The sequence below is a fragment of the Phytophthora infestans genome, genomic scaffold (genome assembly GCF_000142945.1).
Source record: "Phytophthora infestans T30-4 supercont1.5 genomic scaffold, whole genome shotgun sequence".
Classification (NCBI taxonomy): Eukaryota; Oomycota; class Peronosporomycetes; order Peronosporales; family Peronosporaceae; genus Phytophthora; species Phytophthora infestans.
Window position 1 is genome coordinate 1,476,796 of NW_003303754.1, and position 72,089 is coordinate 1,548,884.

The following is a 72,089-nucleotide window of genomic DNA, read 5'->3' on the forward strand; positions in this document are numbered from 1 at the left end:
CCAGCCATTGTGAACGAGATGGCGTGCAGAATCAAAAACTACGTATGGCACGGGCAATTCACGGTAGAGAAACCAGCTGCGCGAGCGTGGTTGCACGCCGACTTGGCAGCTCTGCCGAGACACCTTGGAGGCTTTGCCCTTCCGGACGTCAGAACAGAACTCCTGGCGCTAGCAGCTACCACAGTTAGCCAGTGGGCAAGCAACGGCACTAGACAGGCCCACATCCGGGGCAACGTACCCTTCCACAACCACAAGGATGGACGGGCTTCGACGATGTACATAACTCCAGGGTACACTGATCCGACCCCTGGCCAGACTAAATTACTCTCTACGCTGTGGGCTATCTCATCAGCGTTGCTGGGGCAGCCAAACTGATGCAAACCATGAGGCCGATTACAAACAAAGTGGTGGCAGCAACTCACGCCAATAGCTTTACATGCTCGTGGTAGAACAGCTCAATGCAGATGGACTGCTCGAATTTCCTAAAGGATACGACGGAGACACGGGCAAGTGCAGCATGGAGGAAGTCGCTGCAGCCAAATTTGGAATGGCTGCCTTACGTAGATCCAAATACGGAAATGGTATATGCACAAGATGGATCCTAATCAACGCTTGCAATGGCCGCCTCACTACCTGGAAGTAACATTACCCGTTTACACGACGGGAGAAGAGATCAAAGGGGGTCATGGGATTAGATTTCTCCAAATCACTCATGCCAGCTGAACGTCTCGCACAGATACTGGTAACCAACTTCCCAGCAATGGCTTTAGCCCCAGCACACGACCATGAAGTGAGATTCTCGGCCTCCCCCGCAGATCACCCGCTCACGGTAATGCGGCGGGGCGACGAGCGGGGTGAGGCATTGTTGCAACTGGATACACAGGGTCCTTCTCGGGGTCAGGAAGTGGACAGTCAATCAGCGCTAACCAGACTCATTACCAAGGAGATGAATACGTCTGCCATAATCCACCATGTACGGCCACACCCAAAGTTGAGTCGCTACACATGCCTGTGGGCTGGCGGGCGGCGATGGACACGCACGCGACAGGAATTCAAACTGCGCATCAGACATTTCGCCCACAAACGGGGAACTACTAAGGCTGTTTTACGCTGGACAAAATGGACCGCAGTGAGCGGCCCTGCGGCAGCAGCACTGGATGACCTGGAATGGAAGACAATTCGTCGAGTCGTGGGGCTTGGGCCGTGGGGAGAGCAACTACTGCTAATACTCAAATGGTACACCCTCTCGCTCTATGATGTGGTACATCAAAAGGTTGGGTGGCCTCATAGTGCCTGTGTTCATCTGTCCGACACGGACCTGCATCACGTTTTCTGGGAATGTCCAGCAGCGAGGACACTACGAAAACTTCTGACGCGGACCTGGCTCACTCTAGGAATCAAGACCTCGGCAATCGAACACGCGATCTTCAGCATGGAACTGCCACATACGCCAGCAGGAGCATGGAGAGCAGCAGACAACATGTAAGACCAGCGAATCACGCAGTCCAACCACTTTATGGAAGCGGTCACGATGCTGGCCGAGAGATGTTGGAAACTAGGACCAGAAATACTGCTACAACGGACATGGAGATGGCGTGTCAGCCACTTCGACTCTCTGACAAAGATGTCAGAGCAATTTCAAATCGCAGCTTTCAAATCGGCGCTGCGACAGGAATATAACACGGTGTTTGCACACACAGCGGCACAGCTTCACCCCAAGTTTGGCCCCCTTGCGATCCACCTAATGCGACGCGTGTTGATGTCGGAGCCGATGGTAGACTATCACCTGTTCACTGACAGCGGAGCGACGAAGTATCTGCTATTCTTCGACGGGGATCCCGGGGCAACCCGGGGCTCGGAGGAAGCGGAGCAGTCGTTATCCGTACAGCAGATGCAACCATCCAAGCCCAGGTATGCTGGATCGGCACAATGTCGTACGCCAACCCGCGGTTTACCAACAACATGGGAGAACACCTCGGTCTACTTTGTGGTCTCAAGGCCTGTGATAAGCACCACTTTGAACCGCTTCATGTCATCGGAGATAGCGCGATGATCATAACACAACTGTAACAACGAAAAATCCCTAAAGCCAAACACCTACAAGGGTACTACTGGCAGAGCAGGAGACGCACAGATAGGCTTGAAGTGGTTGCATGGCACCGCCATCTGCTAGAGGTTAACAGGATGGCCGACACACTGGCCAATATGGCAATGGATTCTACAAGAAGCACACAAGTGTTGCTGTCAGAGGACACTTCGGCAACTGTACGCTGGGAGAAAGTACTCAAGCATATATCTGGAGACGTAATGCATTGGTAGGAGACGTCACACACTCAGCCGCGTAACGGAGGCATCGCGACCCCCATCTAGGGGAGACGGAGGGAGAGGGTCAGTCATTGGACTGACCGCATGCATTTACAACGTACATCGACATTAGAGCGGTGGCGTTTCCACGGGTATAGGAAGTCGTTAGTCCAGGCTAAGTGACATCAATACTACTCATTCCAAAACAAAATAGAACATGTAACATTGGGTACAGCTCCCTGTATTCGTTACGAGCTAAATTTCGTATACGTAGAGTCTTCCTTTTGTCCTTTTAGCATTAACATACACACTACTAGAACGTCTTGGTTTGAGTATTGCAACCCTTACCTCTGATAAAGTTCTGTTGGCCGTTGTGGACGCGGAAACGCAAATACTTATTGATACTTTACTTTGATAAGTGAGCACTCGCTCCGTTTACAGTGTTACCGTTACGAAATCGCTCTTGTTGCATTACAATGAAGAAGTGCTGGATCCGCCAATAGTGGTCAAATCAACCACAAATGTTCTCGGCAGCCAGCATGTTATGTTTTATGTGACATTTAGTGTTGTGTTTTGTAGCTCATAAACAACAAGCACTACGATGTCTTTGGACTCATATAATGGAAAATTATTTCTAGTACGAAAGCAGAGTTTTAGATGCTTGCGTTAACGCGGTGATATTTCCATCACGATCACACTTGAAAATGTTTTTTTTAGTTGTTCAAAGGTCTTGTGTTAAATTGAACAATTATTTAAAGCTGAAAGGAGGTAGCTGCAACTTCACCGGTTTATCTACAATGGTGAGGGCTTAACCAACTTTTTCAGCTTCTTTGCCTTCTTGGCCAACTCGATGAGCTTGCTATATCAATGTCGGGGTTCTTGACGACTTTGCTGGTACCCTGGGTTGCAGCTTTCCAGATCCCTCCATACCCGTCGTTGGGGCGGCCGCTCCGGACAACTTCTTGGACTGCAACCCGAAGAGATCAGCTGACCTCAAAGTTTAGTTGATGCCTTCGACAAGAACTGAGACCGAGACTCATCGGGTTTCAGGAATTCTGCGACGACGCTGCTGTGAGCTAATACCGCGAAGGCAAGAGTGACGTAGAGTATACTGCGCATGACTGTGGAGAGGAATTCCGCAGGAAAGGAGGATCTTGAGGTATTGAAAGGAAAATGCGAAATGACTGCCGTCTAGATATCAGACCGAAGGGAGACGTGACTGCATTAATCTGGTGATCAGCGGTCGACGGTATGACAACGTCTTCCAGAACTACTTCACTGAGAGTGTTTTGTATTGTAGACTCGCAACTAACAAAAATAGCTCTCAAAATATTCCGTCTTGTTTCAGCTAAACAGGAAACTACTTGGTAATGCAGCATAAATTCTGCCATCACTAATTAATCGCTTAAATAGCCCCGTCGAAATGATCGCATTATAATAGGTTTTGCACACTGGTCCTGATGCGGTCAATATCGTAAAATGAAAACTGAAATACGGAGATCAAATAAACTAACCTAATGCCAATAATTAATAGTGAAGTCTGGTCTGGCTAACCTCACAGAGAGCGATATTATAAAGTTTATTAAGTCACTCCCGCCAGAAGAAAATGACTTGATGTGGACGTCCATATGCGATGCCTCGTTGAGTAAGCCTCTGTTCGGAAGTAGTAGAAAAAATTATGATCGATAATGAGGTTCGTTGTCCAACGAGGAGTCTGGGATATAAAAATTGTATCAGCGAGGAGTATGTTAATCAATCATAAAAAATTAGCATGCTACTGTACACTGAACATTTTGGTTTGCTTGATTAAAATGGCGTCTATGAAGTGTAAGTACTAGTTTTAGGGTGAATGTTTAAGAATACTTCGACTGAAGCGGTGTGTCACACTGATACCACATCGGAAAAGGTGTAATATGGCTGTTCTGGAATCAGTTATCTGATTTCAGGACAACCCCTGCACTAATCAATGTTTCTGGGCACTGATCACAGACCCCCCCCCCCCCGATGCCGATCATAGATGATCAAAGGTGCCCGGTACTGATCAATGATTCTCGGCGCTGACCATGGTTCGGTCATGCTCCTTGATTCAACGGCTTACACTACCAACGCGATGATACTAACACAGTGGGGTATGGCTGATTCAGTACCGGCTTACTATTAAAAACACGACATTCACTTCACGAATTTCTCTGAAGACCACAAGACCTTAGAAAAATACAAGTATACTGTCATGCGCACAATAATTTACGTATGTAACGGGGTAAGAGATAGCTTAACTATAGTGTGGAGGAAGCTCGCAATAGTAAAACCAAGTCTTAGGTTTGTATCAAATCCAACTCTGATTTATTTAGGACCAGGGCGGCTACCCCTGGCCTCGTGTGAACCACTCAAACACATAAATATACCTGATTGGTCAATAAGTGAGTATGGCTCCTTACTATAAAGCAATCAGATGACGGCATCTTGGCACACGGGTAGCGTTGCCACTTTACCATCTTATGTACTTCCTCTGGTCGGAAATGATCACGCGAAGTAAGTATGATAGGTCAATAGTGCTGTTACCCGCTAAGAACTTATTTTACGATTTATATAAGGTTATAGATCACATTAACTGTCATTTATAGATCACATTACCTGTCATTTATGATGATGTTAAATTGAATAGCAGTGCACTGCCACAGTTTGAAGACTTAAGTAACGCGACAGCAGACTCATACAGCTCTTTGCTACATGACAAACTAACAGGAAGTTGTTTCGCCCTCCGGAGCTTGGCTTTCCCCAAGTGCGGTAGTTTGTACAGGTTGCCTCCTCCTTCTCGTAAAAGCTCCAGCATACATGCCTGTAAGGTCAAAAAAATATCATCTACCGTGTCAGTCTCCAGCTGCCGAAACGCGTCCACCACCGACGCTATGAGAGCGTTGATACCCTTTCTTGGTATTCGATACTGAATACTTTGCATGGAGGCGAACAGACCCAGGTCTAAACAGTTGAGGTCAGGCGAGTTGGGGGGCTGACATAGTAGCTTGATGTTCCATCCTCCTTCAGTTCCGGCCTTCATTACATCCGGGTCTGTTGGCGCTACGTGCGGCTTTGCATTGTCTTGTTGTACGAATATGATTTCATTCCGATCCTTCCTTGGCCAATTTGCTTTGATCGCTGGAAATACTTTTGTCAGAAGATAATCCTTGTACACTTCCCGACAGACCGTATCGATATTACGAGTGCAAATAGTTCCTTTGTCTCTATTTTTGCTTCGCCGTTTCGCCTCGTACTGTTCCGTGAAAGACCATATACCAACTTTGCCATCCAACGCTGCTTTCGGTGAGGATCGTACCTAAAATTAAAAATCAAATGTTAGAGGTTTTTATATTTCAAAAATATAATATTATAGAGAATTACCTTGGCCGTGCGAGGGCAGCTAAAAACATCGTCTTGGGAACGAATCGTTTACTCTTCCAGGCGCGTGCAGGTAGTTCTTCGCCGTCGAAAACGAGGTATGATCGTCTGTTGCGGTCTGCATAAAACCACTTCTCGTCTACATGGACTAGATTGTGCATTGGCTCAAACTGCAGAGTAGATTCGTCGATAAACGACAACGCGTGCTCTACCCGCCGTATCTTGTTTTCATTCGTTAGCGACGGCTTGATAAACGTGGTTCGTCGCGTTACCATCCCTTCATTCACTGCCTGTCTTACCAGATGCCTGGAGAGACCAGAGACCGCCGCCACACGTCTTTCAACCGCTCTATCCTCGATAGGAACACTCTTCAGTTTGTCTCGTACTTCGTCTCGATTCTTCCGCTTTCTGCCGCTGTTCTTCTTAATCCGGCTACGCCAATCACCCCCCACGACACCAGCCGTCACTGCAGAGCTGTACCGCTTCCAAATTTAACCTCACGGTGTCCGGATGTCGGCCCATAAGAACATTAACCTTAGCTAACGCTCCACGGGGTAATTCTCCGTTGTTGCTGATTTTTAGAAGCTCGTCAATGACGGCTTTGCGCTCATTATCGGTAAGGTTGGGCTTCGGCATATTTGTAGAGGAAGAAACAGCGTAGTGCAGGCGTGGCGGGTCGCACTCCAGGCGAGGCTTGAAACCTTGAGAGCGAAAAGTGAGATTGCGGAGGCTACAGAAGTTCGTTCGGCGCAAAACTGGTGGCTGTAGGAAGAGGAGATGCAGGGCTTTCGTTTAGTCCAATCAGACGCTGAATTGGGTAAATAGAACTAACGCAATTGGTCAAATTGTCGACTTCGCGTGATCATTTCCGACCAGAGGAAGTAATAACTTAGGAAATATATACCTACTTATGTATTTGAATTTGGACCCATTACAACGTAACTCTAGCCATTGCTGTTTTTACTCGAAGCTACGTCGTCGAATCGCTCTCGATTCTCGCCGAGTCTCGACATCAGTTCTTGCTGAAGGCATTTCCTGACTCTGATGCAAAAAGATCCCTTCGGGACTTTGTCAAGAACCGACCTCTGGACGGAAACAATGCGATCTCGAAATTCGTTATCCGGATAGCTAACAAAATTAGCAAGATGTCGGATGGTAATAAAGACATAAAGAAATTAGTCAAGCTAACCAAAAAGGTGATGACGGCGAAAGAATCGATAAAAGTGGTAAAGCCCACATCTTCATAGATGAACCAGTGGAGAAACCTCGGAGAGTGCATACAGATACCCAGAGGACGAAAAAAAAATCGATTTAAAAAATAACTGGGTACGTCAATACTAGTGTTTATTATTAAAAGCTGCCAAGTCCAATGCAAAACGATACTGGATCATTAATTGGTAGTTAACAAGATAAGTGCTAGAACCTGGTAATTGCTCGTCAAATTTGCTGGCATCCGTGTTGGTGCCCTCTACCCACATGCCTGTCCCCGTATAACCGATGGTTATTGACTCGCGTTAGGGCAGCACTGCTTTTTTCATCATACAGTAGTAAGAGGATGGAAATCGTCTTGGAATCTCCGCGTGATTACGTGGAGCCACGAGAAGAAGGACTACATGCTGGATATCGGAAAAAAAGACGACAGAAAATGGGGACAAGCGGAAGTCTGACGGGTTGCCGAGGCTGACCCACGGATGTGCGGATCTGAACCGCGCCCTTTCGAGTGAAACTCAAGGAAGCCAGTAAACCAACGCGCAGGGTTTCGCTAAATACAGTGTAGCTGGTGAGGAACTGAAGAAATACGGACGGTGCATTACGCAGAACGTCCAGTCAACATTGTGGAAGGATTTGGCGGAGGCGTCAGTTGAGTCCTGGGACTTTGGCGATTCGTGGGCACTACATACTGTAGTACCAACAGAGGATACAAGTTGACGCATTTTAGGTAGAAGGGCAAGGGGGAAACTTGGTGGGCGAAGATTGGATGGTGCAGCACCAGATTAAGATGGATTTCAACACGCGGGAGCTGAAATACGCGCGTGGCACTGGAGAGAAGGTAATTTAGCCGTTCACTTGGCATGGGGTATCGGCCCTGCAACCAAAGGATGGTAATGGTACATCTTGCTAAGACCCGGAAGTTGGTGAACAGCATCAGTAACGTGGTAAGTATGCGCGTGGACGCTGAAGACGGCACGGAAGGGATCTTCATGCCTGGGATGAGCGGTATAGTACGACGAAGACCGCCGAGAGAAGCGACAGGCGAGAGCAGTTCTTTTTACATGGATACCAGTGTCGGACGATACGCAGTTGCTAAAGTTAAATGGTGAACTGGAGCGTGAACGTGTACTTGAGTGGATGGAGCCACACCGTAATGACGATGCTTAGACCCTTAAGGCTGAAGACAAACTGGCCATTGGCGAGATGGAGCCGAAGGGCATATGCTTAGTGATTGCGTTGTTGCGACAGTGCTCTGTGATCGTGGAGATGAAACAGGAATGCCCACCATTAGCGAAGATAGGAGTGGAACACCACATCAATACGGGTGATGCTGCTCCGATCGTGATGCGAAGGCGCCGGCATGCGGTGGCAGAAAATGAGCTGATCGACAAATAGGTTAGCGAGATGCTGGAACAAGGAGTGACCGAGTACGGTGAGGGTGCATGGGGACTCCCAGACGTTATCGTCAAGAAGAAGGACGGAAGCGTCTGGTTTTGAATCGATTACAGGTCCTTGAACGCGGTGACCATCAAGGGTGTCTACCCTCTTTCGAGTGTGGACGAGTACCCTAGATGCCTTACACGGAGCTCAGAGGCTCGCTAGCTTGGACTTGCATGCAGGCTATTGGCAATTGGGGGTTGTTGAGAAGGATAAACCGAAGCCGGCATTTACAACCAGAAAATGACGCTTTCAATTCACAGGAATGCCTTTTAGCCTATGTAGCGCGTCCAGCTTCTTCTAACGTCTGATGGAATGTGTACTTCGAGGACGGATGTGGGTTTCCTGCTTAGTACTTCTAGACTGCGTGATCATCTTCATCAGAGGTTTAGTGGCACAGTACGTGGTAGAATTGGCAGTGGTCTTAGAGAAATTAGCGGGAGTACGATTTAGCTTGAAGTGTCGAAGTGTTCGTTTGCTGCGGCTCAAATGAAGTACTTGGGGCATGATCCCACGCCGAGGGGGATACAACCTACAGCCCGGCTCGTCAAAGCCTTTGTGGGCTTCCCGAAACCAAAGAATGAAGTGAGAAGGATTGTAGCCTTAGCGGGCTACTACCGACGATTTCGTAACGTCCTTTGGAACCAATATGGCACCATTCACCTGTCAACTACGAAAACATGTTGTGTGGCGATGAACAAGAAGAAGCATTCGACTGGGCAAAGACATGGATAAGTCAGAAACGGGTGCTTGTATATACCGACTATCGGCTACCTTTTAAACTAACAACGGACGCCCCGGAGACGGGGTTGGGAACAGTGTTATCCCAGGATCATGGACACGGAGATCAGCCAGTGGCGTATGCATCAAAGGTGAATAATCCTACGGTGGCGAGCTACAGCATTTCAGAGCTTGAATGTCTATCAGTGGTCTGGGCAGTGAGACTTTTCTGACCTCACTTGTACAGAAGCTTTTTCACCATGTGACAAATCACGTAGCATTGAAGTGGTTAATGACAACCAAAGAACCTGCTGGAAGATTACACAGATGGGCACTTACGCTGCCGGAATATGACATCTATATTATAAAACCGACCGGGTCGCGAGAATCATGTAGCGGACGCGTTATCGAGTGGTCCGGTTAACCGGGGTGACGAACCTGATAACTCGAGGAAGGATGCTTCGGACGCCCCTATGGTCGGACGGGAGAGCGAGGCTGAAAGCAATAAAACGGAGCTGGAGGCGGGCTTTACCAGCGCCATCAAGCACCTCATTCAGACGGCAATAGTGCAGCAAATAGAATCGACAGTGGGAACTATTCAATTCACGGACGAGGACATCAAAAGAGAGCAGAGCAAGTCAGCGATTGTGAATACCCTGAAGAAGAAATGGTCTTACCGCGGATAGCGTGTGTTGGTTAATGACTATGGGCCTGCCCGGATGGAGCTGAAACCTGGAGACAGTCCGATCATCCTACCCACGATCTACCGGGCACTAGCGTTCAAGGAAGCCCACGACAGAATTTGGGTTAGGCACTTGAGACGGCCGCAGACGATGGAGAAGCTACAGCAGATGTATTGGTGGCCACAGATGCGCGAAGCTTTTTGGAGCTGGGTTTCTGCGTGTCAAGACGGCGGGTCGGAAAACGATAGACCTAAGGCCGTGGTAGCACTACTATGGATCGTGAGAACCGGAGCAGTAGGAGATCGTGGGCCATTGACGTTGCAGGTTTGTTACCGCAGCCAGTGGAAGGCAATCGATTTGTCATTGCGGCCGTGGAATACACAACACGATACGCGCAGTGAAAGACTATTCGTCGAAGGTGATCGCTCGCTTCTTGATGGAGAAGGTTGTCTTGGTGTTTGGGCCTATGCGCGAGATTATGATGGACGGAGATAACGAATGTGGCAGCAAGGTGATAGTGGAACTGCTAGAACGGATGCAAACTAGGCAGTCAACACCGGTACCGTACCGACCGAATTCGCTGGGACTGGTTGAGTGATTTCACCGGACGTGGAGGATATGCTTAGCCGGTACGTGGACGAGCATGACTGGGATGATTTCTTGCTAGCGCATTGTACGCCTATAATTTGGCGAGGCACCCGACCCATGGGTATCAGCCGAATGAACTAGTGATGGGGAGGAAGCTGCGTACCCCAGCTGATTTGCTGTGCAGAAGTCGACTACAGTTTCCTCATAGCACTCCGGATGAGTACCACGACCTCCTGAAGTAAGACCTCCAGAAGGCACAAGAGTTGGCAGCAGTCGCATTGGAGAAAGAGCAGGCGATGCAAACCATGTATTACAACCAGCGGAACGTACGGCGAGGAAACACATTCCGGAATGGATAACTTGTCTGGCTCTACCACCCGCCGAAGGGCCCAGATATCAAGCAGTTTGGGCTTCGTTTGCGAGGGCCCGGGACAATCATAGAGGCAGCCAGTTACGACAACTACCTGGTATAGATACTGGAATCAGGACAAGCGTTAGTGATCCATTGCTCCTTCCTATTGGGTTATTATCACCCGTCTCACCTGCTGGGGAGGATGGCCCATGATATGGCGCTGAATCTGAGGGAATAAGCTATGGCTGCAGCGGATGTAGACTCAGACCAAGAGGAAGGTTGTGAGGCGAAAATAGGAAGGATGGAGATGCAGAATGGCAGACGACGACCACCGAATGGTGCGCGAACACCTGCGGTGGCATTCGCGGATTTACCAGCTGAAACGCAAGATATACACCACGCGAAGCACAAGCGTGAGAGCGACGACGAGCCCGAAGCCGCTACTGAGCGAATAGGACCAGATGAAAGCCCGGCACGTGCAGCAGCAGGCGACAGACGGCAGCAAGAGCCTGATAAAGGACTAACAGAGCATGAGCGAGCGGAAGGCGACATCGCCAGCCGGACCCGTGCTAAGATTCGGCAAACTTCCTACCGCGGAACCGAGAGAGAAGACGCCGTTGGACGAGAACAAGAAGCCTCCGGAAACAATGGAGCAAGAAAGACAAGACCCGTACCTGTGGGTGCAGAAGGTGAGAGTGGCCCTGGCGATGGCAAAGAAAATGAAGGCAACGATCGCCGATGTATCGAGGAATCAAGAGGCCAGCGATGGACGTGCCCGACGACGAGACAAGCAAGAACTCGACGAGCTCGAGCGCGAGTGCCGACGAGTCGCCCATGAGGAAGACGAAGAGCCGCGGATTTATGTCTTTGCCGGTAGAGGTCTCCGAATGGCTGATAGCCTCGTAACTAAGCATTCATGCCTCGCATGACTCGGACCAATTGACACCATGATGGAGCGTAGAAGGAGAAGCTACCGATGCCATACTGGTCGTTACATACGGGAATTCAAAGTGGAACGCCTGGGAGATTGGTTTAACGGAGGGATACCGGAGAAATTGTGGATCCACTTCCGAGTCTTTGAGCAACGCTGGCGCGAAAGAAGACTCCAAAGATCGTAGAAAAATTTCCGGAAGAGGCTACGATGCGACAACAGCCGCTGAGCTGAAAGAAGAACGCCGACTAGCTGGCTGGAATGACGGTAAGCAACAGAGCGAATCGAGGACGATTCGGATGGAAAGGGGGTGAGAGTAAGAGGATGGAAACACTCTTGGAATCTCCGCGTGATTACGTGGAGCCACGAGAAGAAGGACTACATGCTGGATATCGGGAAGAAAAAGACGACGGAATATGGGGACAAGCGGAAGTCTGACGGGTTACCGAGGCTGACCCACGGATGTGCGGATCTGAACCGCGCCCTTTCGAGTGAAACTCAAGGAAGCCAGTAAAGCAACGCAGATGCCGAGCGTGTGGATGGAAAGCACGCAGGAGGGTCGCAAGGAGGTCGACGTGAGAGAAAAGATCGACGTGCGAAAGAGGGATCATTCTAAGATTAGCCACGAAGTGTGCAAGTGCTTAGTGGTCTAGTGAGCATTGATATAAGCTGCGAAGTGCGCGAGTACCTAGCGGACGAGTGGTTCCGCCGTGCCGGCGACGTACGCTAATAAAGACATTGGAAACTGGGTGAAGTGCTTATTGTGTGTGCTTAAAAAGTGGAGGCGTCGGGTGTGATTGAGCACGGGTATCTGAAGCCCCGTAAGACCACACACTCCGGGAATCCGCAACCCGCTCGTGGTAACTGCATCACGGAAAGAGGCCAGGTCTCAGAGAGATCACACACTCGCGTTATCAGCAGCCCGCCCGTGAGCGATTGCAGCTACTGCGGAAAGTGCACAGGTCTAGGAAGCTTCTGACGCCCCACCCTCTATTCGGTCGGCAAGATTACCTTAAGAGTTGTGGGTATTTCATTTTGTGTATATTTAGGGCTCTAGGGGGTTACGGGATTGTGGACAGGGTAGTGGTCACTAAGTGTGCACTGGTTGTCTTACGAAGAGAGGACGCGATTACGGTATGCTTTGCATTTTATTTAAACATCTAACTGCGTGAAACATGGTGCAAAAAATATCAAACTAATGTCAGCAAGTACAGTCGAATGGTGCAAAAAATCTCACACTTAATTTCACAAGTATTGCAAAATTCATTCTACAGAAAAATATATTTAATTGATTTGAGAACTAAAAACGTATCTAATTGGTGTTTTAATTTTCCGGAACATTATAGCCTGCGTTTTAATTCTGGAAATGATGTCGCCCATGCGCTGTATGTATGTATTGTACCAGGCGGCATCCATATATTGTCCAAGTTGCAAAATTACCAACCCGTAAATTTTCATTACGGGTCGTGTAATATCCAATATTATACATGCAATGTCCATGTTTCTAATCCGTTTTGAAACGCAAAAAAGGATTGCTATGCCAGTATTACAAGAACTATCGTAGAAACTCACTTTGCTTTTGAAAACCGAAAAACCCCAGACGCGGATCATCCGACACCGATACTGCAGTACGCTCCTTCGTCGCCCTCCCCCCGTTTCGATATGTCGTTTAGCAAGTCTGAAGGACCCCGCCGGAGCCCCCCGCGTCCACTTCACTGCCAATGCCACCCTCGCCGGTCACAGAGACGGCTACAGCTCAATCAGAATAGCTGTGCACTCTAACACCCTGCTTGCATATATATATATCGGTGCTGTTAAATGCGTGCTCGTACGTATCTTGCACAGTGTAACAGGGTACGTAGCCCCACGTGTACCCGTGGCTACATGAAGTGTGACATATTAACACTTAGGGATAACTGGTACATGACACAAGGGCATCAGAGGCCATCCATTCGCTGATGATATAGCTTAGTTTAGGTGACTTATAGATTGGAAATTTAACCCCAACTTAGCCAACCTATAAATACATTCATTTTACAACTTACTTTAAGCTGGTTCGCTCTCTCAGACAAAACGGACCTGTGAACTACTCTTTGATTAAGCGTTTGTATCTTCTCAGAAGCCATTTCGTCTAATGCAAGGTACTGTGTGGCCCCGTCACATTTGGTAGCTCTTGTAGTCAATCCATACTTACGCAGGTAGACTGCCTGAACCTCTCTGAAACTCGTCGCCATGGATAGGAGCGACTTCTCCCATCGGAACGACTCACAGTTCGAGTCAGTTCGGAAGATGGCTGGCATCTCCGGGATGGAGTCCCTGCAGAGCTTGATGACGTCAACACCAGCCGAGCAGCTCGAGCGTGTCAATGTGTTTGACGCCTACGAGCGAGGACCCATCGCACATGTGCGAGGAAACCTGCAGGCTCCGGCAGTAGAAATAATCCCACCACACCCAAAGCCAATACGGCTGGAAGTAAATCCGTATGATGGGAAAGGAGGTGAGAGATTTCACTTCTGGGCTCGAGAGGTAGGGCCCGCGATGGACACGGCTCTGATCTCGACCGAGTAACGCCGTGTTGCTTTTGAGCTCTCTCACCTTAACGGTCGTGCTAAGTGTTGTGCGTACTCGCGGAAGGAAACATTGCCTGGATGTTTCACGTCCTGGGCGCAGCTGTGCAAACACCTCCGAGCCGCGCGCCTCCCAGAAACTACGTGTACCGGTGGCGTTCGCTCTTCCTCTCATACAAGCAAGGGAAGCACGAGCTGCACGAGTACGTCCAAGAGATGCGGGAGCTCACGGTGCCCAGAGTGGGCAACCCACTTAACGAACACGTCAAGATGACTGTGTTCTAAGCCGGCTTTCGAGTGGGCCCGGCGCGCACTCAGCCGTTCCGGGTGCAGTCAAGCACCCTCGAATTGGCGATTCAAGTAGCGCTTCAACAAGAATACAGTTATCGCTAGATATGCACGCCGGCCACAGCGTGACAAAGGAAATTCTGTGGAGAATCCTGGTCGGGCCAACCCCATCGAACCAGTTCCCATGGAGCTTAGGTCCGCCAAGCAGCGGGACATTCACTTCTTCGGGCGCGGGAAGCTGGGCCACTTCAAGCGTGACTGTCTCTCGGAGAGATACCGCAAGCGACCTATCCCCAAGCGTGTCCTCAAGGGTCGATGGACGAAGCCAGGATCCCGGGGACAGGAAAAAACGCCGGAGACAAGCAGGTGGCGGGGTGTCCTACTGATGAAGAACTAAGTCTTCGTGAGCGGTGCGCGGGTGGCGCATACCACGGGAACTTAGCCGTTAGAGCGTTCGCACTCTCTCATCGGCGAAGAGCAGGGGCGGGCTTCTTGTAGTACACGGATATGAACGGGATATGATCACTCCGTCAGAACCTTGTTCGATTCTGGGGCGTCGAAGAATTTCGCACGCCGCCAGACCATTACTCGTAATAGCAACAAGTTGTCCGATGCTGTGAGAGTAAGCAATGTCAGTGCGACTGGCCGACGGGAAGGTCGTCACTGTCTTCAGCATCCAAATGAATCTGTCCGTCCAGTTTAAAGACTTCGCCATCCCAGAACCGTTTACTGCTCTCAACATGGATCCCTACGATCAGATCCTGGACCTGCCCTGACTCGAGGAGCACGAGCCTAGGATCGACTGGCGAGGCAAGGAAATCGGTGCCAGCCGCCCTGCGAAGTCCGACAGAGCATTAGAGAGTCATGTTCCTACCTCTATCAGGGCCCGGGGCGCCCGCAATGAACGCCAGTGTACCGAATCATCCAGCCGCTGCTTGGGATTCTGCGACGTATATGACGGCTCCGAGGATGCTTCGATGGTGGCAGCGATAGGAGGCGGTGGCCAAGTGCCCACCTTAGGTCCACAAACCGGTAACATGGTTCCGCAGACAGCAGCAACTATCACGAGCGCTGGTAATAGCATGTCCAAGGTGGGTAACAGCGCTCCACACACGGTCGTTCGAAAGAGGAAGACGTTGGATACGCTTCCTGTGTGGGTAGCACAGTACCACACGAGTTTCGCGTGCGTCTGGTATCGACTTCGCGACATCCCCAGACGTGGGTGATAACGTTCCACGTCACGGTCACCGTCGACGACGAAAGTTGGATCTGAACCTCGTTCAGATCGAAGTTGCTATAAGTGACTCGGATTTCAAGGTCCGGGATCCTCCGACACGGCCGGTGGAAGAGTGTTATCACATCTTTGATGGCGAGACCGGTTTACCCGTCAAGGAATATGGTGAGCTTGGAACCATTGCCAGCGGTTGCTGACACACTGAACCTCGAGGAAATGACGGTCGAGGCTTTCCTGGCCATTTCAAGGCTGGGGAGATTGCCGAGACGGTGTTTGTTAGACCAGAGGTCACTCGGAAGGAGTTCAGCTCCTTCTCTGTCTTGGACGAGGACGTCCTAGAAGCGTTGAGCAAGCAGCGTCAGACTCGCTTGGATTCGGAGATCCTTAAGAATTCCAATGATCCGGTGTATCCGTTAGTGACGGGGTATGCGGACGTGGAGAGCAAGCTCTCACCGACCTAACTCCCACCGGATCGAGGCGTACAGCAAAAGATCGATCTCGTGTCTCGCACAAAATACTACGTCACGCAACAATGGCCTCTTTCACGCAAACAGAGCGATATCATCGATCCTACATCGCTGCGAAAGCGAACGCAGGCATGGTGCGGAAGTAAAAATTCCCGCACTCGACGCCAATTTTCTGCGTTCGGAAGCCGAAACGGAAAGTGGCGTCTAGCTCACGCTCATAACAGGCTGAAGCGCGCGACGGCGCTGGCACATACGCCAATCCTACGAAAGGATGTGCTGTTGAACAGCATGGCCGGAAGCGTACTGTATTGTGCGCTGGATTTGGTAGACGGTGTACAACTAAATCCTGATGCGCGAGAGCGACATTCCGCTCACCGCGGTGAGCACTCTAATCGACATGTTATAGGAGTGGCTCGTCATACCGCAGGGCTTTTCTAAAGCCCCGGCAGACATTCAACTCATTGGTGACGCAACTGTTCAGGCCATTGCGCGCCTTCGTACAAACTTGGACGACAGCTACGTTCATTGCGGTGCCGAGGGAGGCAAGAAGGCTGTGGAGGTGCATTTGGGGAACCTCCGTCGAGTGTTGAAGGTGAAGCGAGCGAGCAAGCTCTACGTCAACATCGACAAAAGCGTCTTCGCGTCTCCAGAGATCAAGGTTCTTGGCTGCAATGTCATCAAAGTCGGCGTTCGAGCTGACACAGACAAGGACAAAGCCATTCCAGCATGGCCGACACCTGGTCGCAAAAGGATCGTCGAAAGTGGTAGTCTTGGCCAAAACGTTTTATCAGTACAGCAAAGGATATGGGGACCTTGCTAAGCCCTTGTCAAGCATCCTTCCGAAGAATGCCGACGGGACCAGAATGATATATTTACCATCAAGACCAGTCTTCAAGCGCCTCTTGGCCTGGCCCTGCCGGATGAGTCAGCGTCGTCTGCGATGCCAGGTCGGCATAGCTAGACACAAACGAATCATCTCGTTTCAGGCCAGGCAGCTCAAAGTTGCTGAACGGAACTGCCCTGTCCACGCCAAGGAGCTCCTGGCAATAAAGTATGCAGTTGTGAGGTTTCGGGTTCATCTTCTTGCTCAAGGCCCTTTGTGATCTACACAGACCACGCATCCTTGAATGGCGACGAATTCGCCTCATTTCTCTCAACGGATGATGAGGTGGCTGTTCTTTCTCGCGGAGTACAGCTTCCGCGTTGAGCACAAGCCGAGTAAGCTCGATGTGCTTCTGGACGCCCTCTCTCAGCGTCCCGACTACGAATTGGCCCCCGTCACACGTGGGTAAGCGAATCTATACGATCATATATGCGTGGCGTATCGGGGAGTAAGGCTGTTGTCAAGTCTCTAGCAGCAGGAACGAACACAACGTCCGACTGGATTTAGTCGCGACAGCGTTCCCGGCTTCACCTATATGAGTTGAAGAATGATTTCTTTAATACTGGATGGGGCCTCTACGGGTTGTCGTACCCGACGACGACGATCTTGCGTTAGACATCCTCGCGAAGGCGCACAAGCGCTCTCTACCGGCTACTTGGGTCGCGAGAAGGCCTTCCTATCGGTTTCGCAGGCCTTCAGGTGGACCCACATGTACAACTGGGTCGCGCGGTACGTGAAGACATGCGAAACATGCCAATAAGCTTAACACGCAGGTCATGCCTCGGCTCCGCTACATATTCTACCTGTACTGGCGGACTGTTGGAAGTCGATGAGACCTGTCTTCATCTTGGATCTTCCCGCCGATGGACACGGCAACACCGGGATTTTGGTGTTGGTGTGTCGGCTAAGCAAGATGGTACATCTTGATCCTGTGCTCGCTATCGTCATAGGCGAACAGACCGCGAGGCTGTATGTTGATGGCGTGTTCCGCTATTACGGTCTCCGGGAGGCGATTGGATCGTGCCGAGACCCGCGGCTACCGGCTGCGCTCTGTAATACGCGCTTTCCTTTGCTCGAAACCCGTCTGCAGATGACCACGGCGGGCCATCCGCAGACAGATGGACAGACAAAGCGTGTCAATCGAGTGCGCGGAAGCACCACGTACGTGGTCGACGCAGCTTCCAGTTGTTGAATTTGCGCTCAACAACGCGATTCACGCCTTTATGTGCTCTACGTCAGACGTCTTAGGCAGTACCATGACCGGCACAGGGTTGCTGCCTCGCAGATCCACCTTCGCCCAGCTCCGTGAAGGGAGGTCCAGCCACAGGTGTCGACAAGGGCCCCAGAGCAGGCATCCAAGCCTCGGGCTGAACAGCAAGGCTGCGGTAGAGACCGTACGTCGAAGTCCCCCCCCCACGAACGGATCTCAGAGCCATACGCTTAGTACGTCGGGCACGCACCATAGGCGTACGGGTGGGAGTGCGCCAAAGGCGGCTCCGGAGGTGGAAGCAAAGCCTCATTTATCGAGAGTGTATCGATGCAGCCTCGCGTCTAAGTACCACGCAAAGCGCCAGAGTGTACGCATGCACTATTTAGGTGGATATGATTTTGTGCTGGCCGCGACGGCAACGGACAGTAGTGGCTACAAATAGGCCCTCATTTTCGTAACAGGCTGGCCGCGGTTAGCGAGGGAAAGGCCTGAAAAACTTTCCAAACACATTTGAGATTTACGAAAGGCCTTAATAAGTACCGTGTACGAAAGGCCTTAATAAGTACCGTGATTTTATTAAAGCAAGAAATAAGCGTCCTTTTGATAGCAAATGACTTAGATTTGATTACTAAAGTTTACAAAGTTGGCGCACAAAAAAGTTAAGATCCGAGGCCGTCGGAACGAAATCGCAGTCGAAGTGATCGAAAAACCTTCAAGGTGCGCCAAGTATTGACAGACAAGGCGATGAGCTCGTAAACGCGGAAATTGACGTATGATAAGCTGCGCGAGGCTTCAAACACGTCAAAGTTGGTCCAACGTGCTCTCAAATGAACCTGTGCGAGCACACGTATCATCCGCTGGTCGGCATGACTAAGTCGATGATGATCCAGGCGGGGTTTCCGCGAAGTATGTGGCCAGAGGTCATGCAAACCGCCGTTCACGTAAAACAAAATCGGGTGTGCAACATGGGGGTACAAGATATTCCGTACGGACAAATGTTTGGAGTGAAACCAGATCTCCATCACATCAGGGCTGTTGAAGCATTGGCTTAAGTGCACATACCACAAACCCCAGGCCGTCGTAAGCATCACGACAATGCCAGAGCTGGGTTTGTTCTTGGGTATGCGGAGGACGTGGTTGGATGCACGGTGTATTTTTCAGAAGGACGAACACTGAACTTTGTTCCTGATCTGGGTGTTACGGAGGTACTACCTTACCATGATATAGATGCAGAGCAGGAAGCTCAACTAGAGTCGTTACACTTTGAACAAGACCCCGAAACTACAATCACCGAGTCGTTTGTGGCGAGTCTATGGAACTCAAAGAGGGAGTGGACTTACTCGATGATGTGAATGCAGAAGAGAGATGGGAGGCTGAGGATGAAGGTTCAGGCGGTGAAGATGACCGTGATTATAGTGTTTGTAAACGACGGCCGACCCAGTCGACGTGCTACGTGGAAGCGTTTGATTATGTTGTAAGTGAAATTAACTCACTGACGCATAACTCTCTAGCAAGTGAAGTTGGTAGCGAGATGTGAGCTAGCGAGCAGGCTGAGGCTGCCGTGGATAGCGCAGTTGCAGCAGCATTGAAGGAACTACGTGACGACTCCAAATACGACAACAGTGTGGATCGTGATGAAAGTGGGTATGCGTTGATTCGGAAGTAGATGAAACCGAGAGGGGTGACCGCTGAGCAGGATCACAGCCCGATCAAAGTGAAAGTATCGGGGAGAGTGATGTTGTTTCTGTGATCAGTGGATTTGCTACCGAGGCGGACAGTAAACTTCAAGTACCCGAAGATGTAAAGCCACAGGTCGAAGTGGTAGATGCTTGTGCTATACTATTCCGAAGGCAACTGGAAAACAAACTCATCGTGATGAAACATCATCGAAGGAAGCGAGAGTGCAGCGCATATAAGATGGAGCCGAAGTGTAAGCGTGCTGGTCTGCGTGAAGCAAACGAACGTCGTCGACTGTGCTACCTGGATGAGTACATTGTGAAAGCGATGCAAAATACGGCCCGAGTATTGGATGCAAACGGTGAGCCAATAAGGGCGAACTAGGTGAAAGTCCCGATAAACAAATGCGATTCAAGTATGCAGATTTCGGATGCCTAGCGGAGATAGAAGTTATGATATCGCTGAAGGCGAAGGGTGTTCTAAAGGAGGTCCCGTTTACTGAGGTACCAGAAGATGCTGAACCGATCCGAACTGGATGGGATTATGCGTTGAAATCAAATTTCAAGGTTATGTGATTCGATTTAAGGCGCGTACCGTGGCGTTTGGAAATTACCAACGATCAGGCATTGACTTTGTGGATATCTTCTCACCAGTGGCCCGCATGTCATCGCGCATGATATTGGCAGCTCTTGCTGTAATCTTGAAACTAATACTCTACGGAGGGGGTGTGAACATGGGGTATCTAAGCGCGTGGTGGGGAATTCATCAGTACCGGAAGGAGATCGATGGATATCCATGCAAGATCACTGGACACATCTACGCTGTCGTGAAAGCCCTGTATGGCTTGAAACAGTCGGGAAGGGATTGGAACACAGCGTTGAACAAGTGGATGCGGGAGCATAGATACCTGCGCTCGCTGACGGAACCATGTCTGTATTATCGGTTTGACGGTGACGTTACCATGCTGGTACTGGTATACGTGGATGTCATTGTGGTTGCAACAAACTGTGAATCTTCGAAGTGCAAGTTGTTTGATGATATTGACAAAGCCTATGGAATTTAGGATCAAGGGGGCCTGACACATTTAGGATTGGAGGTGATGCAATTGGTAGAGGGCATAAAAAATAGGCATAAAGATTAGCCAAACCAAGTACGCGCGAGAGATATTGAAAGCTCTAGGCTTTGAGAACGCGCATGCTGTGGGGAATCCGATGGAGACCAGCATACGACTGGTACCGCTGGAAGAGGAAGAAGAATCTGATGCCAGCTTTCCATGTCGCAAGGCTGTTGGCATGCTAATGTACCTGGTCACCGGAACAAGCCCGGATTTGGCATTCGCGGTGGACCAGTTGAGCTGATTCGTAGAGAAACCATTAAGTAAGCACGTTGGGGCACTCATACATGTGGTTCGCTATCTAGCGGGGACGACCGACTATGGGATTATCTACACTAGCTCTCCGGAAGAGGCTATGTGTGTGGAATTGGAAGGATACTGTGACAGTGACTGGGCAATCGATCCCGAGACTCGCAAGAGCACTACACGTTTTATGTTCACACTAGCAGGAGATGCAATCTCCTGGATGTCGCGACGGGAAACGATTGTGGCGCTTTCCACGGCTGAGGCTAAATACGTGGCTGCGTGTGAGGCTGCAAGGGAGGCTGTGGCTGAAAGCATCATCTTACAGGATATTGTGATGATAAAGGACGTGGATCTCCAGCTCGGGATCGACAACCAAGCTGCGCTGGTAATGACGACAAACCCGAGCTACAACCGGCGCACACGTCACTTTATAGAACTGTAGTTTCTGTAGTTGGAGCTAGGAATATCTAAGCACAACGCCGAATATATTTCCGTGTCGATATTTTGAGATGTTCCAATACTTAACTTCGGTGGAGTTATAAGAAATCGCTCTAGCTCGAAGGAGTCTATTTTGGAGCGACGCTTTGTAACCCTGGATTAGCTCCATAACCTCGGATAGCTCCAAAAAATACAGTTCTCTATTGAATTGCGATGTAACTTAATGCGTGCACAAGTGGAGAAGGGCGTGATCGAGCTATACAAGGTGAAGGGCACGGAAAACCCAGCTGACACATTCACGGAATTCCTGAACAAGACTCGCCTGAGCTGCTTGCTGCAAGCGGTGGGCATCGGCGCCTTAGGGTTCGAAGCTTTGCTTTGAAGGGGGTGTTATGAAGAGCAGGTCTGCGTCATGGCAGGTGAAGCGACGCCGGCGATCGACACAGATTGAAGTATATGAGGCGGCGCGGGGCAAGGAGACTTTGCTAAATACGCTAACAGGAATATGGAACTGGTAGAAGCTCTCGCTCAAGCCGCTTAAGGGAAATCTATCCATTATTACATTTCAGTCGTTATGAGCTTGGCAGCAAGTGCACTTTACAAGAAAGAACGAGATATGCATAACAATGAGGAGGATCCCCGAAAAGATATTATCTACGCATACTGATATGGTTGTCTAATCAAGGATTACCCGCAAGCATGGACGTTAGCAGCCCTGTTAGACGACCAGAAAAAGTGCAAAGTTACTCTTTTGACATGGAAACTACTCGGTATCCCAGTGCGCAATATGAAGCATCGGTACCAGAAAGCCGGTGAAATAGGGCAATAGTTTTTCTGTGTCTGTGTGACGGACCACTGGAAGTTACCCGGGCCAAATGATGGTGTTCACGAGCCCTAATGACCGATGGAAGGAGATCTCGAGAAAGTTTAGATGCGACTCCTAAATGCCACTATGGACACGCAAGAAGCTTACGGCGGTTTCTACTGCTCTCAAGCTATCTATTACCAAGACGGTTAATTACTGAGTGCTGCAACATGTTTGGTGGTGTGGCACGAGAGTGTCTGAATTTTGACACTGGTACTTTGTCCATGTGGAGAAGAGTATTTTGGACATTATTAGCAGCTTACCCAGTCTGGAGGACGTTCAAATATTTTTAGTGGAAACAGAAGCCAGCGATGTTAGTCTCGCTCACTTTCACGCAATAAAGGGTTAAAGAAGACCAATTGTCTGGCTTCCGTTTTCTTTTTGAGTCGACTTTAATGAAGGTATCTATTCGTTTGCATATAAGGAAAACTATCCATGAGGTCGACATCAGGACGCCGTCTTCGTCCGTGACTAATGACGGACCATATCACATGCAGTCAGTCGATTTAAAATTTACGGAAAGTGAATGCGGTACTGGACACACCAACGACTTTATTATCGAGCGTCTAAAAAACACAACAGCGCAATGTCGGAGACACACGAGGTGAACACGTGGGATGAGATGTGTCAAAGATATCCTCATCAAACTTCAATATCTCGACAAAATGGATCAAGTGGCGCTCGTATTCGTTGTCCCACGTATAATGTTTTACCATTTAACGCAGCAGTCGATTATCCTGCTGGGCACTCCGATCGCTAGTCAGGACGTACTCCGTATCATTGGGTGTGGTCGCGACACTCACTAGACACTGGCCAAGAACTGTGTTACATCCGCTGGGGAGCCGGGGAAAGCTATCAACTCGTACAGAACTTGGAGAACGTAGTCTTGTGACACAGCTGCGCTTCGGGTAGAGTTGTGCGAAGCTGGAATTTGCCGCCAAAAACGGGGAATGTGGCTGTGGCAACGAAGAAGATTTTGCATTTGTATGCTCTCTACAACTATGAAACAGTCCCAAGAGCAAGTAAAGCTTAGCAACCGCGCCAACGTTTCAGCTGTCGATTTAATGAAATTGCACCGACTTTTTCCCCTTGACTCCTGTTAGGCAGAAATGCGTTGGCTACAGTTGAATAACGGTGTCGTTTTTTATGCTGCCTTTACTATTAAATAGAAGCATCAGCAAAAAACCAGAAGAAGTCGAGCTGCGGAAGATTGCAACCTTAAGAGCACAACAGAGTATGAGAGCTACAAGAAAAAAATCGAGCTGTCGATCAGGTTGGTGCTGTCTATTTTATCGACGCAGTAGCTGGCACATGTAAGTAGCGCATATGATATTTCCGTAAAATATAAGTATTTTTCAGTAAATGACGTAATAAATGTTACGTTCGACTACAAGAATTTGATGCCTGAGCATGTTTACCAGGCCAAAAACAATTGTCCCATCGTGTAACAAACATGATTATCAGGCGGATTTGAGCGTCCAGCAATCATTAACAATTGACCATTGTCGGCATGATCATTTTCCATTTAGTGTTCTCCTGACAACCTTGAAGACGATGAGCGATCTAGGGGCTGTAAACCCACCCACTCCAGCGATCGGATACGACGACGGTAAAATGCTGATGGCTAGAGGGCCATTGGAACTTCACGAACACGTGGCGTCGCGCTTAGAGACATCGCTGGGCAAACGGCTTCCTCAGATGGAAGTGCGTTTCAAGGACGTGTCCATCTCTGCGGACATCGTGGTCAAGGACGCGAGTGACCTGGAGGTGCAGCTACCTACACTTCCGAACGAGATGATGAAGACGCTTCGTGGCCTGGTCGCTAAGAAGCATACAGTGACCAAGCGTATTCTGAGAAGCGTGAGTGGCGTCCTAAAGCCAGGAACTATCACACTTGTACTGGGGCAGCCTGGGTCAGGCAAGTCGTCATTGATGAAGCTACTAAGTGGACGCTTCCCGAAGGACAAGAACGTCTCGATCGAGGGTGAGGTGACGTACAATGGCACGTCGGCTGAAGAGTTGCACAGACGACTACCGCAGTTGGTGTCGTATGTGCCACAGCGTGACAAACATTACCCCGAATTGACAGTGAAGGAGACACTGGAGTTCGCCCATGCTGCGTGTGGTGGGGTGTTGTCTGAACATGACGCGAGTCACTTGGTGAACGGAACTCCGGACGAGAATGCGGAGGCGCTGAAAGCCGCTCAAGCACTTGTCAAACATTACCCAGACGTTGTGATCCAGCAACTGGGACTGGAGAACTGTCAGCACACAATTGTGGGCGACGCTATGCTACGTGGTGTGTCTGGTGGAGAGCGTAAGCGCGTGACCACAGGCGAGATGTCGTTTGGTAACAAGTACGTGATGATGATGGACGAGATCAGTACGGGGCTGGACAGCGCCGCGACGTTCGATATCATCACGACGCAACGTAGTCTGGCCAAGAAGTTCCGTAAGACAGTGGTCATCTCACTACTGCAACCGTCACCCGAGGTGTTCGCTCTGTTCGACGATGTGATGATTCTAAACGCCGGTCACCTTATGTACCACGGACCATGCACAGAAGCCTTAAGATACTTCGAGAACCTTGGCTTCAAGTGTCCTCCGTCTCGCGACGTGGCGGATTTCCTACTAGATCTCGGTCCCAACAAACAAAACCAATACGAAGTGAAACTCGACAATGGAGTCATCCCTCGTTCTCCCAGTGAGTTCTCCAACGCGTTTAAACACTCGACCATCTACAGTCAAACCCTGAACGACCTACAAGCTCCAGTAGCCCCCAGTCTCGTCGAAGATATGAAGACTCATATGGATGTTCAACCAGAATTCTCTCAGAGTTTCTGGGCTAGTACGATGCTACTGATGAAGCGAGAGGTTTTAATCACGAGACGGGAGATGTCAGCTATGGTAGGACGAATGATCATGAGTACTGTCATCGCTCTACTCTGTTCCAGTGTCTACTACCAGTTCGACACGACAGATGCGCAGTTGACTATGGGTATCATTTTTGAATCTATTTTAAATCTGTCAGTGGGTCAGGCTGCTCAAATCCCGACGGTGATGGCTGCACGAGAGGTTTTCTACAAGCAACGAGGTGCCAACTTGTTCCGGACAGCGTCGTACGTGCTGTCCAACTCAGTGGTACAACTACCAGCCATCATTCTGGAAACGGTGGTGTTCAGTGCCATTGTGTACTGGATGTGTGGCTTCTTGAATTCGTTCTGGAGCTTCATCGTCTTCGTGGTGGTACTGTGTCTGATCAACGTCGCACTGGCGGCCTTCTTCTTTTTTCTGGCTACTGCGTCTCCAAATTTGAACGTGGCTAATCCTCTTTCCAGCGTTTCGATCGTGTTTTTCGTCATGTTTGCCGGCTACACGATCACAAAGGACCAAATTCCAGAGTACCTCATCTGGATGTACTGGATCAACCCGACGTCGTGGGGGATTCGCGCACTGGGTATTAACCAGTACATCAACTCACACTTTGACAAATGTGGGTACAATGGGATCGACTACTGTACTAAGTACGGTATGACGATGGGAGAGTACTCTCTTAGTACATACGAGGTACCGTCCGAGAAGTTCTGGCTGTGGTACGGGATGGTCTATATGGCAGTCACATACGTGTTCTTCCTGTTCCTGTCTTGCATCGCACTAGAGTACCATCGCTTCGAGCGTCCAGAAAATGTTGTACTTACAGATGAGAGCAAAGTTGACGCGAAAGACAGCTACACGCTCACTCGAACGCCGCGAGGATCACAGAAACACAGCGAGTCAGTGATCTCGGTCGACCACGCACGAGAAAAGTACTTTGTACCGGTCACCGTGGCGTTCCAGGATTTATGGTACACTGTACCAGACCCGACCAACCCGAAGAGAACCATCGACTTGCTAAAAGGCATCTCTGGGTATGCACTACCAGGCACTATCACTGCGCTTATGGGCTCGTCTGGAGCTGGCAAGACGACGCTGATGGACGTGATTGCTGGACGGAAGACTGGCTGTCAGATCCGCGGTCAGATTCTGCTCAATGGTCATCCTGCCACAGATCTGGCTATTCGACGTTCGACGGGGTACTGTGAGCAGATGGACATTCACTCCGAGTCGTCTACTATTCGTGAGGCGTTGACATTCAGTGCGTTCCTACGTCAGGGCGCCGATGTTCCAGACAGTCACAAATATGATTCTGTCAACGAGTGTTTAGATCTTCTAGATCTAAATCTGATCGCTGACCAGATCATCCGTGGCAGCTCCGTGGAGCAAATGAAGAGACTGACGATCGGAGTGGAACTCGCTGCACAGCCGAGTGTCTTGTTCCTGGACGAACCGACGAGTGGGTTGGACGCTCGATCGGCCAAGTTGATCATGGATGGAGTTCGAAAAGTAGCGGATACGGGGCGTACCATCGTGTGTACCATCCACCAGCCATCTTCCGAGGTTTTCAGTGTGTTCGACAGTCTGTTACTGTTGAAACGTGGCGGTGAGACAGTCTTTGTTGGCGAGTTAGGTGACAACGCACGTGAAATGATCGAGTACTTCGAGTCGATTGAGGGTGTAGCAATGCTTAAAGCCGACTACAACCCGGCTACGTGGATGTTGGAAGTGATCGGTGCTGGCGTCGGTAACAGCAACGGAGACAAGACGAATTTCGTGGAGATCTTCAAAGCGAGCACTCACGCTCAGCGTCTTCGGTCGAGTCTAGACCAGGAAGGTGTGACTCGACCGTCACCGTCATTACCAGCACTCGAATTCAGCGACAAACGCGCAGCTTCCGAGCTCACTCAAGCGAAATTCCTGTTGAAACGCTTCTGCGATCTCTATTGGCGTACATCTTCTTTTAACTTGACGCGGTTCGCTATCTCACTTGGAATGGGATTAGCTTACGGAGTCACATACATTGGTACAGAGTATAAGTCGTACTCAGGTGTCAATTCCGGCTTGGGCATGCTCTACATGATCACGAGTTTCATCGGCCTCATCGCGTTCAACGGATTGATCCCCGTAGCGTACGAAGAGCGTGCTGTATTCTACCGTGAACGAGCATCTCAAACTTATAACGCCTTCTGGTATTTCTTCGGACTGGGAGTCATGGAAATCCCGTACGCTGCCTTCGCAGTGCTGTTGTTCCTCATCCCGTTCTTCCCAATGGTGGGGTTCTCGGGTGGGTAGAATTTTAACGGGGTCGTATACAGGTCAGGCCTGATTATTGGGTCAGGTTCCATTTCCAACAGGATCTTCCTACAGAAGAAGAAGAATCGAGCAGTGAAGAAGATGACGAGGCTGTAGATGTCGACAGTGATGATGACAACGAGGGCGTCTCTGCTACTAGCAGCGAAGAGGACGCTGCTGCTACCAATTTGGGCGCAGATGTGATGAGCAATGACAGTGATGCCGATGAAGGCGACACTGAAGCCGACCAACCTCGTGCCGCGCAGACCATCGTGGTCTAAGCATTCTAACCCAACTGCTTAGCTTCGTATCTTTCACTTCAATATGTAGCTTAGCAATTGGTCCTGTGTTTGGTAGGGCCGTCAGGAAACCCGCCAGACCCAATTATCAGGCCCTACCCGTACACGACCCCAAAAATAGCTAACCCTCGGGTGTCGGAGTCTTCCTCACTTCGTGGCTGGTCTTGGTGCTTCAAGTGCTGCATCAAGCGTTCATGGCGGACCTCCTCGTCTTCCTCTTACCGAATTTAGAGGTGGCGGAGATCGTCGGTGTGCTGCTGAATCTTCTTGGCTACTTGTTCTCGGGCTTCAGTCCTCCAGCTTGGTAGAATATTAACGGGGTCGTATACAGGTCAGGCCTGATTATCGGGTCAGGTTCCATTTCCACTCGTCGGAAAAAGTTCTAGTGCGGTCGGCTATTTCGGTCTGAACTATATAAAACAATGCTAGAAGGCAGCCATTCAGAGTTACCTGGATCAAGTGCAACCAGGTATGGTTACCAACTTCCATGGCTGTTTCAAAACTCCCGCGAGCACTAGAAACCACTACTTAGGGGTTTCTTAACAACCATTTTGTTCTGATGTGAGCCCGTGCACTATTTCCATTCTTTTTTCTTTTCCAACAAGTCGAACGAACACAACTGCTTCCATGGCCGACGTAGACCCCAACGTCCCTGACCCAGACGCAGCATCCTTAGTCGATCCAACTCGGTCGACGGTTGCTCCACGTAGCAATGTAACACACGACACTTCTTCTGTTCCGGCAGGTGGGTTGACCCTCCCGCACTCATCAGCAGCTCGCAATGGTAGATACTCAACCATTATAAACATCAGTGGCTATCAGTACACCAAAGCGTGGTCCTCACGTCGTAAGGTCGTGTATCGCTGCAGTTACTATCGAGGGCAACAATGCAGCGGCAAGGTGGAGCTGGTTTCGGAGTCCATGGAATATGGAAATTTTGTACCGCATACTTGCAGAAGGGATCGCATACCTCTTGCCCAGCCTCTAGACATTGTGGCCGACATGCAAGCCGCAGTCGATAACCTAGCACGTACCGAAATGTCGCTCCCGGCAGCGACTATCTGGAGTCGAGTCGATGAACAGTTCTACGACGGCGGTCAAAATCAGGCACTTGTTGGTTTGTCTCGTGAGCAAGTTCTCAGTCTGTGTACGAGACCGTCATTTCGGTGGAAATGTACATGGTCGTGTTGAACTTCCACCTCTTTCTCAAGTCCGAGATCAACCGCTCAACTTTTTTCAATTTCACTACATCAGTGGGTTTAATGACAGCGAAACCCCCTGTCGAATGATCGGGTGGGCGCACCCGGAGTTAATTTCGCTGCTTAAGTACGCTGGTACATCAATATTTATTGACGGTACTTTCCGGTGTGTGCCTCGTGGCTTCAAGCAATGCGTTGTTCTCATGGTTTTCGATCGGTCCACTGGATACTACTGCCCAGTGTTCTACGTCTTGACATCCCATCGGACTAATGACACCTATTTCGACGTCCTTCCTTTCATCATGCAAGCTACGGATCAAAACCTCGACCCGGCGGAGGTCGTCTGCGACTTTGAACGTGCTCTGATCGACGCAGTTGGCGTCCAATTCCCGAACGCACAAGTGATCGGCTGCCTGTTCCATTTTAAACAGGCAGTCCGCCGTAAAATGCGCAAGTTAGGTATAACGAACACAGCTGCATCAATCGCTATGACCCCTGGTGTACTAGATATGCTAACCGTCGTGCCGGAGGACCGGATCGAGGCTGGAGGCATTACGTGGGTCAAGCGTCAAATCAAGGATCGCTGCCGCAGCGACGGTGTTCCCTACGCTCGCTCTAAGTGGCGTTGCTTTTGGAACTATTTCAAGAGAACCTGGCTGGAGCTCTACGATACTGGGCTATGGAATGTCCACGGTCTAAATGAACGGCTTGTTGCTCGAACGAATAGTCCATTAGAGAGGTTCAACAGAGAGTTGAACGCCGCTTTCACGACACCACACCCCAGTCTTACGAACTTTGTAGGTACTATTGAGGCTTTAGCGCGAGGCCATGTCGCTGATATTGCCGCTATTCGTAGTCGCCGATCCCGTGGTAGAACTCGTGAGACCATCCGGCTTCCTCGCCCTGTGGATATTCCTACAGAAGAAGAAGAATTGAGCAGTGAAGAAGATGACGAGGCTGTAGATGTCGACAGTGATGATGACAACGATGGCGTCTCTGGTACTAGCAGCGAAGAGGACGCTGCTGCTACCAATTTGGGCGCAGATGTGATCAGCAATGACAGTGATGTTGATGATGGCGACACTAATGCCGACCAACTTCGTGCCGCGCAGACCATCGTGGTTTAAGCTTTTTTTACCCAACTACTTAGCTTCGTATCTTTCACTTCAATATATAGCTTAGCAATTGGTCTTGTGTTTGGTAGGGCCTGGCATTTTGGTCAGGAAACCCGCCAGACCCAATTATCAGGCCCTACCCGTACACGACCCCAAAAATAGCTAACCCTCCAGCTTCTACACTGCCATCGGCGACCGTGTGGCTGTATGACATCACTCCGATGAAATACAGCACTGCGGCGTTCTCTGCTGTGGTGTTTGGAGCCTGCAGCAGCGACGGAGATCTGGGATGTACGCGGATGACCAACGTGCCGCCATCTCTACCTCAGAACATCACTGTGAAGGAGTATCTGGAAACAAACTTCTTGATGAAACACAGCGAGATCTGGAAGAACTGCGGCTTCTTGCTCCTCTTCGTGGCTCTCTTCGGCGTCTTCACATTGCTGGCGATGCGCTTCTTGAATTTCCAGAAAAGATAGAGAGTACCGTGTACTAGTAGTACAACTTTAGCTCGTGTCGATAATAAACACTTTTTTTTAAATTCGATACCGGTGCAGCAGTTTTTGAAAACTTTAACGAGTAAATTACTTACTGAAAATAAAAACGGGATAATAAGAGCGGTCATAATTAATTTCAACAATCAGAATGCGCTAAACGGACAGCTGATTGGCCTAAATTACCATTCGGATTACAGTGAATTTCTGGTCGATCAAATCTCGCAAAGATATTGACGCAAAGTTTGTCGTGCCAAATTCGAAATTGGAAAGTCTTCGCTAGGCCGTCAGTTTTGCATTAAGTGGCATGAAAACTTGTTGAGTCGTAAAACTTGCCATCGCCTATCGAATGGTGCTATTGATAGCGCTTAACTCGACTGTGACTTGTAGCAGTGGTTGCCAACAACACCACCAATAGTTTGAGCGTACTTAGCCGAACTACAGCGGTATTTTAAAATGACTTGAATTTGTAAGGAGCCGCTAACATTTTCGGACACGGTTTATGTCTTTCGATTAACGGCTAATCAAATCGCAATCGAATTTAAGGCGGATTGGTGACACAATAGGTCGGATTGGGTCGATTTGCCATCTCAAATTTGAAAAGTAAAAAAAATTCAATTATGCTTTAATTTTAAAGCTGCGGGGTTAAATTTAAACAGGATTCTGTCAGCTTAGAAAGGGATAAGACTCTGGGCTCTATTTATCGGCGTTCTCTCATCATTTTAGAAAGTAAGTAGATAACGGGCTCGTACTGCACAGATAAATTTGTCGAAATACCAGGGGATATGACGACTAATCTCCGAGCTGCTCATAATCGATGCGTTACCTTAGCGTTGCGTGCATATTCATGATCATTTACCGCTAAGCAAATTTGTATACGACTATACCATGCTTCCATCTCGTCCGCCCACTAGTGCCGAATGCTACCATGCTCAACCGATTTAAAAAAGGCTTTTGTTACGACCGTGTCCTATTCCCTCGAAATTCAAGAAGCAACGTGACGATGCCGAAGAGAGAGAGAAGCAATAAGCTGCTTTTATTAAAAAAAAATGTCAAGAAAATTATCTCCAGGTACCCCTTTACAGTGACGCTCTGAGCTATTACATGTAGCGAAGGACTCGGCCCCAGTGGCAATTCTAAATCCTGCAACGCGGCGAAAATCCAGTCGTGGGTTAACTTTGTCGTCCCATTGCATACATTGAAGATTACCATAATTATGTACAGTATCATGATAAAGAAGCGGTGTCTACAATTCTACATGCATTGCAGAGCATAGACTCTATGCTATGATGTAGAGCGCCAGCCTTCTCTAAAAAAAGAGGCAGACGAGCCCACATTGAAAAAAGAGTCGATATGGCGGCAATACGAGTACTGTATTAAGACATAAAAAACATGCATACTGTAAAATTGCATGTTTATTTAAGTTTTAAGAGTACAATGCCAGTCGAAAACTTATAGACAGCGGTGGCAGGCCGATTCCTGGAGGCGTCAAGCCCCCTGACAGTCAGTCGGACTGACTACAATCAATTAACCGGCATCTGCCGTCTATACAGTACACTTTAAAAGCCGGCGGCAGTATTACTGCCAGTGACACTAGCCAAAAAAGGATTTGCTGTCGTTGTGTACGTGTTGTTGTTGTTAAAGGCAAATGCCGAAGTGAGTAGATTAAAGTCAATTAAATCTGTCCTCTCAACTTCAGTGCTCCTGGCCATCCACCAGATTAACCGGTTTGGGACCGGTCCATTTTGGAACGTCACACCGGTTAGCCGAACCGTGCAGAGTCGGTGCATATCAACACTCCCACTCACCGCTACTGCACGTCGTTCCTCTTCTTGATTCCACTTGCTTCGCGTAGGAACGCTAGCGACTTCGTTCCCAGTGCTTTCGTAAGCATGTCAGCTAACTGCTGCTTCGTGTCGATGTAGGCCACCTTGATTGTGGAACGTTCCACATTCTCTCGAATAAAGTGGTGACGGATATCCACGTGCTTGGTCCTCGCGTGATATCCAGCGTTGCTTGCAAGTGCAATAGCACCTTGATTGTCTTCCCAGACCTGCGTCGCTCCCACTTGCTCGTGACCCATGTCCTTCAGCATGGCACGTGTCCATAGTACCTCTTGAGTACAAAGGCTTAGTGCCATGTACTCTGCTTCCGCTGAGCTAAGTGCAACCGTCCTCGGGTACTTGTACTTAAACACCACCGGAGCGTTCCCAATCATGATCATGACGCCAGACACTGAACGTCTGTCGTCAATGTTGCTTCCCCAGTCTGCGTCCGTAAACGCTTCTGCCTTGACAGCTTGCGTTCCAAATCCACTCGTTCCACTTTTGTAAACGATACCATGATGGCGAGTGGACTTCAAATACTGCAGAACACGAATCGCTGCCTTCCAGTGTTGCGTTCCAGGATCCTCTAGGAAGCGTGCCAGCTGCGTGACAACGTAGGCAATGTCCGGCCGAGTACAGGTTGTGATGTACATGAGGCACCCGATTAAGGAACGATACGGTCGTGACCGCATTTCGGCACGTTCCTTTTCCGTAGTCAGCGACATCATCTTGGACAACTTCAGGTTTGCTGCACAAGGGTTCTCCACCATCTTGGCGTTCCGTTGATTGACTCGTTCCACAATGTCGTCAATGTACCGAGTTTGCTTGATCATCAACGTTCCACATTCTCTATCGTGGTCAATCTCCATTCCCAAAATGAATTTGGCCTCGCCAAGCTCCTTCATCTTGAATGCGCTCTTCAGGGCGTTTTTGACCTCCCGAATTTCGTCGCGCGTCTTGGCCGCAATAATCATGTCGTCCACATATAGACATACGTACACGAATGCGTTTTTGGAACGCTTGACGTAGACACACTGGTCGGCTCCGCAACATTTGAAACCATTCTGCAGGAACACGCGATGAATAGTCTTGTTCCATGCACTTGCAGCTTGCTTCAAGCCGTAGATGGCCTTTAGCAGCTTGCACTTCATGCCTTCAGCATTCTCGAGGCCAAATGGAACGTCCATGTGGACCAAATCCTTCAAATTACTGTTTAGGAACGCTGTGTCGGCATCCAGTTGCTCCATAATGTAGCCGCACGTAACGCAAACAGCGAGTACAACTCGAATCGAGTTCATATTCGCAACTGGAGAGTACGTCTCAAAGAAGTCTATTCCAAACTTCTGCTTGAACCCCTGCGCCACTAGCGCCTGCAGGCGAAGTGGCCGATGTTGGGTCCCGAGTACGGAACATGGACGCTCGTTCCACGTGGAACGACAACTCGTTCCATTGGATGTCGCTGGGTGTTCACAAAGAAGCGTGACGAGAACGGCCGGGTTATCCGTTACAAGGCACTAGTAACTAGTTCCACGTGGAACGAGCGTCCATGTTCCGTTCCGGGAATGCGAATTCAGCTCTGACTGCATAGCACGACGCCACTCTCCTGCTTCGTTACTGGCAATAGCTTCTGCGTACGTGTTAGGCGTATCTGGAACGCCACCAATGCTGGCCGCGTACGCCAACACTGCCTCTGCGAGCAAACCATCTTCGTCGATTCTGGCACGCTTAGGAGATGACGGTCCATCACTTCCACGCTCCACATCTTCATCGTCACCATTCCCAAGTAGAAGTAATGGCTCACGAGGGCGCGTAGATCGTTCCGTTTCAGGATGGAAGATCATCCGGTCCTCATGGAACGATGGAGGCTGCGAATGGAACGTTGCCAAATCCAGCCCATTTAACCTGGGTTCCTCCGGCGCGGGTAGCTGCTGTATTTCTGCGTTCCGTTCCGGTTCAAGGTCGTCCATCTCAATGTCTTGAGCAGGCTCTTCTGCTTCTTCCATCGGTTCATCCTGAGCAGACTGTCGTTCCACTTCTGGAGTTGGAACCACGGTATCGTCATTGTTCCTTGTCACATGGATGATCGTTCCAGAAGCTGGCGACGGCGTGTCATAGATACCGCCCACCTCACGCTCGTCCAGCTTTACCGATCGTGACACCTTGACCTTGGATGCATCCAAGTCGTAGACACGATACCCTTTTACGTTCTCTGCGTATCCGAGGAACGTGCACCTGAAACTCTTGGGTTCCAATTTCGTTCTCTTCACGTCATCCACGTGAGCGTACCCTTGTGATCCAAACACGCGTAGGTGTTCCATCCGTGGCTTCACTTGGAACGCCAGCTCATATGGCGTGACATCCGAGTTGGATGTGTTCGTGGAACGGTTGATAAGGTACACTGCAGTACTCACCGCTTCAGCCCACCACTCCGTCGACATAGACTTGTAGTGTAGCATGCTTCGTGCCTTCTCCATGATGGTACGGTTCATGCGTTCCGCCACTCCATTCTGCTGAGGGCTGTATGGAACGCTACGCTGATGCACGATACCGTTCCGTTTGCATAGTTCCAAAACTGTCTTGTTCACGAACCCCGTTCCATTATCGGAACGAAGACATTTTAGACGTTCCCCCCACTGGGTTTCGTACAGTGCCTTGAACTCCTTCAGTTTGCTGCCCACCTCGCTCTTGCTCTTCATAAAGTACGCAACGACAAACCTTGAGTAGTCGTCTACGAACGTCAGAGCATATTTGGCACCACCCTTTGAGATCGTTCTCATTGGGCCCATTACGTCCGTGTGTACTAGTTCCAACACACGCGTCGTTCTCGTTAGCGATCGTGAGGGGAACGTCGTCACGGTCTGCTTTCCCTTCATACATCCACCGCGCAAAGTCTCGTTCCCATTTTTCACATGTGGGATACCAATTGTGGAACGTTGAGTCTTCGTCAGCGCGTCCTTGTTGAGGTGACCCATGCGAGCGTGCCAAAGCTCCCACTCGCTGTCAGGACCGGCGTATTGCACGAAGTGTGCCTCCTCCTGCTGACAGTCCAGCAGGAACGCCTTACCGACCTTCTTCCCTGACGCTATCGCAGCGTTCCGTCCCCAAATTACACAACTGGAACGCTGGAACTCCACGCTCATGCCTCGTTCCGCGAGCTTCCCGACCGACAATAACCGTCTATCGAGCCCCGGAATGTGGAGCACGTACACCATTCGGATGCGTTTACCGTCCAAACCAGTCAACTTGACCGTTCCAGCTCCTGCGACGCGCAGCTTCTTGCCATCTGCAATCGTCACGTTGATGCCACTGTCTAGTGCCTCGTACCCAAATAGGTCGTTCCGGTGAGGGGTCATGTGCGACGTCGCACCACTATCAATCAGCCACCCGGCCGAGCGTTCCCCACCAACTGCAAACACTGCATCGTCTTGACTGCTCTTCTTTGCAGCAGGACAGTCCCGCTTCATGTGACCCACTTGGTCACAGTTGAAACACTTGCCCTTGAAACCAACGTTCCGTTTCGGACCGTTCCATTTTCGATCGTTCCATATTTAACCGTTACCTCGGCCGTTCCGGAACTTGCCTGCGTTCCCATTCACTTGGAACGCCTTCTCCATGGTTTCCTTCTTCTCGAGTCGCTCGTACTCCTTCAACAGCTTTTCCTTGGCCTCGATGAGCGTCACACCCTTGGCGTTCTCCACGATAGACGAAATGAGCTCGTACTCATCGGGGAGGCTGCTCAGCAGCACCACCAGCTGGCGTGCCTCGTCCATGGGCTCTCCTAGCGTCTGCAACCCGACGATCAGCTCATCAAACGCATCCAGATGCTTGGCCATAGTCGATCCACTTTCCATCTTGAACTCGTGGAGGCGACGCGTCATCGTCACGCGGTTGTGGAGCGTGGTGCGGTTATAGAACTCTCGCAGCGTTCCCCAAGCTTCTATGGAACGAGTGGTCGACCGAATCTTGGTCTGATGCTGGAGTTGCACTCCCTGAGCGATGATGCCGAGCGCCTTGGCATCATTGACGAGCCACGCCTCGGTGATCTCGCTCTCCGGCTTGACGGCTTGAATATGCGCAAGCAGGCCCTTCCTGGCTAGCGTCATGCGCATATTGTACTCCCAGTGAAAGTAGTTCCCACTCCCGAGGAGGACTTCGGCGCGCTTGGTCGTCGTCATATTTTGGAACGTTCCAGTAGAGTTGAGCGTTTGCGGCTGTTAACCTGTTGTTGTTGTTAAAGGCAAATGCCGAAGTGAGTAGATTAAAGTCAATTAAATCTGTCCTCTAAACTTCAGTGCTCCTGGCCATCCACCAGATTAACCGGTTTGGGACCGGTCCATTTTGGAACGTCACACCGGTTAGCCGAACCGTGCAGAGTCGGTGCATATCAACAGTACGAAATGACGACCCTGCAATACATGTACTTAGTGATCGAAAGCGGCCTTCCACTACATTATCGAAAAAAGCGCATTGGGTGTACACTACATGTATACTGTAAGGCACGCGAATCACACTGCGTGCCGGTGGATTCTTTCGCCATTTTTTGGCGATTGGTTCTGAAAAATGGAGGTAAGATGCAACGACTAGTCACTTGTACGCCAGAACGGATCCGAAGTTAAGGGAAATCACGGTGTGTAACACTGCGTTGTCAACGTAACACATGCCATTTAGCGTCGACTTCCAGCACCATCGAATTGCCCGTGACCCAACGGTTGTGGTTCTTGTCAACGTTTCATTCTCCAATTTTCCTTGTCGAACACAAGGATCAACAAACCTTAAAGCTTTTTTCTGCAGCTACTAAAGCAGTGATGAAGTTCGCGACCGCCTTTACTGTTGCCACCGCTGTGGCTTTCAGTTCCACCGATGCCGAAAGACTAAAAACTGGTATTTGTTACTCTCCGTGGCACCACCCCACCGTCAACTGGGACGTGTTGCAGAACGACATGAGGCAGGTGGCTCAGTACTTCTCGATAATTCGCACGTACGCGGCTTCGCTAGCTGGCGTGAACGCAGTCGACATGGCTGCTGCCGCCGGCATTCGTGTCGCTGTGGGCGTGCAGCTGCAAAACCCCAGCCGCATCGACGCCGAGATTAAAGCCGTCTGTGACGGCTACGCTCGTAACCCGTGGGCCGTCGAAGTGGTCTACGTCGGCAACGAGGATCTGCAGAACGGTGGTTTCGGCAAGTTCTCAGCCGACCAGCTTGTTGGCTACATCAACCGTGTGCGTGCCTGTGTGGGCAACACGCCGGTGGGATCGGTGCAGCGCATCAACGAGTGGCTGAGCTCCAATGACGCGTGGAAGCTTGCAAACGCCTGTGACAACATCGGCGTCAACATCTACCCGTTCTTCACGCAAGGTTCGCAGCCTTCGGTGGAGAAGCTGCAAGCGCAGTGGCAGCAAATGGTGTCCAAGTTCGGCCCCAACAAGCTTCACCTCACGGAGACTGGCTGACCGACTGCGGGTGATAGCTACGCTGGAAATGTCCCCTCGGTCGGTGCTCTCATGCAGTACTTCTACGCCTACGTTTACGGATGGTCTGTTGGAAAGGGTCAATCGTACTTTTTCATGATGTACGACACCGTGGTGAGCTACACTGGAGCTGAGTGCGAGAAACACTTCGGTCTATTTGGTACGGACATGAAACCAAAATTCAACATCCCGCAGTGTCCCAACCCGAACCAGCAGCAGCGTCTTCGCCGCGACTAAAAATCTCGCGCTTGGAGATTAGTGATAGGTTCTACACGCTTATCATTTTGTTGAGAATAACACAAGAGAATACAAGAATTCCAGAGCACACCGGAGTGGACTGATGAACTGCATGTCCAGGCTCAGCTTTTCAAGGTTTATTTTTCGAATTACTGTAGTAATGGGTCAATAAACGTATTGGATAAAGTTGTGAAATGCCGACAATCGTACTTAGTTAAAGTGGGAGAAGTGGTAAGATGATGACACCAAACGTGCAAACGACACCCCGATTTCTATCTTATAAAGTTGCGGGTCAGCCTAATATGTGGAATCTAGTTTTATTATGCGTTTGTTTTGCCACGCCTCAGTTTTATAGTAAAGTTAGTACAACTTCAACTTTTAAAAATATTTTCGTCAAAGCGCCCCCTTAATTACCGGTATACAAACAATTGTGGTACTTATTATGTAGCACGTATACCGGTATAGTAATTTGGAGTTTTGTCTTCAAATACAACGACTGTTCCGGAAAATCCGTAATTTTTGAAAAGCCGTTACGATGTGCAATTTTCGGACTTGTGCATGGTGCTGTCAAGCGACCATTCTTCTTTTTTGCTCTTACGACTCACTACCACTCTCACACACTTCTGGTCTACACTTACCGACAAATCGGATCTTGACCTGGTACTCCGGCGGAATAGCAGCCCCATTTGGTCACTGATACTGGTTTCTAGGGCTTTCGCATTGCTAGCTTTGAATAATGAATGCGTTTGTCATGGCAATGTCGACGAGACCAATACACAGCGTATTGATCACCCGGATCGAGCGCTAAATGGAGTAGCGCTGTAGGTGGAGTTCGTCGTGGACATTATCTCCGCCCATGGCCTCATGATAGCATTTCTCCAGTTGTGGGCACGGCATCCTAGACACTGCCCCGCCTGGTTCACGTCGGCCCACGAGTGTAAGCTGCGTGGAGAACCCCGTTACAAGAAAACGTGACCGGCTTATTGTCCATCCAGTTCAATGCAATAGACTTTGGATGGCTGCGCTACCGAGCAATGCGGGATTTGCTTGGGATGTTCCGTGTTGTGATCGGAATTGTACTTACTGTGTTGTATTGTTTTGGTAAAATTAATATTTACTGTGGCAAGACTGACATGGAAGAAACAGCAGTTGCTAACCTTCGCTATTTTCTTCGAGGTAATCCTGCGCAGCGACTGATACGCACCTACAGCAACTATACTATCCCGTTGTCACACAAGCTCTTAGCAATGGGGCACATACATGTGGGAACGATTCGGAGTGATTGCAAGGGTGGTGCAAAGAACTGGGATTCAAACAAAAGTGGCGTCCTAAAAGTATGTCTAGAGACACATTTCGGATCATCCGAAACAAACCTTTTCCTCACCTGGAGCGGTACGCTGTCTTAGTACGACAGGTCATATAGAACTTGGTACCCACTTGTTGGGCTTGTTAGCTAATCACTGTCGCATAGGATTTCGTATGTGACGCATGGTCACCATGCCTTCGTTGAAAGTGACACGGACACCGAGCCGATAGGTGCGAAAAAAGTCTTCTGGAGCGCTTGGATAAAATTGGAATCTTGAAGGATCTATCACCACAGAAGCTTGAAGATTATTGTCGCTGACGTACAGATGCCGTGCAATGTCTTGAAAACGATCCCGGCTTAGAAACTGGCCGAAAGCTCCTCGCGACAGTGCACCCTCTGTCCTTGTTATCCAATGGCGGGTTAGATTTTCACGGCGCGGCTCCAATGATCTTGCAATCAACCGCCCGATGTATCTTACCGACATCGCTATTCCGGATGTGAATGATACTTTTCCGGATACTACTGAGGAACCTGTTCCCGCGGTGACGACTACTGTAGCTGAATTTGGTGCCGGAGCCGGTGCAACTGCTGGGCGATCGCTGCTTAATACATTCGATTCGGACGACTTTTTGGAAGATTTCTTGGCGGCGAAGGTGTAGCCTCTTATCAAGCTGGAGTGATGGTCTCTTTTGCGGCGCATATCTTGGAAAGAGAGGCTGGTAGCCTTCCCCCCATGATTCTTATATAAGCAGCCCTAACCACTTGTCGAAAATATCATGTCTCAACTCCCACAGCTGCTACAATTGACTTAGTAAGATTTTATATCTAGCAAATTTCCATATGCGGATTTTGAGGCCGTCCGAAATTTGTTGCGGAATACGCTGAATATTATTTATCGTATATTTAAGTTCCGGAAAATCCGTTACAATCGTATTTCTTACCCTAATTAAACAAGTCAGCTTCTAATTTTTTTGTCCATCAGTAATTGAAATAGCATTAGTTGGGATATTTGCAGAAACATTTCCTGCTTGTGTTTCGATAATAGGTATTTATTGGACTAAATCAATATGACTCGATCTAAAGATCTACAACACTGCCGAATGGCCCGTTTGCCTATTACTATCTCTTTCGAAAACTTTGATTTTTCTTAAGTTTTAAAAGAATATTAAATATATATATTTTTAATTGTTTATTAAGCTAATGAACTAGCTCAAATTAACTAAAACAAATAATTAAAAGGGTTTATAAATGACAGCACATTTTTTCAAAATCGTCAGTACTAACCGAAGTGAAGTAGATAATTAAAAGGAGGACATATCTTTATCAAACAAATACCTCAAAGTTTTCAGAATTTCAATTGTCAGCGGATTCTCACCCCTTTGATAGTTGATAAAGCGCATTACTAGAAGCGTGCACACACAAAAGGATAGAATGAATTTGACCAGGATCCCGATTTTTCTCCAAATTTTGTTGTGTTTCATCCAAAACTTGCCCTTCAGCTACTGCCGCGCAGTGAAAGGGCTGGTGGTACATTGACCATCTGCGTGCAGCCCAGGTATCCGCCGTTGGTACTGGCACCTAACACGACCGCCGACAAAGCTTGTCATCGACGTGATATCATAGATCCCGTTTAAAACTAAGGATGCTGGTATTACATACAAAGGAATCCAAGGAGCAAAACGTTTCGTTTACTCGAATGCAGGATGGACCGGCAACCGTGACAACAGACGCTCCGTGAGCGGCGTCGACACCATTAAAATAAACGCTTCCACCTTCTTTCTCCAATCAAATATCTTTGAGCAGGTGTCGCAGCCACCGCATTAATGCAGCCTATGAGCGTAACGTACTCAACCACAGTCGAGCTCAGGTGCGACCGGTTTCTAAAACCTTGATCGCCACATCAGGGAAGTATGAGCAGTGATGCTTCCGTGGCATGGCGATACTATTGCGAAACACCGCTCGAAGAACCATATAGCATTATTCCCTGGTGTGGCAATCAAGTTTTCAGAAACAATGGCAGGGCCTGCATGATTGTAGAAATGATCTACTATACAGGAGCGTTAGTAGGTGTATTGCATGTAGGAGGTGGGTAAGCAGGAAGCTAACAAAGGCTTAGCCGAATCAAGCTCACATTCAGAATTTCGTTCAGATCCTCACAGCGATAACAGGTTAAAACGTGGGGGACACACAAAGAACCTGAAGAATTAACCCACTACCAGTACATGAATCTAAAGCTTACGAAGTCTTTCACTACGCTGTCCCATAGCAGCACGTAATACATTTTGATGAGGCATATCTATCCTAGATAGCTACACAATTACGTTTACCCCATTTATGGATTATTCGCAATACAATAAGGCTCTTCTGCTTTTGACGCATACGTGCTATTAATGATAGAGCGCTAGATTGGGTACTAAAGGTCAGTGGCCGATCCCGTCTGGGTCACACCACTTTCGCTGCTACAGCGCATCCATGTTTTGATCATGCCCATCGAGCAAGTTGCTTTGAACCAGTTATGCGTCTATCGAGACGCTTGTGCAAATACATTGTTCAGCACAACCCGAATGACCTGCTTCCTTCGCGACCACGCCCACAGATTCACATCTTGTTCCCGCTGCGGGCACCCCTCATACGTTTGGTCTAGCTCTGCACTTACTGGCCCTAGCCGAGCTTAACTACTGACCTTTTGTCTCCCCACTTTAGTGGGAGGCGCTCAGCGCCTGGTGACGCTGTCACACGCTATGATACCGCTTCGAAACAGGATGTGTCCAGTCGTAAGCATCCACAGCGCCAGGGTATTCCTGCCGGGGTACAAACTCAAATACCATGCATTTTGAGAGGAAGGGTAACACCTCAACTTCACAGGGTACATAATACGATCCTGGCGTCTACGCGCGCCACAACGCCTTTTACGGGATAGCGGAGCTCACCATGCTCGCTGAGCAGAGCTGAAAGAGGTCTTGCCTCAGCTGGACTCTCCGGGTAGGGTCAGCTCTTGCCAGAACGGCGTTTGCATCATCTCGGCGTCTACGCTCACACGACGACTGCGTTCACGGCACGAGTGCCCACATTCATCACCAAGCGATCGATCATGAAGAGATGATCCTCCTTATGTATAGGTTGCAATCACCAAGGCTAACTCACAGTCAGGTCTCGGGCCTTGAGCGTCACGGCTCTCAGCTTCACTCACCGGTACACGAATAGGTCTCAGACCTGGAGAGTTTAGTCGCTCAGCTGAACGTTCACCTTGGCTTGCTCCTGCATCTCGAGTACTTCGCTCCGCGACCTGTGCCTCCGCGACTTGCCGCGGACCCCCCCCCTGCGGTTGTAGCACTTGCTGCCCGTGGCTGCAGCGGTGCTGCCGTAGCTTTAGCGTTAGAGAAAGACGTTGGGATCATAAAGTCTATAATACAAAGCTCCCTGGGGCTCAAGAGTAATTAGCTCGAAATAACTATTTTGCTTCAAAATCCGAAGTGTTTTATCTACTTTCAATGCGGCCAAGCCGTTTAGAGGTAAATTTATATATATGTTTAACGATCTAGTTTAGTTAAATCTAATCAAATGCATAACGTGTGGCTTTCTGCCAGCATACTTAGAGAGATTGCTAGCTCTACAACCTATGTACTGAGCATTTGTTAGCTCTCCGGGTACTCCTTACCCTGTGTATGTGTACCACACCGTGTAACCCCGTTTACCCCCCCCCCCACTAAGAGGAGAACATCCTCGTTCTTGAAACTTCCTCAGCGAGGTCACGCCTTGCCAGTGCATCGGAGGTCGCTGCTTGCGTACCGCTATGTAAGATCGCAAACGCATTCGCATCATTGAGGCCCTGCTCATCATCCGGTGGACACGATCCAACCACAAAAGATGTCAAGACTACCCCGCACGCGCCGCGTCTCCCAGGTGCTTGCCAAACGAATTAGAGCTAGTCTCTTGACTCATTACAGTCGCAGGCAAAAGCTGAGCGGCCGAGCACTCGCCTCACAATGAACGGTCAGAGGTTCAATCCCAGAAAGGCACAGCCCTCTCGTTCCACGAGCTGTTGTTCAAGCTTCTACAAGCTGAAGGGCATCGCTTTTTTAGCTCAGTGGTCGAGCACTCGCTTTGCAAGCGAGAGGTTTGTGTTAAATCTCACTCGAGCCCACAAATGTTGAGCAGTATCGCAAATGCAGCAAAGCTGACAGGTATCGTCCTCGTAACGCAATGGAAGAGCATTCGCTTCACAAGCTAATAGTCTGTGGTTTGATCCCGCCCGGAACACACCACCTGCTACAGCCTCCCTCCACGTTCGGACGCTCATTATGAACAAGTTTCTGTGAAACACACGCGCGTCCATCGCGTTGTTTGGTCAAGAAACGCAAAGCGTCAACATCCATCGGGGCTATGTCCCAACCCCACAAGGTCCCTACCTCCTGCTCCCACTGGGAGCACTGCGGCTCCTACATCGAGCCAGTTGCTCTAGGGACTGGTCAGAGTCTGAGCTACGCTACTGACCTGTAGACACCTCGCACTACTGGTGGGAGGCGCTCGGAGCCTGGCGAATCGTTCGCAAGCCCTGCTGACGCGCTAGCAGGGGATGGGTCAGATCATACGCATCAACGACGTCAGGACAATCCTCACGGATAAGCTCTTCGACCTCCCATAAGTCCTGTAAATGAGGGTAACTTCGCCACTTCACACGGTACTGAGTACGACCCTGGCGCCGACGTCGCGCCACAAGGCCCTCCACGAGAATGGGGAGATCACCGTGATCATCAAGTAGAGCTGGGGGAGGCCTAGCCTCAGCGGGATACTTGCGCTGCGAGTTCCCGTGCACTGGAACAGCGTCTCGACGTGTGCCTCCACGACGCGAACGTTTCCGTTCACCGCCAAGCAGCTAATCGCGACGAGATACTGCAGCGGGCAGACTCCCTCGAGACCCCACACACGGCTCACAACCGGATAGCTGACTTGGAGCGGATCGTCACTCGAGAAATCCATGAACGGGTCTCGGACCTGGTGCGCCTTGACGCTCAGCTCTACGGCATTCTTGTCTGGCCCCTTAATCCTAAGCACTTTGATTTGCAGTACGTGGCTCCACCACCTTCCGTCGAGGCGTCAACGCCTCCACGAGCACCCTAACAGGGCCCTGGTACGGCTTGAGCAAGACCACATAGAAGACCGGATGTCCGCATCATCTGCGGAAGGTTGAGCGTGTACGCCAGGCCCTTCTGCCCATAACCTTGAAAAGTCCGATCGACCGATGTCTAAGTTTGGGCTTGAAGACCGCGGACACTGCATGTGTAGGTAGTTTTGTTTTACTTTTAATAAAACAAGGTCCCCAACCTTAAACTCTTCAACATTGCCTCGGCTTCGCGCATCAGTATGTTCTTTTTGCAGGTCTAGGCTTTCGGCCATAGCGTCGCGTATCTGACGCATAACGCTAAGACTCAGCGAGACAAAGTCATCGACTTGTTGCGAGCTGCAACAGGGCTGATATCAGCAAGCTGCTCAGCTATCCCCCCCCTCTAGCCCCTGAACCTCTGCGTGGTAGCGTCAGCGGGACGCGAGGATCTGTTAAGACATTCACATAGAACTGAGTGAAGCATGTCGATGCATGCACCGCATTGTTCAGTGCGACCACGACGAGTGGGGGAATCTGGCGCCAGCCTTTCGGCACCTCAGCGCATACGCTTCGGAGGATGTCCTTCACAACGCGGTTAGTGCGTTCAGTATTGCCATCGGTCTGCGGGTGATCCGCTGTGGACACGTCCAAACGGACGTCAAGCACCTTGAACAAGGACGTCCAAAACTTCGCAGTAAAGTGCGGGTATCGATCCGAGCCTAGTACCTTCGCAAGCCATGTTGGTGAAAGCCACGGTCTATGAGTAGCAACGCTGTACCTTCACCGTCGACGGTATCCGGCACCACCGCTAAGTGAGGCATCTTCCTAAATCGGTCAACAAAGACCACGATGCTTGTGCTGCTCGCCTTAACCTTCAGAAGGCCGAGCACAAAGTCCATACTGATGGACGCCCAACATTACGTGGGGACAGGCAAGTTTTCCAACGGCGCTGCCGCATTCTTTGTAGACTCGTGCGTTGACACGTCTAGCTCGTGCGTACATAGGTGCTCATCTATTTGTACAGCTTGAGCCACCAGTACATCGAGCTCACCGAGCCATATGTCTTCTCACGACCCAAGTGTCCACCGACGGGTGTATCACGAACCTCATAGAGGTTTCGATACTTGAGGTCCTCATCATGAGGATCAACGACACGAAGAGTGTCCTCAGTGCTAGTGCTGTAGTACAGCAGGCTACCATCGAGAGTGTATCGAGGTAGCCTCGCGTAGGCGCCCAGACACTTTTTTGTCAAGGTCTTTAAGCTCATCGTTCCCCAGAGCTCGTAGAAGGGCTACGTACATGACATCCTGTGCATACGCTACGCGTATAAGCTCACGTATGGACGACATCACTGTCGTGACATGGGCTAATTCGTAGTCCGGTCTGCGCGAGAGCGCGTCGGCCACTACATTAAGCAGCCCCGGCTTGTACTTCACCTCGCAGTTATACTCGGCGAAGAATGAGAGCCATATCGCCATTCGCTGGGAGAGGTGTGGCGTCTGTGATGCAGTGCGTAACGACGCCTGATCAGTAAATATCACAAGAGGCTTAGAGCCCAGCAGGTGTACCCTGAACTTGACTAGAGCATACTTAATGGAAAGTATCTCTTTGTCATGAACTGGGTAGTTCTTCTCCGCAGATATAAGCTGGCGAGTTTCAAACGCGATCACACGTTCGCGCCCTTCGGCGTCTGCTTGTTGTAACCCCCCCCCTAGCAAAATCGGAGGCGTCGCAGATGATGCTAAACAGACGGTACTAGCGCCTGAAGAAGGATCTCCTTTACAGCGTGAAAGGCTTCGTCGAGTATGACATCCAAGCACCACGGCGCATCCTTCTAAACCAGATTCAAAAATGCCGACCCATCTCCGTGTCATTCGCGCTGTATTTATGCAAGTAAATGGCCAAGCTAAGCCACTTGCGTAAGTCCTTCTGGTTCTTAGGAACATGCCAGTCCACGACGAGCTTGACTTTGACAGGATCTGCCCTCAAGCCACGTTTCCAAATGAAGCAACCGAGGAACGGTATATCCTCTGCGCCGAACACGCACTTCTCCAAGTTGGTATACAGCGCATTAGTGCGTATGCACTCAATCACCGCACGTATTTGGTCAATGTGGGTTTTCACGTCTGCCTTGACGTGCTCAGCACGGCTTTGGACGAATATATCGTCAAAATATGTTTGAGCGTATGCCCGATGGGGCCCGAACAGCTGCGTCAAAAGACGATTGAACGTCGCTGGTGCGTTCGACGGCCCCTGAAGCATCACCAGTCACTCCCAGAGCATACCGTCTGGAGTACTCGCCGCTGTAAGCAAAATATCGCAAGCTCTCATGCGAAATTGCCAGACGCTATCGCCAAAGTCGAGTGCGCTGTACAACGTACATCCTACCATGGTTTTGACAGATACACTAGCGAGGATTTGGGCTCTGTACTAGAATGATGGCTGCATTAAGCTTATTGAAAACATGAACAATGCGACACTTAACGTTCGACTTTCTGACACAGAAAGTGGGTGTCGAATGCGGAATTTAGCTCTCACCCGCCATCCTGGCCTCGTGCTTCAAACGAAAGAATGCGTCAATGACGTCACTCCGCTCTCGTAGCAAAGACCATTGCCTTGTCGCACAGCATTTGGTTTTACGAACCAGGTCTATTTCATGACACACGCCTTGATCCGGAGGCATGCTCATTGGTGGGCCCTTCGTGACAACGTCTCTATACTCCTTCACCACAGGGCAGAGCATATACGCCGGATCTTTCAGGATCGTTGGTCCACTTCCTACGCTCAGAGCATTATTGCTGCCCGCTAGGACGATAAGTTCAACTCCTTTTCTCCTCCTCAGGTCTTAGCAAGAACACTTCGGCTAAACTGTCCGCCTTCAAGGCTTCGCCGAATTCGACAGCGGAATCTCGTCCAGCTGTAGCAGAGCATCCCCCAACGGGCAGAGCGTTAAGGCTGATGTCACTTTCGGCCTCCCTCGTCACTTTATTCTCGCGTGTATACAGCTGCTCACAGCAGTCCTGTGGACCCTGTGGACACGACCTCCGACGTCACAGACGCCCTGCGGCTTCTTCTCCTCTCCACCCGCGGCCGAGCTCGGTCGATGAGGGGGGGGGGGTATCTCCGTCCCCACCACCGGGTGCAACAGTATCATCAGTTATCAAAGGAAATGTAGTTCACTCGGCTGATATTCAAGCAGTCTTGGACCCTTACCCAAAGCCCTAGGTGTCAGCGAAGCTGCATCCTCTGGGCTGCCCCTGAGATGCCTCGACTCGCATCTCACCGTGGCCCTCGAGCCGCGCAGCGGTATACCATCGACCAGATTCGTATCACTCAGTGAATTACGCGCCCCTCCGCGCTTGTCTGCGCCAGGACGCAGCCGTTGGACATGGAACCGACCTGTACCGCTCAGCTTATAACACGCTGCACCATGTAGGCCCTCATACAGCAACCTCGTTCTTATCCAGTTCAGCAATGTCAATGTCCACCACACCGCCTCCGTCTCGGCCTCCTGCTCGAGCCAAATGCGATTCTGCTTCTTAGCATAGATGTGTTCATGACCCACCAAAGTTTCACTAGGACAGGGTGCGTAGCACGTGGTGGATTCGGCCTCCAGGCGAATTATGGTTCATAGCGCTCCAGCCATACCATGCCAAGGATGCGATTATAACTCGAATCCAGATCTAAGACCAAGCAGGGTTCTACCCTATCGAAATTTTCGAACTTTACACCAATCGACGCAGCCAGTAGTGCCCCCGTCGGAGGCCGGATTTATATTGAAAATCTGATTGGCACTTCCAGTGCCTCCGCATGCTGCTGGCACCCTTCTAGAGTAGAGTGACGGGCGTAGTTGTCCGACGTTCCGGGGTTGCGTAGTTGCCCTCTACCCCTCGAGATGCAACGGAATCCATATCTTTCCTAGCCACTCCTTCCGCGCCTACTGGGAGTTGCCGTTTCCCGGCGATGACCTGGATGGCTAGATTGCCGCGACCCCGTCTTTATTGCGGAGATGACAATAACCCTGTAGTTTCTAATGCTCTTGCACACATAGCATCGTCGCGTGCCTGGGCGCCGCTCCACAGCAAGACGGTCGACTTATTTATCTTCAGCATTGCTGAGGCCCATTGGACCCAGACCGTTCGACGAGCTCGCCGTACCAGCGATCCAACCAGGTCGAGCTGACCTTAAGTTATGCTCGGCAATCAATGCCACATTCACGTCCTCTTCGAAAGCGTTATGGGTGTACGCGGTATAGCTCCGCTCGAGCGTCGCTCCCACCAAGGCCCTCCATAACCCAGTTCTGGAAGAGGGCCCGCCGCTCACCCGGCTATCAGAGTACTAAAATCTTGGGCATAGTCCATTAACCCTTTCTTACCCTGTCCTGAAGCAAGGAACCTCGACCGAACACAGTTCTCCCGGTTAAGCGGCAATATTGTAAGCCAAGCTGATGCTCAGCAGACCCCAAGTAGGACATGCGGCGCGATAGACGTGCCGCACGTTAGTGCCCACTAGTGAGCACACTCTCCATACTGGGAGATAACCAGCGCCACGTGCAGATGCTCCGACTGGAGCAGGGTTATCCCCATGACCATCTGGACCTCGCCGATCCAGAGAATGAGGTTCTCTCCGTCCTTCTTCTCGAAGGGTTTCACGCTACTCATGAGCGGCTTCGGTCCAACAGACCCGGCACGCGTCACGCATCATTGACGCCGCCATTGTGCCGCTCATCCTCGCTTGGCCATAAGAGCGCGTTCTCGTAACGCGAGAACGATTTCTGCCTGTCGGTGACCACCTCCGGTTTTTTGCGACGCACGACGAGCAACGTCCTCTGGTCCAAGAAAGGGCGTAAGCTTAAAAAGCGCGTCTTACTGAGAATGGGGCAGTTTCACCAGCACTGGGCGCTCCATCCTTACAGAGGCTACACTCAGATTGCACAAGACGTGCAAAGGTAGAGAGGCTGTGTGGAAGAATAGGGCAGATACCAATAAAAAGATGGCCGAAAGCATACTGGTTTAGGAGGATGCGGCTACTTGGCTGGGCATTACACAATGGCAGAGACTACGTACACCGTTTTTTTCTTGACTGTGTACCTGGTGCACCGCTCCGAACCGTCTTACACAGTTTGAGTTCATAACCGGGTCAACGGACTGGAAAGTCAACGTTGGTGCCGCCATCTGATTATGAGTTTTTCATGCATAAGCAAGTCGATTTTGGACGAAGTCGGTGCGTCTTCGTGTTGAATAGAAACACCTTACAGGAGTGAATGTCGGTGTCAAGTGAGATTTATGAACTGAGAGTCATTTTCCTCTAAGTATTGATGATGTTTGTCCCCAAGTCGAAAAGGTGCTCGCCCCGTGCCAGTTTGCTGACGTTTTTTATTATGAAGACGACCCAATTTGTAAAAGAAAGCATGCTTACATAGCAGTTATTATCTGGCTAAGATATCGGTAGCGATAGATCTGCATTGCAGGACTAATTTTTCCTTCGAGGTCACTTGACGCGAAGTCATATCCGAGAATACACAGCTCAAAAAACATTAGAACGAAGACACCGCAGTTGTAGTTATCCAGTTGCGTGAGCCACTGGCATCGCGTGAATCGAAATCGCTTTGGAGACTTCCGTTGAGGTAACCGAGGAAGCAATTCACTCTTCAAGTACGCTCGAAGTTGCTTGAACCTATCTCCAGCTTGCTGGGGATCGTAAACCTTCACCTCGTTGGAATTAAAATCCACAGTCACAGCGCACCAGTCATTAAGCCCATAGTTTATCGCCGCGAAAAAAAGGAGTCTATCCTTGTCGAGATTCATACTGGTTCTGGCATTTTCAAGGTCTTTCCAGACTGCTTGATGTTTTATGGATTCGACGTCGAAATTGGGGGAGCGAAGCACGTCGGAAGGAATCCTAAAACCATAATTTTGTCGCTGTTGCGCTTCACAATTGCTTCCACCGCGATATCGAGACAAGGCCCTTCGATCATTGTTTTTCCACACAGCGATGTCGCCAGTTCGAGCCTGGCAGGGAGCACTTCTTTGCCTCTTTTTGCTCTATCAGCGTCTGCTATCTCTTACGGCGTTTACACGACCCCCACAGCCTCTTACGCTCCAATGGTGGATCGCATTTTTCACTATAACATACTCGACTGGCCCAGCTCTGTGAAGCGTTCGAATAGTAGATATCACCTCACCCTCAGAGACATTGCGTGCTTCGTGGTAGGTCTGATAGATCTCTTGGCTGACGTCGTGGTTGTGCCCGGTTTTCTGTCCGGTGATGCAAACCTCCCGATTCCCAGTTTCTCGTACACATGCGTTAATCTAATTGCGAAACAAATCAGTTACAGTTATTTTTCACTTTGAAGACTTCACATACCTGGGCAGGACACCCGATTTTTCTTGAATGTTGGCTAGGGCGCGAACCTTGACCTCTGTTAGACCGTGGCTTTCCAGAATGTGTACACACGTAGGTCTTGTTGTAGAACTGCACTTCTTCTGGCAGAATGGTGCCTGGGGTTTTGCTTTTGCTGATTCATTGGTTTCTTGTGCGAACGGGTGTATTTGTTCGAGCAGAAAATATCTATCACACAGCATAAATACAGAATCAGCATCAATCGACAAGAATACAATGATAAGCATTGTAATAATGTGATACAGTCTCAGACTGTGCCACAACTTGAGATTGGCACACAAACCTGGTATGTTCGGCGACCGTAGTTCCGTAAGTACGCCTCCAGTGTCTTCCAGTCATCGAACATCTTCACGTCAATCTTCGAAACGTGAACCAAATCATCCCGAGCGACGATACCACTATCCCCAGAGCCACGATTAGAAACTATAGCGTTGTTTCCGCTGGTAGTGTCCGATTTAGACGCACCGGAGGATTCAGAGCTGTCTTGGTGCTGATAGCGTCGGATCCAGAGACATCCGAAGACATTCCACGGCTGTGTGAGCGAGAGCGCCTCTTTCTATGGTCACGTTTTCGGCGTTTAGGCAGCTTACCCCTACTTCGGCTTATACGACGCGAAGTATGCGTTCTCGGTCGTTTCTTCTTGCACGTCGGGGCTCGCTGGCGTAGCGATGACCTAGAAGTTTCGGCAGCGCTGTCACTATCGTTACTACTGGAAGCCTCACTTCCGGATGCTTCATTGATCCGTTTTGGCGCGCGGGCGTGTCTGCGCGGCATTCCGGAGGCTAAACCCAAGCCACGTGCTCGCTGGGTGGACTGAATTTGAAATGGACGGAGGGAGGGGGCCGCCGGTCAGAGTGATGGTCATGGAATGGCTCAGTCCATCTGGTCGGTGAAGGGGATACACATCCCACTCTATTGGACTTTCTTCCTAAAAAAAAACGGTGTACGCAGCCATTCTCTTCCACAATCGTCGAGCATGGGTATTAGGTTCCGGTGTACGCCGGTAAGGCAAACAAATAGAATAAGTCTAGACGTCACAGGGACACGAGGCCCTCCGATTCTGGAGAGTCAAACAACCTCTTCCGGGCCTCGTACATGTACAAAGATCGCGGTTCGCAATGGGCCAGGAGAAAACATCGTCAGGCTGACAGACGGTTAGCCGCACCGTGTCTTGCAGCCCGTCATCGCGATAACGATGATTCCGGAGCAATAACGAGTTTCTGGTTATTGCAATGAACAACCCATTTCAGGATTCTATGTAGCTATATTGTCAAATTAATTTTTTGTAACTCGTATGTCTTTGTAGGTTTTTTAGATCAGAAGAACCTCTTAAAGTTAGAATGTAGTGGCAGCGTATTCTGTAGTAATAGTGCGTGACGGCATCGAAGAATATTATTTCTGTGTAACTATGTTTCTCGTAGGGTCGTTTTTGATGGGGTCTTAATCTCGGCAAGCTGACCCTTAAATTATATAAGCCACGGGTAAAAAAATATCGCTAACATATTACGCTTGCTCATTGATGAAATCCGTGTTCCGTATTCGGGCGTTTCTGTATATTCAAATCAGTATCTGTCGATTCTTGCGTCGTTTTTGTACATTTATGTGTCGTTTTTGTAATTTGTGTTCAGACTCGTCACTTAATAAGCTTTTTGTTAGGCAAGCATACTTTATGCAAAACCCAACTGGTTGTATTTCACTCTTACGTGATTTTCTTGCGTTTAGTTCTTAGATTTCGCATAAAGTATGCTTGCCTAACAAAAAGCTTATTAAGTGCACCCGGCAAATTTGTCGGAGTGTAGAATATCTTAATTACTAAATAAAGAATAAATCACAAAATAAGGGCCATTATTCCCAGAACAAAGGTCCAGCCTGCTACCTTCATGTTTAAATACAAACATTAGCACAAACACTGAAAAACGACCAAAAAGTGACAAAGTTACACAAAAATACTTCCTTGACCCTGTCGCGCACTGTAAGCAGTAACGAGTTACATCACACCTGGACCGTATTCATATATTGCAACTCAGATTTTGCATCGTGCACATCTCAAACAATTGTGGTAATAGTTTGTTAGCTCGACCCAAGGAAGTTAAGTACATTTGCAGGTAGTTCTCGCTGTGCGACTAAAGTACGCAATAATGAACATAACCTGATGCAAAGTCGAGGTACGCTGCTCATTGTCTTGTTATGAATGTTGATTCCTTCTGCAATGCACGCCTCACCCCTGGCAGTCTGTGCAGTCGCTAAGTTCATCTAATTTTAAGCTCGCGGGAAGTTCTCCCAATACTTCTTATAGAGCTTCGGTAGATACTTTTTTCGTATTTCGTCAGTTTTCGAAACTTGACATGACCTTGTAACGTTTCTGGAGTGATTCCCTTGTGCTTCATATCTTTGAAAAGGGGCACGATGCTGTCCGCAAGATCGTCGAAAATTTTCTCCGCTTCCTCAAGGGTTTTGCCCTTGATCATCTCTGCTGCCTTGGCATCCATATCATCCTGGTTTCTAAGAAAAGCCATGATCCAGGTCCGAATGCCCCTCTCTTCAATCGCCAGTTCGTCGTCATGCTTTTTAAGATGTCGCAGGCTTTTGACATAAGCAACACCCTGCTGTGGAAGTCTGATGGAAGCGGCCTCGGCGAGATCGTTCGTCGACTCTCCACTCGTGATGGCAAGAACAGAGGCTGAAACTGCCAGCAGGATGGTACTCACAACACGCATAACAAACGTAAGCAGCGATGATCTGTGTTCGACAAAGCAAAAGGAATAATGAACCTGAATACCGGCTATCGAAACGCAAGATGCGTCCAATCATGTAAATGCAGCATCGTCCTTTGTTTGTTATCAAAGAACTACTCTGTTTACGGTCCCCGTCCGTAAACAGAATATTGTTCTTTGATATTTTAACCAATACCCTTAATAAGTGTTGCTTGAGTTTTGCATATCCTGCCATATCTACTTAAACCGTTAAGGGAAGAAAGTTTAATTTTAGACGCAACTAGTATTTTACCTATGAAAGTGCATAAAGAGCCGCTTTTTGGCTTGACAAAGATATGAAGTTGGACCATGTTTAATTTGTAGCTAATAAATAACCTATTTATTCACTTAGCAACACTATATATAGATTATTCAATTATAACCCTATACGCGTCATTATTTTGATAGAATAACTAGGATATCGGATAAATCAACATTGTGGTATTGGAGTGTTACAGACAACGACGGTGAAATCTGCCCGTGTCTGACTCCATTTAAAATAAAAGTATTACGCGCGAAAGGAATACACGCCCATAAATTTGATTAGTTGAAAGTGGTAATTCGAGCTCAAAGTCTGACCAATCATCACCCAGTAAATCGTTCTAGTTTTTATTTTAAAAAATGGACGGATATTCAGTGTCAATAATTCTAAGTCGCCTCGCTTTAGGTCGCCATAATTTAGTCCAGAAACTACCAACATTTGAGCAAGTCGAGTAAGTGGGCCTGGTGGTTTCAAGATATACTGTGATTCCATTAAATTAAACCGAGTACAGTACGAGCTGTACATGCTCTCTCCGTTGGAATACGTGCTGCCTACCCTCAATAAACAACAACATCACTTATTTTCTAAAAGACTAAGACCTACGTAACTTGGCTCTACGTTGACTGCAATACTATAAAACAACAATAACAAAAACTGTACGGACAGTCTTACACTGTAGAAGGGAGCATCTATGAGATAAAAAGTGATGTAGCTGCGAAAAAAACTGATTCAATGTCTTGTCGGAATGAGTGGCAGCAGCTACAGCTGCAACTGACTCTCGATGAGACTAAAAGTGGTTCACGCTGTGATAGGCTCTCGCTTGCGACGCGAGGTAGCTTTGGTAGAGCTTATAAATCTCGCTGTCCGTGGCAGTATGGCTTGAGATGCTCAACTTGGCTTTCACTTTATTTGGCGTCAGATCCTTCGATAGCCATTTCCTAATCCTCTGATTAGGTATTCTCAAAGTCCCACCTCTTTCTTCTCCATCGATGTCGCTCTCATGGTCGTCATCGCCCACGCTGTGGTCGACAATGTCATCCATTCTGTTCGATCTCAGTAGCCGCATTCCGACGGCAGCTTCGATCGAAGGAGCCAACAGGATCGATGTAGGCGCTGGTGCCTTATCAAGCTTGGACGTGTCCTTGTCTGCGACTGCTGACAGAACGTCGCTGCATGCGAGGAGAATGGTCGCAGTGAAGAGCAGAGCGTAAGTTGAGCGCATTGTTTGCGTGACGACGACAGGTGGGATGGCAAGTGCTTACTGAACGGCAAAATCTAATGTGATCTGTCAGCAATTGAAAAAAAGGTGGCATGGTGCCACCATTGGGGGCGAAGCCCACGTACAGCATCCAGTCAAGCCATGTCTTTGCCCCGTCATTACTACTCATGTGATGTGCAGCACAGCACGCGCATGTTCCCAATACCACAATAACGTCTCGCTAATTAAACCTTAATGTTTATTTCAGAAGCTAGTAGCTTCAAGCTGCTGCACACGACACGGTCATTTATCAATTCCCTGCGCAATTCTGCAATGCCGTGAACACCCTCACCCACAAAGGCCCCACCCACGTTGCGAAACAGGATAACTGTTGTTGTTGTTTAAGGCAAATGCCGAAGTGAGTAGATTAAAGTCAATTAAATCTGTCCTCTAAACTTCAGTGCTCCTGGCCATCCACCAGATTAACCGGTTTGGGACCGGTCCAGTTTGGAACGTCACGCCGGTTAGCCAAACCGTGCAGAGTCGGTGCATATCAACACTCCCACTCACCGCTACCGCACGTCGTTCCTCTTCTTGATTCCACTTGCTTCGCGTAGGAACGCTAGCGACTTCGTTCCCAGTGCTTTCGTAAGCATGTCAGCTAACTGCTGCTTCGTGTCGATGTAGGCCACCTTGATTGTGGAACGTTCCACATTCTCTCGAATAAAGTGGTGACGGATATCCACGTGCTTGGTCCTCGCGTGATATCCAGCGTTGCTTGCAAGTGCAATAGCACCTTGATTGTCTTCCCAGACCTGCGTCGCTCCCACTTGCTCGTGACCCATGTCCTTCAGCATGGCACGTGTCCATAGTACCTCTTGAGTACAAAGGCTTAGTGCCATGTACTCTGCTTCCGCTGAGCTAAGTGCAACCGTCCTCTGGTACTTGGACTTAAACACCACCGGAGCGTTCCCAATCATGATCATGACGCCAGACACTGAACGTCTGTCGTCAATGTTGCTTCACCAGTCTGCGTCCGTAAACGCTTCTGCCTTGACAGCTTGCGTTCCAAATCCACTCGTTCCACTTTTGTAAACGATACCATGATAACGAGTGGACTTCAAATACTGCAGAACACGAATCGCTGCCTTCCAGTCTTGCGTTCCAGGATCCTCTAGGAAGCGTGCCAGCTGCGTGACAACGTAGGCAATGTCCGGCCGAGTACAGGTTGTGATGTACATGAGGCACCCGATTAAGGAACGATACGGTCGTGACCGCATTTCGGCACGTTCCTTTTCCGTAGTCGGCGACATCATCTTGGACAACTTCAGGTTTGCTGCGCAAGGGTTCTCCACCATCTTGGCGTTCCGTTGATTGACTCGTTCCACAATGTCGTCAATGTACCGAGTTTGCTTGATCATCAACGTTCCACATTCTCTATCGTGGCCAATCTCCATTCCCAAAATGAATTTGGCCTCGCCAAGCTCCTTCATCTTGAATGCGCTCTTCAGGGCGTTTTTGACCTCTCGAATTTCGTCGCGCGTCTTGGCCGCAATGATCATGTCGTCCACAGATAGACATACGTACACGAATGCGTTTTTGGAGCGCTTGACGTAGACACACTGGTCGGCTCCGCAACATTTGAAACCATTCTGCAGGAACCCGCGATGAATAGTCTTGTTCCATGCACTTGCAGCTTGCTTCAAGCCGTAGATGGCCTTTAGCAGTTTGCACTTCATGCCTTCAGCATTCTCGAGACCAAGTGGAACGTCCATGTAGACCAAATCCACCAAACAACTGTTTAGGAACGCTGTGTCGGCATCCAGTTGCTCCATAATGTAGCCGCACGTAACGCAAACAGCGAGTACAACTCGAATCGAGTTCATATTCGCAACTGGGGAGTACGTCTCAAAGAAGTCTATTCCAAACTTCTGCTTGAACCCCTGCGCTACTAGGCGTGCCTTGTAACGGATAACCCGGCCGTTCTCGTCACGCTTCTTCGTGAACACCCAGCGACATCCAATGGAACGAGTTGTCGTTCCACGTGGAACGAGCGTCCATGTTCCGTTCCGGGAATGCGAATTCAGCTCTGACTGCATAGCACGACGCCACTCTCCTGCTTCGTTACTGGCAATAGCTTCTGCGTACGTGTTAGGCGTATCTGGAACGCCACCAATGCTGGCCGCGTACGCCAACACTGCCTCTGCGAGCAAACCATCTTCGTCGATTCTGGCACGCTTAGGAGATGACGGTCCATCACTTCCACGCTCCACATCTTCATCGCCACCATTCCCAAGTAGAAGTAATGGCTCACGAGGGCGCGTAGATCGTTCCGTTTCAGGATGGAAGATCATCCGGTCCTCATGGAACGATGGAGGCTGCGAATGGAACGTTGCCAAATCCAACCCATTTAACCTGGGTTCCTCCGGCGCGGGTAGCTGCTGTATTTCTGCGTTCCGTTCCGGTTCAAGGTCGTCCATCTCAATGTCTTGAGCAGGCTCCTCTGCTTCTTCCATCGGTTCATCCTGAGCAGGCTTACGTTCCACTCCCGATATTGGAACGATCGTATCATCGTTCCTCGTCACATGGATGACCGTTCCTGAAGCTGGCGACTGCGTGTCATAGATTCCGCCCACCTCACGCTCGTCCAGCTTGACCGACCGTGTCACCTTGACCTTCGACGCATCCATGTCGTACACACGATATCCTTTCACGTTCTCAGCGTACCCGAGGAACGTGCACTTGAAGCTCTTGGGTTTCAGCTTCGTTCTCATCACGTCGTCCACATGAGCGTACCCTTGTGACCCAAAAACACGTAGGTGTTCCATCCGTGGCTTCACCTGGAACGACAGCTCGTACGGCGTGACATCAGAGTTTGATGTGTTCGTGGAACGGTTGATGAGATACACTGCAGTACTAACCGCTTCCGCCCACCACTGCGTCGACATAGACTTGTAGTGCAGCATGCTTCTTGCCTTCTCCATGATGGTACGGTTCATGCGTTCCGCCACTCCATTCTGCTGAGGGCTGTATGGAACGCTACGCTGATGCACGATACCGTTCCGTTTGCATAGTTCCAAAACTGTCTTGTTCACGAACTCCGTTCCAATATCGGAACGAAGACATTTTAGACGTTCCCCCCACTGGGTTTCGTACAATGCCTTGAACTCCTTCAGTTTGCTGCCCACCTCGCTCTTGCTCTTCATAAAGTACGCAACGACAAACCTTGAGTAGTCGTCTACGAACGTCAGAACATATTTGGCACCACCCTTTGAGATCGTTCTCATTGGGCCCATTACGTCCGTGTGTACTAGTTCCAACACACGCGTCGTTCTCGTTAGCGATCGTGAGGGGAACGTCGTCACGGTCTGCTTTCCCTTCATACATCCACCGCGCAAAGTCTCGTTCCCATTTTTCACATGTGGGATACCAATTGTGGAACGTTGAGTCTTCGTCAGCGCGTCCTTGTTGAGGTGACCCATGCGAGCGTGCCAAAGCTCCCACTCGCTGTCAGGACCGGCGTATTGCACGAAGTGTGCCTCCTCCTGCTGACAGTCCAGCAGGAACGCCTTACCGACCTTCTTCCCTGACGCTATCGCAGCGTTCCGTCCCCAAACTACACAACTGGAACGCTGGAACTCCACGCTCATGCCTCGTTCCGCGAGCTTCCCGACCGACAATAACCGTCTATCGAGCCCCGGAATGTGGAGCACGTCCACCATTCGGATGCGTTTACCGTCCAAACCAGTCAACTTGACCGTTCCAGTTCCTGCGACGCGCAGCTTCTTGCCATCTGCAATCGTCACGTTGATGCCACTGTCTAGTGCCTCGTACCCAAATAGGTCGTTCCGGTGAGGGGTCATGTGCGACGTCGCACCACTATCAATCAGCCACCCGGCCGAGCGTTCCCCACCAACTGCAAACACTGCATCGTCTTGACTGCTCTTCTTTGCAGCAGGACAGTTCCGCTTCATGTGACCCACTTGGTCACAGTTGAAACACTTGCCCTTGAAACCAACGTTCCGTTTCGGACCGTTCCATTTTCGATCGTTCCATTTTTGACCGTTCCCTCGGCCGTTCCGGAACTTGCCTGCGTTCCCATTCACTTGGAACGCCTTCTCCATGGTTGCCTTCTTCTCGAGTCGCTCGTACTCCTTCAACAGCTTTTCCTTGGCCTCGATGAGCGTCACACCCTTGGCGTTCTCCACGATAGACGAAATGAGCTCGTACTCATCGGGGAGGCTGCTCAGCAGCACCACCAGCTGGCGTGCCTCGTCCATGGGCTCTCCTAGCGTCTGCAACCCGACGATCAGCTCATCAAACGCATCCAGATGCTTGGCCATAGTCGATCCACTTCCCATCTTGAACTCGTGGAGGCGACGCGTCATCGTCACGCGGTTGTGGAGCGTGGTGCGGTTATAGAACTCTCGCAGCGTTCCCCAAGCTTCTATGGAACGAGTGGTCGACCGAATCTTGGTCTGATGCTGGAGTTGCACTCCCTGAGCGATGATGCCGAGCGCCTTGGCATCATTGACGAGCCACGCCTCGGTGATCTCGCTCTCCGGCTTGACGGCTTGAATATGCGCAAGCAGGCCCTTCCTGGCTAGCGTCATGCGCATATTGTACTCCCAGTGGAAGTAGTTCCCACTCCCTAGGAGGACTTCGGCGCGCTTGGTCGTCGTCATATTTTGGAACGTTCCAGTAGAGTTGAGCGTTTGCGGCTGTTAACCTGTTGTTGTTGTTAAAGGAAAATGCCGAAGTGAGTAGATTAAAGTCAATTAAATCTGTCCTCTAAACTTCAGTGCTCCTGGCCATCCACCAGATTAACCGGTTTGGGACCGGTCCAGTTTGGAACGTCACGCCGGTTAGCCGAACCGTGCAGAGTCGGTGCATATCAACAATAACGAATGAACAGCGACAACAGATCAAAGCCGACAACACATCATTGATCTAGGTCCAGCTTGTGTTGTGGGCTCAAAACGTGTTTCAGCTACAGCGAGCTTTATAAGCAAGAGCACCAACTCGAAGCCACACCATTGGAAGCTCTGACTACGAAGTCTCACCGTTCGGTCCTTTCTCCAGAGCTAGACGCAGAGCTCACAAATTGGGTAGGCTGGTAAGATTTTTTTTTAAATGCGGATGGATCTGAGCGTTTGCCACCTCTTTTCAGCATACTTTTATTACCTGCACCGATTTGACGAAACTGGGCGTAAAATCAGTTATAACCATTCAAAATTAACAAAAGAACTCATGTTTTCACACTATATTAATGTGCACACTCATTTCGGACCGGATGTTGTACCTATTACTGACTTGTGTCAATTCCCTGTTGTTTACAGGCTGTATCATCCTACTGATTTAAGGAAATTATTTGCTAAATGCTTTCCCAAAAACACCACATTGAAGTGCATATTCGGATCCGGGCCAGAGGTAGTGGTGGGTTTTGGGTTTGAGCCGGTGTTAATTATCGACGAGGAATTTCAAAAAGCCAGTAAGAAGTAATGAAATTTGGGTACGAGGATGATACAGCCTGTAAACAACAAGGAATTTCCAGAAGTCAGTAATAAATACTGAGTTTTGGGTTTGAGGATGATACAGCCTGTAAACAACGAGGAATTTTTAAAAATTAGCAAAACGTACTGAGATTTGGGTTTGGGGATGGGAATAATACTTAAGTCTTGAAGATTATAGTTTTACTTTTTTTTTAATATCAGTAGCTCTTTGTTTTCATCATGTGGTTCTTCGCAAACGACTTATCGGGATTATCGAGGAAAAACGTATTTACTATGAAATTAAAACCCATAATACTTTATGAAAAAAAACAGTATATTTTTTATCATCCTAGTGTGTCATTCTTTTTAAAAAAGTACTTCTATTAAAAAGAAGTGGGGTATTATTAAAAATACCGACTTTAGGGTTTAAGCTGAAGTTTCGCAATTTTATCAATGAAATCGTCATTGGTAAGCTGTAGCTGTTTCTCACCTCTTCTGGTAGTTGATGAAGCGCATTGCCATCAGCGTGCACACACAAAAGAAAAGTACGAATCCGACCAGAATCCCGCAGTTCCTCCAAATCTCGCTGTGTTTCATCAAGAAGTTCCCCTCCACATACTGCTGCACAGTGAGTTCGTCCGGAAGTGATGGTGGTACGTTTGTCATCTGTCTGCAACCCAGGTCTCCACCACTGCTGCAGCCCCCGAACACAACCGCCGAGAAAGCTGCCATGCTGTACGTCATTGGGGTGATATCGTACAGCCACACTGTCGCTGACGGTAACGTCGAAGCCGGAGGACTGAAACCCGAAAATAAGTACGAAATTAGTGTCACTAAGACGCCCACGATCTCTGCAACTTCCAAGTTCGGCAGCAGGAAAACCAGCAGCTCAGCCATGTATGCTTGATGTAGTACGTGTAGTGACAGCACCAACCAACACGAGAAGAAGGCTCCGACCCCAGTAAAGCCCACAAGGGGAAAGAACGGGATCAAAAATAGTAATACTGCTGCGAAGACGTAGGGGATCTCTATCACACTCAGACCGACGAAGTACCAAAGAGCATTGTACGTCTGTGACGCTCGCTCACGGTAGAACACCGAGCGTTCCTCGGCAACAACAGGAATCAAGCCGTTGAACGACACCAAACCAATGAATCCCACGGCCAAGTAAACCATTCCCAAACCGGAATTGATACCAGAGTACGACGTGTACTCTGCACCCGCGTACGAAATACCAAAGAGCGCACCCAAGCCTAAGGATATAACGAACCGCGTCAAGTTAAAAGAAGCAGTACGCCAGTAGAGATCGCAAAAGCGTTTCAACAGGAATTTCGCTTGAGTGAGCTCGGAAGCTGCGCGTTTGTCGCTGAATTCGAGTGCTGGTAATGTCGGTGATGGTCGAGTCACACCTTCCTGGTCTAAACTCGACTGTAGACGCTGAGCGTGAGTGCTCGCTTTGAAGATCTCCACAAAATTCGTCTTGTCTCCGTTGCTGTTACCGACACCAGCACCGATCACCTCCAACATCCACGTAGCCGGGTTGTAGTCGGCTTCAAGCGTTGCTACACCTTCAAGCGACTCGAAGTACTCGATCATTTCACGTGCGTTGTCACCTAACTCGCCAACAAAGACTGTCTCACCGCCACGTTTCAACAGTAACAGACTGTCGAACACACTGAAAACCTCGGAAGATGGCTGGTGGATGGTACACACGATGGTACGCCCCGTATCCGCCACTTTTCGAACTCCATCCATGATCAACTTGGCCGATCGAGCGTCCAACCCACTCGTCGGTTCGTCCAGGAACAAGACACTCGGCGAGTTACGTGTCACCACTCCGATCGTCAGTCTCTTCATCTGCTCCACGGAGCTGCCACGGATGATCTGGTCAGCGATCAGATTTAGATCTAGAAGATCTAAACACTCGTTTACAGAATCATATTTGTGACTGTCTGGAATATCGGCGCCTTGACGTAGGAACGCACTGAATGTCAACGCCTCACGAATGGTAGACGACTCGGAGTGAATGTCCATCTGCTCACAGTACCCCGTCGAACGTCGAATAGCCAGATCTGTGGCAGGATGACCATTGAGCAGAATCTGACCGCGGATCTGACCGCCAGTCTTCCGCCCAGCAATCACGTCCATCAGCGTCGTCTTGCCAGCTCCAGACGAGCCCATAAGCGCAGTGATAGTGCCTGGTAGTGCATACCCAGAGATGCCTTTCAGCAAGTCGATTGTTCTCTTCGGGTTGGTCGGGTCTGGTACAGTGTACCACAAATCCTGGAACCTGGTACAAAATACTTTTGTCTTGCGTGGTCGACCGAGATCACTGACTCGCTGTGTTTCTTTGATCCTCGCGGCGTTCGAGTGAGCGTGTAGCTGTCTTTTGCGTCAACTTTGCTCTCATCTGTAAGTACAACATTTTCTGGACGCTCGAAGCGATGGTACTCTAGTGCGATGCAAGACAGGAACAGGAAGAACACGTATGTGACTGCCATATAGACCATCCCGTACCACAGCCAGTACTTCTCGGACGGTACCTCGTATGTACTGAGGGTGTATTCCCCCATCGTCATACCGTACTTAGTACAGTAGTCGATCCCATTGTACCCACATTTGTCAAAGTGTGAGGAGATGTACTGGTTAATACCCAGTGCGCGAATCCCCCACGACGTCGGGTTGATCCAGTACATCCAGATGAGGTACTCTGGAATTTGGTCCTTTGTGATCGTGTAGCCGGCAAACATGACGAAAAACACGATCGAAACGCTGGAAAGAGGATTAGCCACGTTCAAATTTGGAGACGCAGTAGCCAGAAAAAAGAAGAAGGCCGCCAGTGCGACGTTGATCAGACACAGCACCACCACGAAGACGATGAAGCTCCAGAACGAATTCAAGAAGCCACACATCCAGTACACAATGGCACTGAACACCACCGTTTCCAGAATGATGGCTGGTAGTTGTACCACTGAGTTGGACAGCACGTACGACGCTGTCCGGAACAAGTTGGCACCTCGTTGCTTGTAGAAAACCTCTCGTGTAGCCATCACCGTCGGGATTTGAGCAGCCTGACCCACTGACAGATTTAAAATGGATTCGAAAATGATACCCATAGTCAGCTGCGCATCTGTCGTGTCGAACTGGTAGTAGACACTGGAGCACAGTAGAGCGATGACAGTACTCATGATCAGTCGTCCTACCATAGCTGACATCTCCCGTCTCGTGATAGTAATCTCTCGCTTCATCAGTAGCATCGTACTAGCCCAGAAACTCTGAGAGAATTCTGGTTGAACATCCATATGAGTCTTCATATCTTCGACGAGACTGGGGGCAACTGGAGCTTGAAGGGCGTTCAGGGTTTGACTGTAGATGGCCGAGTGTTTAAACGCATTGGAGAACTCTTTGGGAGAACGAGGGATGACTCCATTGTCGAGTTTCACTTCGTATTGGTTTTGTTTGTTGGTACCGAGATCTAGTAGGAAATCCGCCACGTCGCGAGACGGAGGACACTTGAAGCCAAGGTTCTCGAAGTATCTTAAGGCTTCTGTGCATGGTCCGTGGTACATAAGGTGACCGGCGTTTAGAATCATGACATCGTCGAACAGAGCGAACACCTCGGGTGACGGTTGCAGTAGTGAGATGACCACTGTCTTACGGAACTTCTTGGCCAGACTACGTTGCGTCGTGATGATATCGAACGTCGCGGCGCTGTCCAGCCCCGTGCTGATCTCGTCCATCATCACCACGTACTTGTTACCAAACGACATCTCGCCTGTCGTCACGCGCTTACGCTCTCCACCAGACACACCACGTAGCATAGCGTCGCCCACAATTGTGTGCTGACAGTTCTCCAGTCCCAGTTGCTGGATCACAACGTCTGGGTAATGTTTGACAAGTGCTTGAGCGGCTTTCAGCGCCTCCGCATTCTCGTCCGGAGTTCCGTTCACCAAGTGACTCGCGTCATGTTCAGACAACACCTCACCACACGCAGCATGGGCGAACTCCAGCGTCTCCTTCACTGTCAATTCGGGGTAATGTTTGTCACGCTGTGGCACATACGACACCAACTGCGGTAGTCGTCTGTGCAACTCTTCAGCCGACGTGCCATTGTACGTCACCTCACCCTCGATCGAGACGTTCTTGTCCTTCGGGAAGCGTCCACTTAGTAGCTTCATCAATGACGACTTGCCTGCCCCAGGCTGCCCCAGTACAAGTGTGATGGTCCCTAGCTTGAGGACGCCACTCACGCCTCTCAGAATACGCTTGGTCACTGTGTGTTTCGTAGCGACTAGACCACGCAGCGTCTTCATCATCTCGTTCGGGAGTGTAGGTAGCTGCACCTCCAGGTCACTCGCGTCCTTGACCACGACGTCCGCAGAGATGGACACGTCCTTGAAACGCACTTCCATCCGAGGAAGAGGTTTGCCCAACGACGTCTCCAAGCGCGAAGCCACGTGTTCGTGAAGTTCTAATGGCCCTCGAGCCATCAGCATTTTGCCGTCGTCGTACCCGATCGCTGTGGCGAGTGTTTTCCCACCAGCAGTTGTCGTCATGGCAAAGTGTTTAACGTGGTGACTCTTTGTTTGGATTGATGCAGGAGAAGAAAATTGAGGAATGATACCTCGGATGTGTGTACAGTACCATTTTACCAAAGTGATTATTGGACATGACTTTGCCTGGCAATCGCGTCGTTTACGATACACTGACTTGCCTGGCAAACCGAAGGATTACACTGATTGGTGGACTCAGATTCTGATCCCCTTCTTTTTTTTTGGCACGCCCGGCTGAGTGAAATGTGACGAGGCTAAGAGCATCTCCAGCGGTTGGTCGTAAAGGCGGTTTTATCTCAAATGTAGCGCGCTTAAGACTTGAGCGAGTCTTAACGCTCCCAGCGGTAAGTCTCAACGCTGGTTTTAACTTCAGCAGGTCTTAAATTTGCCTTTCGGGGTTTTAAAATAAGACTCGGATCTTAAAGGGTGGTGTGGCCCACACTTCAACGTTGACACGAGCTCGCGCGCAAAACAGAAGAACTCGTCGAGAAAGATGGGGAAGGGTCGAGAATGGAGCGCGGAGGAGACGATTCAGCTGTGCAGATCGTGGCTGGAGACATCAGAAGACCCCATTCGCGGAGCCGGTCAAAAGAAGGGTTCGTTCTACGCCAAAGTTTATCAGCATTGGCTTGCACAGCGAGGGGCTGGTGCAGACGAGCGATCGGAGGCTGCAGTTTCTGGTAGGTGGAAGAAGCTCCAGCCAGAAGTGACAAAATTCGAGGGCATCTTCTCAAAGCTGAAGAGCAAGGAACGCTCTGGATGGAATGAGGAGATGTTCGTAAAGTCAGCAGTATCGATCTACGGGGAGCGGCACAAGCAGCCATTTGAGTTTTTGGATGCTTGGAATGAGCTTCGTGACAAACCCAAGTGGACACAACGGCTTACTACTTCGAGCACTACGCTAGGAACAAAACGCAAAAAAGAAGCTGTGCCAAGACCAGAAAGCCAGAAAGCTGCGAAGGCTGCTAAGATTGCTGGAAGTGTCGGCAAAGATGGTTTGCCAACCGATCTGCATCTACGATTTGTGGCAGCGTCGGAAAAGAAGGCTTTAGTGATGGAGAAGCAGTTTCAGTACAGCATTTTCATGCAGGCTCCGGACAGCGCAGAGTCCCAGGAATATTTTGCCATCCAGCGCCAGGCAATTTTGGCCCAGCTTCGTGCATCTACTTGTGACGCGCTGTCAAAGGAAGGCGATAAAGAGAGCCGTGACGCCAATGCAAACTCAGAAACCATTGGCGATTCCTTCTTTAACCAGCTATCAGGTTAGCTCGAAAGCATTTCGACACTACAGGTATGTGGTTGCTGTTTGCCTATCATTACAATACCGTGCTAACTACCTTCTCCAAATACTTTCCAGACATGCTCAATTAAGTCGTTCTTCAACTCGAAATGCAAGGCTTCGTCTTCAATTACTTTCAGTACTTGCGCAATGTCGGTAACCGGGCAAAATTCATTCGGCAGTGGTGGTGCGGGACTTACCCAACCATCTTCGTAAAGATATTCATTGTTGCAAGCACTTTCCCCTTGTTCGTTCTCAATGATCATATTGTGGAGAACAATGCATGCCATCATGACGTCTCCCATGGCTGTACTGCTCCAAAGTTTACACGGCTGAGCAATTATGCGAAAGCGCTGCTGTAAAACGCCAAAGGCACGTTCGACATCTTTTCGAGCTCCTTCCTGAAGTGCAGCATACAACTTTCTTTTGCGGTTAGCTGGCGAGCTGATGCTGTGCTGGAATATAGCCCACGAAGGATATATTCCATCAGTCAAGTAGTAAGCGTGACTGTAGTCTGCGTCATTAACTCTGAAAGAAACTTTAGGTGTTTCACCATTCACTAAATCATCCAGTAGTGGGGAGCGCTCCAGGACATTCAAGTCATGATTCGACCCCGGTGCTCCAAAGAATGCATGCCATATCCAAAGAGATTGAGAAGCAACAGCTTCTAGTATGACGGTTGCAGCCTTCTCCTTACCGCGGTACATTCCTGCCCACGCAACAGGGCAGTTTTTCCATGCCCAGTGCATGCAGTCGAGACTGCCAATCATGCCAGGGAAGCCTCGAACAGCATTTTCAGCTAGCAGCAGTTCCAGATCATATGAAGTAGGTTTGCGTAGATACTCAGGTCCGTACAGCCGCGTAATGCTGCTACAAAATGTTTTTAACGATTCCAATGCTGTTGATTCACCAATGCGAATGACCTCATCGAGCTGGTCTGCACTTGCGCCATATGCGAGCATCCGCAGTGCACATGTAATCTTTTGTTCTGGAAGAAACCCCAACAAACCGGTAGCATCAGGCCGCTGCACGAAATAGTTGCAGTGTTCATCCTCGACAAGAGCGCAGACGATGGTTTCAAATAGGTCTCGACGCATTCTAAAGCGCCGACGGAAGTCCTCTATATGCCGTGGTGACACTTAAAAGTCAGGATCTGTTGTAATAGCAGATTCACAAGTCAGGAAATCAACGTACCCGCATCGTAGGTCGGATTATCGCAGAAGTAGTCGGCTATCATCTCCTCCCCATACTGTGCTCTCTTGCGTTCCTTTCCTGCTCACCTGCCGACTTCAGAACCACCGTGCTTCCTCTTCCGCTGTGCATTTAGCTCAGGTAATATGAAGAGACTGAAGAACTCGTCATCAGAATCCCCTGTTGCGTCACAAAACGCATCCGCATTAGCTCCTGCCATGCCCTTCATGAGAGGAAGGGGGCGAGGGGGGGGGGGGCGGGGGCGGAGCTTACAATGCTTGCTGTGATTCGCCAAAACAATAAGATAGATCTTTGCTTGAGACCTCCCGTTGCGGCAAAATCAGAGGTGCGGAGTCTTAAAATAAAACTGCGGTCTCAATGGCCTCGAAGGGGCGTCGATACGACTCACGTTAGGACTTACCGCTGGAGATGCTCTAATGTGACCGGTTGAGCCCAGCTGATACCGACTGAGCCCGGCTAGACGAGAGTCAGTGCCGCGTCATCACTTGATGAGTGGCTGGATTTATACGTATAGCCGGCTTCCTTTTTGCCCAAGAAAAAACCTCAACTGATACTTTAAGAAAAAATCACGTGTGGTGTCTTGCATTGGCACTGAAACACTTAGCAAAAAAAAGTGTCTAAGTATGGTGTTTAAATTGGTGAGTCGTACTGTGATAGTGTTTATATTGGTAAGGTGTAGTGTAATGTAAAAAGTGATGTATTTAAAGGCACATACACAGATACCTGTATCGGAGACATTGGAGCATCTTCTTGTCAACGGCTCCCACTGCATTTGCTCCGCACAACATTTCAAATACAAGTAGGACGTACACGCCACAGTTGTAGCTATCCGTTTGTATGCCGAGGCTAGATTCGTATAAACGGGTGCGGTAACGCTTCACACCAGCACCCGGAAGCAAACTTACCAGAGACCCGGCAACATCCCGGATACTTGCCATGTAACTTGAGTGCATCGGGTCGTACAATAGTATCTCATCGGTAGCAGAGTTGACGATGATTGCACACCAGTGGTTCCCGCTACAGTTGATCGGGATAAGAATCCGTTGACTGGATACTTCATTCAATGCAACACGTAGCGCATCTCGATCCGTTCTGATGCTGTCATTTCTGGTGATGCTCACAGTAGTTGGGTTGATCATCACTACCATATTGTCCGTTCCGAATAATTTTTGCATGACAGTCCACATAGTTGTGTCTTCGAGGGATCCCTTAGCAGCAAAATCGAGCACATTTATCTAGACAATTGTAAATACGCAATAATGTTTACCCAAATAATTTGTGAAGGATAAGTTTACGAAAAAAAGGATGCGTACCTGCTCGGACAGAAGCGGCATTTATTTCAACTTGGCAGGCAAATTGGGATCTGTTTCAACGTGAAATGACGTATCACAAAGCAGTGACACGTCCACTGAAGAGATCCAATGCAGCACGCGCTCAACAGTCTTAACGGCAGTCAGTGCCCGATGCCACTGCTTCATTATTGAGAGCGTGCACGGCATAAAAATGCCTACACCCACCACCTCAATTGCAATGTCCTGCTCAGCCAGCCCGCGCCGATTCCGTTGATATGCCGTCACCTTAGCATCGCATTTTCGTAACAGGTCCCATGCAAACACCCGCGTAAACTCACAGGCATCTGTGATTGGTTTTCCTGGTGGTAGCTGTGACGCATTGTGTGCAATTGGCGGTTTTGGTCGCCTGTCAAACACGAATTGTTTGAACTGGTTGAGTAATTGACCTGCTGACTCGCACGTAGCCTCTCCAGAAAGCGCCTCTTTAATCGAGTTGAGGGACAACCGTCTTTCATGCATGTCTGAATCATCTCGGGCCATCTCGATTGCAATACTTTTCTTGGCCTTTTTTTGCTTTTGGTTTCTGTTTTGGTCGTCTACGAGGCCTCACCGGACTTGCGATATCAAAGTCGGTGGTGGGATCCACAGAAAGTAGCTGAATTTCACAGTCGTGCGATGTAATCTCTGTTCGAGATTTTAATGTATCCATCTGGTTGCTCGGGGTACCCGACTGCGCAGGAACCGCACCCGACTGCGCAGTAACCGCACCCAACTGCGCAGGAACCGCACCCGACTGCGCAGTAACCATACCCGACTCGCCACTCAGTATAAACGACTGGTCAGGAGTCGTACCCGACTGGTCAGGAGTCGTACCCGACTGGTCATTCAGTATAACCGACTGGTCACCCGACCGAGGTCCCGGTGAACTAGATTCATCGCCCAGCGTTGCCGATAGGGCTTCAAGTGGACTCGCTTCTACTGGTGCGGTCCTTGAAGCTTACGAATTATTTGAGTGAACGGATTGTGTCTCGTACCGAGTGCCTTGAATTCTAGTGTCGCCCATAGTACCTGATTCTAATTGATGCTCATCTGCTTCAGCTAGCCCAGCAAGTTTGCTGAACTCTCTGCGCTTAATTACACTTGACACTTGAGCCAATGCACTCATGGCTAATCGGTACTCAGTCATGCCAAGTCCGCTTATCGTCTCGCAGATAGTGGTAGCCACATGACGAGCTTCCCGGAACTTCCGATTTGAGTCCCAGGGTACTTCGGGCTCTTGAAGCACAGTACCCAAAACAATAGCTTCTCGTCGTGTGTCCTCTAGAGCCGTGGATACACGAAGAGACGACATTAACCATCTTGAATTTAAAGTCTGACTCGGAATGACTGTTTCGAGCCCACGGGCCTTCCGAAGGTAAAAAACGTGACGGCATGGAAGCAAACGTGTTGCCATGAAAAGACACGAACATTCCCACTCGCGCGTGTTGATATGATATTCCGATCTCCAGCTGTCCAGAGCACAGTCGTCCTTGTCGGTACTTTTTATAAATGTCATCCCCACGTACGGCTCATAGAATGTGTACGAAGCTTGATGCACTGCGTAATCGTACTGCTCGTAGATGAGCTCGCAAACGTGCTCACTGACAAGGTTAGCCACATGAGCCATTTCGCGATCATACTTTTTGTGCTGTACAACGCTTAGCTTATACACTTTTTGCCGAAATTGCTGTTCGGCCATCGTCTGATAAAACATGATAGAAGCGATGCACTCATCGAGTCCCATTAATGAGTGCATCATATCTTTAAGCTGCTTCCACGACGACTCCAATCGGTTGTTCGTATCGTTGCCCAATGTAACCGCATTTTCACGCCTGTGTGCGCACCATAGCTGCCGACAATTACCCCAATTTTTGGCAAAGTAAGCGGCAAATGCATGCAAACCTTGTTGGTCCTGGGGCACTGCATTTGGGACTTTGGTCTCTTCTGAGTCGGACTCAGAGTGGGCTAAGTCGGGTTCATCACGAGCAAAGTCGGGTACCAACTGGGCTGAGTCGGGCACGGGCTGGTCTGAGACGACCAACTGGGCTGTGTTGGGCACGGGCTGGGCTGAGTCGGGCACGGACAGTGGCGAAGCTTGTTGTTCGGCAAAAGAAGCTGTAATACCCTTGGCCGCAGTCGAACCAATGCGCGTGAGCTGGTGCATGTAGCTGAGATGTTTCATGTACTCTTGCTCTGTCTTCGCGTACACCAGTAGGCTCACAATACTACGAATTTGCTTCTTCTGCCAATTACTGAAGCCATAGTCTGACGATGCAACTTCCTCCGACAAGTACTTGATTACGTGAAATTGACAGAGAAGTACTCTGGCCTCCGGTAGAGCTGTCTTCAACACTGCTAGCTCAGTGAAATCCTTATCAATAATCACGCATTGGATTTTGGTCCAGGCTGGATTAGCCGCCTTGAATGATTCAATCGCCGTCAAGAGTGTGGGAGCTCTTTCATTTTGTAGCGCACAATGTTGCACAAACTGACCTTTACCAAAGACATCATGCGCCATAAACGAGAAGACCTTATACGTGGACACATTGGTCCCGTGTGTTGCATCCATGAGCAGAACCTCCGGAAAACGGTCGAACATCTCGCGGATTGACTTGGTTTGGAACGTGATACACGTAGCCGTTTTCTGTAGGCCCACAATAAATCATTTTGTTAAGTTCATCAACAAAATATCTCCATGTAGCGTAGCTTACCTTCCCAACCGTTGGGTCAATAAAGATTCTGCCAACGTTCCCAGGCTCCTCGCAGAACTCCACCATC

The 72,089-nt window shown here is 49.6% G+C and overlaps 5 protein-coding genes and 1 pseudogene across 6 annotated transcripts; 3 read left to right on the top strand and 3 right to left on the bottom strand.

The window, feature by feature from the left end:
* Positions 1–23,198: 23,198 nt before the first annotated feature.
* On the top strand, positions 23,199–28,062 carry PITG_04146 (ATP-binding Cassette (ABC) Superfamily; the record flags this gene model as incomplete). Its single annotated transcript, XM_002905802.1, has 5 exons — positions 23,199–23,216; positions 23,782–23,885; positions 24,142–26,747; positions 26,826–27,773; positions 27,857–28,062. 5 exons carry the CDS (start codon positions 23,199–23,201, stop codon positions 28,060–28,062), a joined length of 3,882 nt encoding a protein of 1,293 aa, XP_002905848.1.
* Positions 28,063–43,914: 15,852 nt separating this feature from the next.
* On the top strand, positions 43,915–43,985 carry PITG_25911 (annotated as a pseudogene). The gene has a single exon. The product of its transcript is annotated as a tRNA-OTHER (tRNA).
* Positions 43,986–53,480: 9,495 nt separating this feature from the next.
* Positions 53,481–53,948, bottom strand: PITG_22730 (secreted RxLR effector peptide protein, putative; the record flags this gene model as incomplete). The annotated part of the gene is made up of 1 exon (XM_002905803.2): positions 53,481–53,948. One exon carries the CDS (start codon positions 53,946–53,948, stop codon positions 53,481–53,483), a length of 468 nt encoding a protein of 155 aa, XP_002905849.1.
* Positions 53,949–55,033: 1,085 nt separating this feature from the next.
* PITG_04148 (secreted RxLR effector peptide protein, putative) lies at positions 55,034–55,468 on the bottom strand (the record flags this gene model as incomplete). The annotated part of the gene is made up of 1 exon (XM_002905804.1): positions 55,034–55,468. One exon carries the CDS (start codon positions 55,466–55,468, stop codon positions 55,034–55,036), a length of 435 nt encoding a protein of 144 aa, XP_002905850.1.
* A 5,954-nt stretch (positions 55,469–61,422) lies between these two features.
* Positions 61,423–65,426, bottom strand: PITG_04149 (ATP-binding Cassette (ABC) Superfamily; the record flags this gene model as incomplete). The annotated part of the gene is made up of 3 exons (XM_002905805.1): positions 61,423–63,272; positions 63,357–63,364; positions 63,406–65,426. The coding sequence occupies 3 exons, from the start codon at positions 65,424–65,426 to the stop codon at positions 61,423–61,425; spliced, it is 3,879 nt and encodes a 1,292-aa protein (XP_002905851.1).
* Positions 65,427–65,982: 556 nt separating this feature from the next.
* PITG_04150 (uncharacterized protein) lies at positions 65,983–66,860 on the top strand (the record flags this gene model as incomplete). The annotated part of the gene is made up of 2 exons (XM_002905806.1): positions 65,983–66,751; positions 66,847–66,860. 2 exons carry the CDS (start codon positions 65,983–65,985, stop codon positions 66,858–66,860), a joined length of 783 nt encoding a protein of 260 aa, XP_002905852.1.
* Between the last annotated feature and the right edge of the window lie 5,229 nt (positions 66,861–72,089).